Below are 54,985 nucleotides of genomic sequence, written 5' to 3' on the forward strand. Positions count from 1 at the left end.
ATTCAAAGTTCTCTTCAAATTTTATATAAATTATATTTTAAAATAATTCAAATGTTGTTGAGTTAATTTCAAATTAAATACAAACAACTAATAATAATAATACTTTATAATGACATTAATAATAATGCCAACAAACATATTCATACAATACTTATATACAGTATTATTCATACTTACATTTATACATAAATTGTATTGTAATTATTGAAAGATAGGGTGACCATATTAAAGTTATAATCTTAAACAAGTTTTTATATTAAATAAAACAAATAAAAATGTGTTATTACATACATTAATTTAATTAAGAGTTTATTTTTACATTTTTATCATTTCTTATCAGTAATAGATACTGTAAAATAGTGAAATTAGACTTAAAATTGAAAACCAAATTTTTATAATTTAGATTAAATTTAAATACTAGAGTCACTAAATGTTTATTAACAACTATAAGTAATATATCAAATATTTCATTAAAGTTAAAAAAGAATTACAATATTTTTTATTTATGGATTAGATTTTAACAATAATATTTGAAATTTTATAGTAATAAATCTGATGTTTAATGTCACAACTTTTGTGTGGTCAGTCTATTAGTAATTTACATAATGCACTGTATATACAATGTACGCAATTCAGTAAAATACATTTAATAAATGTACATTAATTTAAATTTTAGATACAATATAGGTTTAACATAAAGTTTATGTTTGATATATAAAATTAAACCAATTTAAAAAACTTTTAGATATTTTAAATATCATAAAAGCTGTAAATATCTTATATAAGTTTATATAAATAATTTTTTATATCAAAATATAAATATTAGAAGAAAATAAATATATAAATTTTATATTTTAAATTATTATAAATATGTTGACATTTAGCAATATTAAATATGTAGTAAAAAGCTAAACATCTTTTAATTATAAATCACTACTCATATCGTAAGCCTATAGAGAATATTCAATGAGCACATGTAGCCAATGGCCCCACTCTCATGTTTAATCAAGTTTCGTATTAAAAAAAATTTAATTTAAAATTGAAATTGAAATTAAACTTAAAATTCATGAGATTTTTTTTTATTTGAAAAGCACTCAATCGATTCGGGTATTTATAAAAGTGAACTCATATTTTGCAAAATTTAATTTACAAAAACAAATTTCGGATCTATACTAACACCTTATTAATACTAATAATTTTATATAAAAAACTCAATTTTATTTTTAAAAACTTTATTATTAATCAAAAATAATTGAATTTTAAGTATAAATTTAGCTGAAAATGAATTGAGGCGAATCCATAAAACCTCCGTCCAGTTTAAGTGACACTCCCGTAGCAAATGATGAATCATCGGAAGCAAAATATGCCACAGCTTTGGCCACATCGTCGGCCTCTCCCGGACGTCGTAAAGGAGTCTTTTTGCTGACTTCAGACCACATTTTATTCTCTTCCTCGACAGTCATCCCAAAGTGGGCGTAAACAGGGGTTTGGATTTGAGCAGGACTTTGGCATTAATAGTAAATTAATTATTAAATAAATAGATAAATAATTATTTAAAGTAATATTAAATTATTAAGACTGTAATACATTACTTAATACAATTAACGCGAACCCCTTTGGGTCCCAATTCCTGTGCCAAACCTCGGGTCAACATATCAATAGCCGATTTGGCCATACAGTAGACCAATGCATTAGCAAACTATTTTTAAGCAACAAATTGATTAAAAAAATTTCTTATTTGTCAAACAATTGGTAAAAACTAAATGTCCGACCGGTTTGAAGGCCGTCACACTTGATATGTTGACTATCGATCCTTTTGTCTTAATTAGATGCGGAACTGTTAGATAAGTTTACAATAATTACAATCAATAAGATAATACCAAAAAGTCTATTGAAAACAAGTTATGAAAACAAACCGGCAAAATGTGTCAAAACAAAAGTATTCCGCAAATTAGTCCGCATTATCTATAATTCAATTTTCATTATATTTAATAAATAGGTAATTAATTTTTAATGCATATAATCAAATATGCATTAATTGAATATAATTATATTAATTAAAGTTATTATATATTTTAGACACAATATAAATTAGCTTACTATAAAAAATAATCATTATAATTAATTTTTAATATTTAAAAAATTAATTAATTGAAATGAAATGAAATGCTCAGACCTTATCAAACACATCAATAGCATCAGGACTTTCAATATTACTATTGGTGTCAAAGAGGGCCGCGTTGTTAACCAATACATCGATGCGACCAAACTTTTTGATGGTCTCATCAATCAATCGCTTTGAATCACTTTCATTGTCCAAATCGCTTATTACTTCCAATGCCTTTCAATTATAATGTATTTACGGGTTGAACTCATATTTTTTGTTATATTTAAAAATAGTTTTTTAAAAGTTTTTATTATGATGTAATAAAATAAACTATTAATTTATTTTTTAGAATACACTACACATTGTGTAAAAATAATCAATTTAAATATATMTATTTATTAAAAGTTAATAATCATTGTGTAAATGCAATTGAAATAACTAATAATTAATGCAAATGTTATGCAAATAAGTCAATTGAATGATAACTAAATGCATAAATTGGTTCATTTCGTTGCAATTTTTTATTTGTACGGAAAAGATATATTAATTTGAATAAAGACCGGAAAACATGAATTAGTGCTCAAAAATGATTTCATTTGATGTATTTTTAGGGGATCTCTCTCTCTCTCTCTCTCTCTCTCTCTCTCTCTCTCTCTCTCTCTCTYTCTCTTTCTATAAAAATGACTGATTGTTATATAAATATTTTCAAACTACTGTATTTTAAATATTCATAGASTATAGTATTTATTGATTAGTTTTTTTATAAATGACTTTTTTCATTAGTACTTAACATATAAATTCATTCAATTGATAGCCTAATATAATAATTTGATGCAAAGTTTTACTGACTGTTAAGCCTTTTGTTGACTTTTGGTTGCACTGTAAGGCAATGGCATGCAATCTATCGGCGTTTCTACCAGTGATCACTGTTTGGGCTCCCAGTGCTGACAACTGGATAGCAGTGGCCGCACCGATACCAGAGCTGGCACCTTTAATTAGGCAATAATTTAGATATTTATATATAAATTTTAATGAAATATATTGTATAGTAAATTATATACTGATATTAATACTGTAGTTGAATTAATTCAAATTTACCGGTTATTAAAACAACTTTTTGGTCAAAATTGTGTGAATTTGACATAATTTTTAAAATTTTATTTAACAAATACAATAAATGAGAAACTTTATAAAATAAATGGCACTCTCTGTTAAAATTACAAAAATTACTGACTAAACAAAATATTTGATTTGTTTAGTTCAAAGTCGTTTGATAATATGTACACAAATTTCCAAAAATTGCTAATTAAAAAATGAAAATAAAAAATGACACTTTTTATCCTAGACTACAAACTTTGTTGACCATTGAAAACCAACAATTAAATAAATTTGGGTTTTAATTAATTACGATTACATTGATTGCATATACAGTACAATATTATCGATGGATTTAATAGAGATTTAAAAATTATATATGAAATTCATATCAATTTATTGATATTAATAATATGTGTTATGTATCTGTATTACGAAAGGCAAGAAAAACGTTATCTAAGTTTCAATCAAATGATAAATACTATAAATAAATAAAAGTATTTTAGATTTTTTTGTACTTTTTATTATTATTATTATTCATATAATTTGAATACTATTTGATAATTTGATTTGATTTTAATTTATAAATGTATGATTTAATACAAAGTTACATTTTTTTAGTACAATATTAGTTTACTTAACGCATTTAAAAATATATTAATAGTGTTGTGTTGACCTCTATTGGTCGACAACTTACATGCAATTAAAAATTAATTAATTAGTTAAAAAAAAGTGTTAGATTTTAAGCAACAAATATTAATTTAGTTAATACTAAATATTGTATTTATTTTTTTAATTAGTAATTTTGATTAGTATATCGGTAATAGACAATAAATAATCAGTAATAATGTTAATAAAATACGGTATCATTAATATATACCAATGATTGTATTTATTTAATATATGTGTTTCTATGACAACATTAGTGCCAAATATAAACACAAATTAGTTTTTTAAAAGTTTGTTTCAATTGAATGATTGAATTCAATGAATATTCACTAAAATTATGAATTAATTTGTTTTGCAAAACATTTGACTGATTTGAATGACAAAAGCATTTGATGTGATGTTTAACAAAGATATTGATTTGAATTTGAATTAAGAGATATGTTATTAATCATCAATCGATGAAACCATGAGATGAGATGACATGTATTTCATTGATTGGTGGCTCAAATGTCAGACAACTCGTACTCACAATTGGGGACTCAATTCAGTGATAATTCATTTGTTAACAAATGATGGACCAAACAGTTGGCTCAAACCCCGTGTTGTCGACCGGATCGAGCCGTGCGGCAGTTGTGGTCACCAATCGAGAGCAAGAGTTACAGAAATTATTAGCCGAAGAAAGACTTCGTTCCGAACAAAGGAAAAACAATTACTCGACTCTTAGAGAGGAACACTTGAAACTGCAGAAGGATTTTGTCACTCTTCAGGCAGATATGAGACAAGTGTTGGCCGAAACCAAACAAATTAAAGACAAAAAGGATGACGAAGTCGACCAAATGATTAAGGTTTGCGAAGAAAGAGATAAAATGATTGAAACTCTCAAAAGTGAACTCAAAGAATTGGATCCACAAGTTATTAAACATCAGTTTGAAGATGAACTCAAAGAACCGTTAAATAAGTTGCATAAGAGCTATGAAACTGTGATCAGAGATAAAGAGAGGTTAGGATATGAACTGAAGATTGCAAAACAAAAGATTGAGTTTTTGGAAAAAGAAAATCTCGAAACTATCGAGAGATTAAAATTATCGTTTGAATCGGAAATTAATTTGATTAAGAAAGAGAAGGAAGAGATGCGAAACAAACTTTTGGAAGTAAACCAATTGCCAGATGTTATGAGATTTACGGATTTAAATCATGAAAATCAAAGATTGTCAGCAAAAGTCAAATCATATCAGACAACACTCGAAGACGCAGAACAACAATATAAACGAATTGAAACAAAAGTCGAGTCTTTAGTGACAGAACACGAAAACAGCGAAAAATCGTTCGGAAGACAAATATCTGAACTTAATTCACAGCTCAAGAGTTTAAGTGATAATAATCTTAAATTACAACAAACTATATCTAATAATGAAAGAGAAAAAGAAAATTTGTTGGCAGAGATCGATAGATTAAGACTTGAAACTAATCGTTTAAATAAAATGTTGGACGAAAAGGATAAAGATTTTACCACAGAAAAGGATAGAATCAAAAATTTCTATTTATTAAGTATTAAAGAAGTTGAGGATCAAAAAGATATTGTTGTTAATCAATTAAAAAGTAAGTCATTTATTACATGTTTTGTAAATTTGGTATTTGATTTAATTTTGTTATATAATATACAAATATTTTTATTAAACAGAATTAAAAGCTGATTTTGAAACTAAAGACGAGTCAATGAAACGTTTAGATTTGGAAACTAAAGACAAAGAAAGAGATTTTGAATTAAAAATGACTGAAATCAGACAACAAGAGTTTGATAGACGCTGTGCTATTGAACAGGAAAAGTATTAATTAGTTTTTAATATAAATAATTTGTTTAACTAATTATTAATATTATTATTATTTTTTAAAAACAAAAGAAATTCAATGCATTCAAAGATTAAAGATCTAAAGGAAGAGAAGACAAAACTCAAGGAAGAGATTCAACAAATGAAACGCCAAATTGAAAATATGTCTGAATTGCGGTTAAGTGTGGAAAGAGAGTCTATGATGTTGAGGGCTAAGATAGAGTCACATCAGTTGAATATTGAAGAGTTAGATAAATTGCGTCGACAGCACATCCAACTCCACGATAATCTCAATAAACAAAAGAGTGAAAACACAGAATACTCGGCACTTAATAAAGACTTGATTCGACAGAGAGATCAATATAAAAGTGATTATCAACGCATTAAAGACATATTAGATGAAGAACGCAAACATTTAGAAGAATTTAAAATATTGAGCGATAAGAATGTCGTCAAACTTAAGAATTGTATTGAAGAAGAGAGATATGATTTTAAAGACAAATTATTAGGTCTAGAGAGGGATGTCATCAAAATTAAGAAAGAAAGGGATGAATTGAGGACTAAATATAGCAAATATTTAACAATTGCTGAGAAATTACAGTCAAAACTGTTGGAAACGAAAGAAAAGGAAAAACAAAAGACCTTAGAATCGAGTCATCGGAAGTCTAGTCATGGGATGGCAGGTGTGGTATCGGCTGACGCTCACAATCAGCTCAAGAAAGAGCTCAAACTTTTAAAGAAAAAGCAAAATGAAATTGCATTTCAACTGTCGAACTGCTCATTTGATTCGCCACATTGCAGGGACAGGGATGTCAAAGATACCCAAACTAACGATTAATTTATTATTGTATAAAATATTAATTTATATTTAAAATAATTTAAATTTTATATTAAATTTTAAATTATATAACATATTTATTATTCGTAGATATTTTTTTTTATTTAATACAAATTACCGGTAATTATTTGATTGTAAATAATTTTTTACTTTTATATAAGATTTTGTAGATTAATATTATCGGTACATTAATTTACCGGTAAATGAAAACAATATTTAATTAATATAAACATTAAGAAATCTATTGTATAATATTATAAATATTTTAATAAAATATAAGAATGGTTATAATAATTTTATATTTGTTTAAATAAATTTAAAATTATTAAATGATTGTACACAATGAAAATAATTAATGATAAATACTATACTATACAATGTATAGTATACATGTATTTTATTATACAGTGTATGATAATATGATTATTAAAATTATACAGTATGTTTAAAAAAATAAACAAATAATAGGCAAAAATACAATACATTCAGAAAAAATATTTGTAATTTATTTATTTAATATAAGTGTTAAAATATAATATCATGTTTCAAATATAATATAATAATATAAACCAATTGAAAAATGCTAAGATAGAATTGTCAAAATCAACTTGGTCAAATTAAATACTTAAATAAAAATTATTTTTTTTTATAAAATAGATTTTAAGATCTAAATTTTTCTAACTAAAAATAATTATTTAATATTTAAATTATTAAGATTAAAACCAAACTATTCATTACTAGTATACATTAGTCGTATAACTTATATTATAACCAAAATATTCATTACTAATAATAGTTATTTATATTCTATTATTTAAATAAATTAAATAAAACTAAATAATTTAAAATACAATTAATGTTATACTTTATAGTATAATATATAATTTATTTTTTAGAATTATTTAAATCAAATTTATTAAAAATATTTTTTTTAATTAAAAGCAACATTTAATATTTGACAATATTCATTAAATTAATAATAATATTGCTAATTTTATTTAAGTTATAATTTGTTATGTTTAGTGCATTTTGATATTATCTAATGAGAAACTTATTTTTATTAAATAGTTAACTAAATTATTCACTGAATATTAGTTAATATTTTTTATTTAAAAATTTTATAATTTTTATGTATTTAGTAAAAATATTTTTTATTATAGAACTAAATAATTTTTATTTGTCCAGTAATTTAGTTTTCTGTATTACTTTATAGCCTTGAATTATTAGAATATAAATTTAATGGAAAATTTTTGAAATTTTATAATAAACTATAAATATATTAAATAATATAAAAAACATTTAAAATAAATTTACATATACAAGAATTGTGTAAAATTATTAATTTATACTTTATATGGCAGTATATGTTATAAATTATAAGCCAATAGATAAAAAATCATAAAATATTAAAATTTACATAATATACCTAAATTTAAATATAAATAGTATATTTAGACTTATATACAGTAGTATCAATTTGTATGTATTATAAAGTTGGGTAAATAGTTATTTTTTAAAAATACATAAAAGTTTCTTTAAATTTTTTTAATTCATTTTTTAAAATTAAAATTTTGTCTGTATTCTAATTTTATTAAAATCATAAAATTCATAATTATTTATAGATCACAATTGTAAGTTAATTATTGTTTGACTCAAGCTTTTATCATTAATTATACAATAAGTATTTAATTAGAATTTAATGTTATATTATTTTAATATTAATTTACTAAAATAAACTATTAGAAATTAAGTAAAAATTATTATTAACATTAAAAAACAAATCATTACACCATTGAATAAACAATATGTTAATACAGTACTACACAATTTCAAATACATATTACGTATAAATTATTTATATTTAATCATATTATATAAATAATTTAGTTTGTTTTATATAATAGATAATATACATTAAAATCATATTTAAAATTAGATATACTATTATATATTTAACTGACAACTTAGCTTTAAGTCAAAACTGTACTAAATTTACAAAATCTCTATTTACCCAACACTAAAATAATATATAATAATTATATTTTAATATACTTTTAATACTTTTAATATTATAATAAATAATTATATATTTTAAAATGAGGTGTCAACAAATAGTGTCATATATATTGTAAAATATATTGCTATATATTAATATTTTTATATAGCATTATTTACAAATACAAAAATATAGTGTAAATGATAAATACATTTAAAATGGTTATATTAAATTAATTATGCATTCATAAATACAATTTAATACATTTACTGTTGTATTTTTATAATTATTATATCAATTATAATATCTATAATATAAAATATATTGATATAATATTAATAAAATAGAAAGAAATATTGGAAGTATTAATTAAAAGAAGTAACAAATTATTTTATTTAATGACTAGAAATGCTAATCAATTAATAGTTAAGTTTTTGTTTATAAATTAATTATTATTTAATTATCCAAAATCTGTGCCAATGATTCACATATTCATTAACTATTTATTAGATTAGTACAAAACAGTCGGGGAATGTAGTGATGTGTTATCGTTCAAAAAAATGATAATAATATATTGCCCATTGTTTTAGGTATTGTGTAGGTTTATGGTTGGGTTTTATGATTCACTTATACAGTATATATATATTGTATTTATTTAATATGATAATATTTGTTTTGTTTATCATATAAAAGAGGCTGGTGGTATATTAAATTAAAATGATGAATAAATAAATATATGATATATATATAATTATTATTATCCATATGTTAGCTCATGTATTGTTGAATGTGATAATTATTGATGTGTGTGTGTGTGTTTGAAATGGTGTTCCCCTCAGAACTGGATAATGGTTTTCTCTGTGTGGACGCGACTGATTCGGTTGATATGTTTGGTCGGCTTTGAAGGGTTCACCACAAATAAGTTCCACACATGTAGTAATACATCCTTGAAATCAGCCTAACATAACAAACAATAAACTTTATTTAATATATAAAATATTTAATATGTAAAACACACACACAGTTTGCGTAAAAAACAACATACAGTATAAATGATTATTAGCTTACAATCGACCAATTATTTCATAAGCAATACAAACTATATTTACGAGAATATTCTATAATATAGAATATATGAATAAATTGAAGACATTATATCTATTATATATATATATGATGTGTAAGAATCTCATAAACATGTTAATGAGTTTTTTTGTTTCAAAGTAAACATTTACTCAATAATAATCTCTAACTCTTTATTAGATTAATACTATATAATATAATCTTAATAAACAAATTTCAAAATTTAATTAGTATTTTCCAACAATAATTTATTCATTATTTTTAACCTTAATTATTTATCAATTCAAATTGTTAGCTAATTGCTAACCAAATTGTAAATTTAATATTAACTATTTTTAGACAATTTAACATAACATTATCAAATTAATAGTTATAAAATAGACTTTAGATTAGACTATACTAATGCAAACAATAAAAAAAGTTATGCAAAGCAAGCAGTAATAATAAAATTAATAAAAGGCATAATATTTATATTAATAATAAATATAATAAATGTATACATACGCGAAAACTTTTACTCATAAATGAGTAAATTATAGGATTGACAAAAGAGTTGGCCATTGCCAGCCTAAATGTAAAAATACAAATCATTATTAATATATTAATATTTATTTATATTGTATACTATAAAAGTTTACTAAAAAAGTCTCTAATCTTAGATATTGTATTTCTAATATTATTTGCTAAACTAAAAAAATGTAATAATCAACAATTTATAAACAATTTAATAAAAAATATTATTATCATTTAGTATCATATAATTATTTTCATTTAATTAAAGTTTTCAGAAACATTTTCTAGTGATGTAAACTGTTCGGTATTTTCCTAATAATTTTTAAGCTATATATACTGTATATATAAATAGAAGCAAATTATAAATATATATAACAAATTAGTATGAATTGTATATATTCTATAGATAGTATCAATTATTATATAAGATCCTGTAGATGTTTATTTTTTATTAAATAAAATTATTAATTATAATCATATTTGGCTCAATAAACCTTCATATATAATATAATATAAAAATAATACAATAATACAAACCAATGGCAAAAGAAAAAGCTGGCGATATATGTATAATAACTAATTTTATCGTTAATTTCCAACATATTTGGCCAAAAAGCAAGTAATAACATGAATGTCTTGATTGGTAACCAACAGATGCTGAACACTATAACCACTGCTATCAACATACGGATTATCTATAAGTCATTTAATATATAATAAAAATTAATCGTTATATTAATAATTAATACTCTAGTAATATACACTTAATTGTGAATTACTGTATAATCATATAATAATCATATAATAATAGCAAATTTTATGAGTAATTTCACTCAGAAATATATCAGTCCATTGCAGACAACTTAACAATTTTACTTAAATTAAATTCATAAATATTATATTAGTATATCATTAAAATGATCCATAAATCTTACTGATTATTAATGAATTAACTCTATAACTGCATAAATAATAAATAAATTTATTAAAGATATATTTTGATAAACAAAAATAAATTTATCTCTAGAATATAAAGTTTTTATTTAAAAAATATTAAAATACCAAACAAATTAAGTTTATTGAAGTTGAAAAATTTCTTAAAAGTCAAGATACCAGAAAAATTTAATTTAATATTTAGAATATATATAATAATATATATAATTTTTGTATATATATATAATAATACTATATTTTTTGGGTAAAATATAGTTATTTTATGTTTAAACAAAGAAAAAACTTTTAGTTACAAATATTTGGTATTTTAAAAATAAGTTCACTGTTGTATAAATATTTTATAAAATATTTTTATATAAAACCGTGTCATACATTAAGTGTTTCAAAGCAAATAATTTTCTCTATATAAATATTTATATTTAAATTTTATATTACTTCAAAATAAAAAACTTAATATTAAATTAATAAAAATAATACAGAAAAAAATAAATTGTTTAATACAACGCTTTTGAATTTTAGTCATAATATTTTTATAATAAAAGTCAATAAAACATTAATTATTTTGTTTAACAATCTTTTTAAATTTAATTTTTTTTATTTAGCAATTTTTTTATTTTATCTTATATTAAATTATATTGAAAGCTACAGATATAGTAAACAGTGATATTATATTTATATATAAAATTTAATTAATTAAGTAATTAAATAATTACTGTTATAATAGTCTAAATATTAAATGATTTTGTTATTTATTTTACAAATTTGGTCTAAAAGCTATCATTTTAATGATATTATCAATATACACTATATATTATATACAATAACAATTTATAGTCATTTTTTGGGTATATTATATGAAATGTATTTTCGGTGATACAATTGCGGTCAAACTGTCCATTAATTAAGGCACAGCTCCTCAATATCGTCACATATTAAGACTACAGTAGTCAATGAAATAAAGTGTTATAACATAAATACTAAACTTTAAGGCGAATAATAAAACCATTAGTTGTCTAATCCAAGTCATTAATTTAAAGCCATTTCATAAAATAAATTGAAACAAATTTCTCTGACAGTGTTTAACCTTATTTTTGTTAATGAAAAACTGCATATAATCGGTCACTAAATGTATGGTTCATTTAGATGGATAAACTTAAAAAAATGTCAACTCGTGTCACAAACGACAATAAAAACTAATGTATTTTTATTTTTTGTTTTTATCACTTAAATATATATTTTTTATTATCCAGAATATTAAATTTTTATTTTCAACAAAAATTTTATCATAATAATTTTATTCTATTTTTATATATTTATATCAATATTATTAGCACTTGCTTAATAAAAACAACTATCAATATATACAGTATATTATAGTTACACTCCGTATATGGCAAACGGAAACAACAATATTTTAGATAATTTTATTTATAAATATATTATACAGATATACGGTATATGTGTTAATATATAGTGAGATATTTTTATTTTTAAGGGTTTAGTCAAATTGATATATAGTAATAAACAATAAATTATTATCTGTTTTTATGGTTATAATTGTGAAAATAAAAGCTATTAAACTAAATCGTGGCTTAAAAAAAGTTTAAACAATATTTAATAGAAAAGTACATTACTTTTGCTTTGTCTCGATCTGATCCACTGTTTCTCCTTAAAGCCAATCTATTATTAATGACTTTGTCTTTCAATAGTTTTCTTCCGATGGACGCATAAGAGTAGGATTGTATGAGTAGTGGTATAGCAAACGTCAATATAAAGACAGAGGTATTGTAGATCTGTTCCCATAAGTAGTCCATACCTTCCAATCGGCAGTCATAGTAGGTCTGGTTATTCCATCGAAACGGTATTGTTGTCGTAAATTTCTGAGTAAAACCAATTGAAAATAATTATACATTTACTATATCTTTTAATACAATATAATTAATATTATTTTTTAAAAATATATATAATCTTTTTTTTATAATATGTTATGTATTTAATAATTACAACTTTTTTCTTTATTATTATTATTATCATTAAAGTTATGTAACATAATTTTTCCATTAATTTCTAATTACAATAATTTGATATTTTATAAGCACTTTAATAATTATCCATTCTATTAGAATAATTATAAAAATTAATTAACAGCTAAATAACAACAATTTTAATAACTTTATAATAACCTTAATAGAAATTATTGTATTCATACATATGTAAATAATTTCCAAATAAAATGTATATTAAAAAATTGCTTAAATTACTATCAATCATACTTTTGACATTTTCGTGTAATAACTATCTCTCTGTGATATTTATATATGATTTGTTTTATTCAAATTCAAAAATAAGTAAATACTATTTACGTCTATTTATAATACTTATACCGTAATACTATCAATATGATTGTTATTGTTATAAAGCTTAACTAATAGATATACTATATATTTTGAGTATTATCATCTATTTTTGAATATCAATCTTATTAGGTAAATTGACTTAACTTTTTTTATACTATTGTATTTTTATGGTTGATATTACCTTAATATAAAATGGTGTAATATGATTAGATAAATGATACATTTAATTTATTAAACTTATTTACTAAATCATAAGTTATTTGCTATTAAACTCATTAGCAATATTTGCTTTTATAAGTAGTCTTTCATTTTAGTTTGTTTAGCAAATAATCATTGAATTAAACAGTTGTCTGTCCAGAGAATCACTATTTATTGAATTTTTTTTATAAGGAATAAGTCATTTCTATTCATGGATTATATTATCAATGAATAAATAAAATATAAATAATTTAATGAATTTGTTTATAGGACTGGAAAAGACAAAATTGAATGAAACACTTCATTAATTTTCATCATTTTCTTAGGAATCTTATATTCAAAACACTTCTTATTTTACTATCATTTCATTTCGATAACCATTTTTATAATCATATTTTTATAAGTTTTTTGGCACTACAGTCATAAATAAATAATTATTTAACACATGTGTGTATGTGTGTGTGTTTGTGTGTGTGTGTGTGTGTGTGTGTGTGTGTGTGTGTGTGTGTGTGTGTGTGTGTGTGTGTGTGTGTGTGTGTGTGTGTGTGTGTGTGTGTGTGTGTGTGTGTGTGTGTGTGTGTTGTGTGTTTTGTGTTTGTGTTTTGTGTTTGTGTTTTGTGTTTTGTGTTTTGTGTTTTGTGTTTTGTGTTTTGTGTTTTGTGTTAGATCATAATGTTTTTATTATACTAATGTTTTAGTGACAAAATTTTTGTTGTTGATCAGTAATCAAATTCAATCTGACTACTGTATATATTTTATTATATATATACACAATTTATATGACTTCCTAATGGTTGATATGTTAAGTCTGAATATAACATTATTATTATTATAATGCTATAAATATCATAATACATAAACTACTAAAACGCTTGACTTAGCAAAAGAGTGCTGTTATGTACAATATGTACAACAATGTAGATTATACAACAACAACAACAACAAAACTAATAAGATAATATATATATATATATATATATACAATATTATATTACCATGGCTACATGTCCTAATATGCCTCCCAATATCCATCCTAATGTCAATACTATATGACATCGACTGGTGAACCACTGGTTATTATTTGATAGCGGAAATAGTATAGCGAAATATCTATTTTATACATAAATATAATATAAATTAAAAAAATAAGGCATTTAAATTTTAAAAATCATTTCGCAAATTTAAATAAATAACAAAAATTATCGATATATTTGTCAAGGCTTTAGGCTTTAAATCTAAATCTAAATACATTTAATGCAAACATTATTGACAAACAAATGAATATAAGTTATATAATTCAGTAGTATTTTAATTTATCGTAAAATAATTTATTCCATATATACAGTATAATCATTAATATACAAATATTAGGCATTAATTTATATATTTATTTGCTTAAGTTATACTTAAAATTTAATCTACGTATGTATGTGTGTAATAAAACTAATAATAAACAACATAATAAAATTATATTAATACAAATAATAGTATTATATTAAAGATTATGTAATTGAATGCAATTGAAATGCAATTGAAATGAACTAAAAATTAGATTTATGTTTTATTCAATTCAATTGCAATCACTCACAATATGTACTGTATATATGATAATTAAATATATTATTAGTTAAATTAAATCCCAACACAACTTATTTGTTCCTAACCTTCACTAAAGTGTTTATGTTTTACTAACAGATTATCTTTATAACAGTTTATTCAATTATATTTTATTATACATGAATTATAATTAAAATTAAAAGAAATCTATACGACTGTTATTATTTTTCTATAAGATATTTTATTTATATAATTTATATGTGAATTATTTAATACTAATTAATTACTAAATTTATCTGATTACATTTTTATAAAGTACTAAGGGCAATTTTATGTTATTGTTAATAAATTTATAATTTGAAGTTAAAATTATTAATTTATACTTTAATATCCTATTATTTTTATTGTATATTTATAAATTAATAAACCAAACTTTTTTCCATATAATGGGGTGGTTCACATATTATGTACACACTTGAGGGGAGGGGATAGAGACTTTAAGAAATTCTCATTTAAATAATATATTTTATTTCTTGTGGTGAGGAGGGGGGTTAGCGGTCAGGGACATGCAAACGTACTTTTTTAAATGACTATATGGGAACAATTGCGAACATAGGGAAGGGAGGGAGGGGGTCTAGATTTTTTAAAAAGTGCAAACGTAATATGTGAATCGTCTCTAATCCCATTTTACCATTTCCTAAGCCTCCCATCTCTATATAAGAAAACATTTTTTATTTTTATAGTTAAATTATCTATGTATTTATTTGAAATAAGCAAAAATACGTAATACTGTAAAAAACTTTAAACACATAATAATAGCCAAATAACTTATATAATGTTATCTCTCTCTCACTTTTTTTCTCTCTCTTATCTATTATTTTATTTTTTTATTCTACAATTGTCTCTCATCTCAACACTAATGAATAAATACTATAAAATAATTAAATATATAATTAAATGATTGCAAACAAATAGAAATGTTTGTTTTAATACCATAGTTACTTAGTATAGGTGTAGTTATAATTAATTATATAACATAGTTATAAACTAATATCAAATAAAATGCGGTTATAGTTTGATACTTATTTGAAATTGATTAACATTATACAGTATAAATTTTAACTTTTATCATTATATTACAGTATTTATAAATTATAATACAATGTATAAAAATATCAAAATAATTGTGCTAATTTTTTTAATATAATATAATATAATTCATCTAATTTACATAAACTCAATGTCAGCAAAATTTATGTTTTTTTAAATAATAAAAATAATAAATTTTGAACCATACGATACAATCTTTTTTAAACCATTTTTTAGTTAATAAAAAAATAATATTAAATATATGATATATTTATTAATATTTTAAAACGTTGACTACCATATTAAACATATTATTTTCATAAATGGTATCAAATATTTAAAAAGAAAATCTAATAATTTAAATATAAGTGTCATTATGTTAATATCTGCTACAAAATTGAGGCCACTTTGTCTATAATTGTCAGATAAGAACCTCTTATAATGTTATACTTTATATGATATTAATTATATATATAATAAATAAAAAAAATATAACAAAACTTTTATTACTCTATAAAAATATTTGTTTGTTAAATATTTAAATATATAAAAAAAATGTTTTATATAGTGTTAATAAATTATTTCACAAAATTATTGCATAAAATTTTTAATTAAATTAATAAAAATTTGATTAGTTTATATCATATAAATATTTAAATAATTTAATTATACTACGATGATAATAAACTACAGTGTTATTAAAATATATTGTGGTTTAAAATAGTGACTAATAACATAATATAATTTTATTAACAAGTACATTTTTAAAAAATTATTTTAGTAGTTCTCTTTGAAAAATTATAATTAGATGTGATATTTATAATCTTAATTAGTTCTCTACACTTACGAGTAATTTACAGGTGGTCTTCACATTATAACCAATACCTGACATTAAGTTATATTAAGTCAACACAAATACAGCAAAAATTGTATGTTATATACAGTATATATAACTCCAAAGAGACTATAATATTAATTAGAAATAGTTGTCTGAAATGTTTTTTGAATGTCAACTTAATCTATTTGAGTGTTTCATTTGGCATTTTTTGGTTATATAAATAAAAAAATTGGTCTCATTTGGGACTTATAACTATCAATATTTTATCGCACATAAGCATATTATATTATATTTTATTGAACTCACTTAATGATAAAATAGTATTTTTATATTTAATAAAAAATCTTAGATGAAAAAGCTGTTAAGTGATCAGACAATTAAATTATTGTGGCTTTTAATGTCATATAAATCATAATTTAAATCTAATTGGTTTGATAAAAACGATCTTTTTTATTGTATAAAAGTTATTTATATAAATATATATAAATTAAATATAACAATAAAACCATTGACAAAAATACTATTACTGTTGCTGCAGTACAAATAACAATGGTTCATGGACATTTTTATTAATAATATTAAAATGCTATAAATATTACAATTAATTTAATTTTTCAAAGAAATATTCAATATTATTATTATATTTAAATCAAAAATTATACATTTAATATAAAAAAGATATTTGTAATTATAAATACATAATAATAGATAATTAAATATTAATAATAATTTTTAGATTTATTATTATGAAACAAATCTTATATTATAGTTTTAAAAAATAAATTTGGCATAAATTATACAATAAATTATTCAAAAGTGGTTCAAATGATTTTTATCATTTGTTTATTTAACTGTCATTTCATCGGATAATAAGTTTTTACATTTATTGACGTAATCTCATTGACAAATGTCTGAAAAAACTTATAATTATTTTTATTATTATATCATAAAATTGATTAATTTAGCCAATTATTTATATAATATTTAATAATTTTGATGAAAAATTTAAAAATTGATTTTACTATTTAATAAACTAGTTATTTAAAAAATAAAAATGCAATAACTTTAACAAAATTACTTATTGCAATAATATAATAAACATAATAATGAATTTTAAAATGTCAAACTTTTAATATAAAGTATAAACAAACTTTTTAACAAACGTCTAAGGCACATTCTAAGGGTAATTCACATATTACGTTCGCACTTGAGGGGAGGGGGGGGGTTAGCCAAAGCGAACTTTTGCGAACGAGGGGAGGGGATGGGTAGAGACTTTAAGAACGTTCGCATTTAGATATTTTATTTCTTGTGGTGAGGGGGGGGGGGTATCGGTTAGAGACATGCAAACGTAATTTTTTAAATGATTACATGCGAACAATTGCGAACATAGGGGAGGGAGGGGGTCTAGATTTCTTAAAAATTGCGAACGTAATATGTGAATCACGCCTAACAAATAAAATCACAATAAATTAATTAACAGGAAATTAAAACTAATATCTAATTAAAAATAATTTATAATAATTAGTTATATTGTTTTTATAATAAATAATAATTATTAAATTTAATTATATAAACTAAATTACTTTGAATGAACTTATAATAAAAGTATATAGCTAATAGATATGCTTTTAAATTTAAAAAAGATTTAATAAGTAATATTATAACATCAGTAATAATAAGATTTCAATAAAGAGTAGTGTATTTAGGAAATTTCTAGAATATTTTTTGTATTTTTTTTAAATTTCTATTTATCCAATACTAATTAATTATGAATATTCTGATAATTAAAAATGTATAAATAATAATAAATTTTATTTATAATTATGTAAACATATTTTCAGATTTTACATTTGTCAATAGTATCATTAATGAGGTTTATTACTGTAGTAAAACATGTACTGTATTATCATATTTAATGAAAACTGAATATATAAGACTTAAAATAACATTTTTTCTTTTATTTTTTCAAACATCATTTGCTTATAATATTTATTATATTATTTAAGTGAAAGTTTATAACAATAATACAAAATATTATTTTTTATCTCTCATTATTTAAAATAATTACAATAATACAATATATAAATACATTATATTCAAATTATTACTAAATAATAAGTTATTTAAAATAAATAATTGATTTAAGTCTTTAAACAAAATAATCATTAATAATATTTTTCTATAAAGATATAAATATTTAGGTCATTATTAAGAATATAATGTTTGGTATTATGTTAAGCCAAGAAACTATACGTTCAATATATTCTACATAAATGTTACAAATAATCTACTAATTAAATAAAATTGATAAAATTATAATTCAATTCAATCAAACTATAATTTAATGTTTGATTGATATTAATTTAATTAAGTCTATACTAGATTTCTCATGCAATCATTTGATAGCTAATTACACATTATGTATGTTAAGCACACGGTTTACAACAACAACACAAAAAACTAGAATTTAAAAAAAACTATCACATGATTTAATAGTTTGATTTTATAGTTGATTTAAACTGTGAAATGAATATTAATTAATGTTTTGTAACCAAAAAAAAAATGTTTTGTTCATACCTTTCAATACCAATGACGGTAAGCGTGAATGTAGTGACAAAAACGCTGAGTATTTGAACAAATTGTGCGAAAGGACACAACCAACCGGGAAATATCCAACGACCTAACATAAAGTCAGTGTATGTAAAGGGAACGGAAAATACACCGATCAAGATGTCAGAAACGGCCAAATTTATTAGGAAAACCCGCAAATTTTTGGCCGACCTTTTGCCTAATATTTCGACGACAATCACTATAATATTGCCCACAAATGCCAACATCGATGTCATGGAATACAGACATATGAGGAACGCCCGCATCGGTGAGTCCAACGCCTCGAGTCGGTCCTGATATGAGGTCGACTGGACTGTCGTTGAGTTTAATAGAGAGTTGTTCTGTTTGTTGCTCAACCAAACCGGATCCATGGCCTCTAAAGACAAAGGCACTGTCCGCCACTCTCTTACTGTTCAATATTTATTTATTAATAACTTAAGTAATTTAATCTCATTAGGTGTTTATATCGTTGGGAGTGACAAATATAATATCAATTTATGGCAAACATCATCATAACAACTGATGTCACAACTGTTTCAATCATTCATTCATTCATTTATGTCATTTAAAAGTATATATTGATTATTAAATCATAGCTTAAGTGTCGGCACTTATATGTGAAGTATTCTATTAAATATATAAAACTTGATTATCGATATATAAATACATATATAAAAATGTGCTTGATACTTTTTTGCAAACTACTATTTATTTGTTAATAAAATACCCAAACAGTGAGAGTCAGCTCTACGGCTATAAATTGAATGGAAAAAACTTTTTTTTTTCGGTGAAAATAAAAACTTGTCTTTTGATTTGATTTTCAGCACAAACTCAGACTCAACGATGCATTTGTCAGACATTTGGGGGAATTCCAAGAGTGCGCACACATACTGGTCCTCACTATACTAAGTATAGTATACTTATTGACTGTACTGTTGATATCATCTCCCTTTCCCTCTTAGATGTCTCGCTATCACTCTGTTATTTCATGCAATTTTCAAAATTTATATATTATTATTACTATCGCTCTCTCTCTCTCTCTCTCTCCTCCGGCGTTTCATTTCAATGTCTTATATCAGATCCACAATCGATGTAATTAATCAAAATGTATGTCAATCACCATTTAGTTAATTCACATTATTTAATGCACTCGTGATATATTTTATATGTAATTTTGGTTAAAAAATATATCTACTATATATAATCGATAGTTATCTGGCATTATTATTGTTAAAATTAATATAACATTTTATTTTTGAAATTTTTTATTAGAAATTTTCTGAAAGTTTCCTAAATTTAACTAAAAATATTAAAAAATTATTTATCAATAATATAATAAATTAATTGAATCAAACATATTATACTCTACTTTCTGTGGTTTATTTATTTGTTTATTTATTATTTATTTCTTATGATTTTTGTATTTACATAATTTAAGAAAATGTATAATTTAAAATAATAAAACATGAAAAATTAAGAGAAAATTATAAAGAAAATGATTTAATAATTTATATTAACACAACACTAATCTGGATGAAAATGTTTGCTAAAATATATTAAATTTTTGTTTAGGTCCTCAACCTGTAGCCTTCAAACAAATTACAGTTTTGTTTATTATATATATCACATTTAATAGTAATAATATAATGTGTTATTTAATGCAAACTTTATAACTAGTATTTTGACCTAGGTGAATAGTTAAAAATTTAAATATATTTTAACATCAATAATATCAAAATTACTTGTATTTTTAAAAATTGGTTGAATTAAATAATTTAAAATTTTATTATTTTGATAATTCAATAGTTTTTCTTAATAATCTTAATTTTTATAGAAATTATTTTTATTAAATTAAATGATTAAAAACCTTACAAACATTTATTTATTAATTTAATATTTTTGTGTGTAAATTTCAAAAATAAATTATTATATTCAATATTAAACAATTTATGTACAATAAATATTTGATTAATAAATTTTCATTAGTAAAGTATATTTTTGCTAAATAACAAAATTAATAAAATAAATAATATGTTTGACCAAAATTACTTTTTTATGTAAACAAATAATAATAATACGTTTATTTTAATGTTTATGTATATTAGGCAATAAATTAATATTATTTAAAAATAACCCAAAAACAAGTGTTTTTAAAGGAAATAAATTTATTTTATTCCAAATGAAAATGGGTTTTAATTAAATTATACGAATATTATAGATAACTCTCTTTCTTTCTTTCTCTTTCTCTCTCTCTCTCTTTGTGTGTGTATGTGTGTATGTGTGTATGTGTGTATGTGTGTATGTGTGTATGTGTGTATGTGTGTATGTGTGTATGTGTGTATGTGTGTATGTGTGTATGTGTGTATGTGTGTATGTGTGTATGTGTGTATGTGTGTATGTGTGTATGTGTGTATGTGTGTATGTGTGTATGTGTGTATGTGTGTATGTGTGTATGTGTGTATGTGTGTATGTGTGTATGTGTGTATGTGTGTATGTGTGTATGTGTGTATGTGTGTATGTGTGTATGTGTGTATGTGTGTATGTGTGTATGTGTGTATGTGTGTATGTGTGTATGTGTGTATGTGTGTATGTGTGTGTGTGTATGTGTGTATGTGTGTATGTGTGTATGTGTGTATGTGTGTATGTGTGTATGTGTGTATGTGTGTATGTGTGTGTATGTGTGTATGTGTGTATGTGTGTATGTGTGTATGTGTGTATGTGTGTATGTGTGTATGTGTGTATGTGTGTATGTGTGTATGTGTGTATGTGTGTATGTGTGTATGTGTGTATGTGTGTATGTGTGTATGTGTGTATGTGTGTATGTGTGTATGTGTGTATGTGTGTATGTGTGTATGTGTGTATGTGTGTATGTGTGTATGTGTGTATGTGTGTGCGTGTGTGCTTATAAACAACATAAAACTTTATCAATAGTAATATTTATATTTTAAAATAATTTTTAAAAATCAAAATAATTATAATATTTAAACTAAACGATGTATTGAACTCATTAATCACATTTTTAATTAATGTGTAATGTGTTTATCAATTTTGTGAATAATCATCAATTTTTTAAATTAAAAAAAATATTTTTTATTTAAAATGTTAACAATGAAACTATTTTGTAGGGTTTCACAAACTTTCCCATTTATAAATCCATTGAATTGGGTTATACTAAGCTTAAGATAACATTTCTATTTATATAATAATATAAAAATATAATATTTAAATAATTTTGTGATTTTTTTTCTAACCGTATTAAAAATATTGTGAATTACAATGTTATGAATCAGCAAAATTTGATATTAAATAATAATAAAGTTATTTTAAAAATTAAAAATAAGTCATTTTATGTTTTCGGTAGCATATAATTGTTTATTTGGTAAACACCTTAGTTTTTGTGCATAATAAAAATTGCAAAATAAATTAAATTTATTTTATTCTTACTTATAAATACAAAAACAATTAATTCACATAAATAAATGAAAAAAAAATTTCAACAAAATCATATCAAACTGTTTTAATGGCAAATGATTTTTCAAAAAACAACAATTTTTGGCTAATTTTTTATTTGAATGATTAATGAAGATACAGGCGATGAATAATAGATAGTTTATAGAAATGGAAAATAATGGGTAATTCAGTAATAAAATAATTCAGTTTTGTATCTTTTTAATTAAAAATTTTTTATTATTAATTGTCTTTATATATATATAAATGTTATAAAAAATTTCCTTAGATTTTTATTGTTTGAAAAATATAGAATTTGTTATTAACTAATTTGATATAAATATATTTAAKACAATTTGTCGATTTTATTTATGTTTATGTGGTTTAGGAGGTATAGGGTTGTTATTAAAATAAATGAATGCTCTCATTTTGGTTACCCAAACATAAAATGATAAAATAAAATAAAAATTTGTATAAACTAGTGGTGATTAATATGTTTTACAAACAATATATTGTTTTTTGTATATCATTGAAAATATAGCACATTTAATGTTAAAATAAGTTTATTAAATAATAAATTTATGTGATTTAATCACTTACTTGTTGGCCAAACTTAGTTAACCGCAATAACTAGCGATATATTGGACACGTGTTTCGGAAAGAGATACTACTTTCCTTCATCAGCACTGGCGGTCAACTGAGATATATCTCAGAGCCGTGTGTTTACCATTAGTGAGGTTAGGGTGCGAGGGGTTCGAGATATGCAGTTATTGTGTATTTATTTAAGTAATTCAATATAATGTGAATGTTTATAGATTTGTGAAATTTTTAAATATAATTTTAATGAGAAAATTATTATTGTATATACAATGCCAACAGAAACAGCCCAATATAGGGCTGTTATCTGAAAGGCATTACATAATTATTCAATGAATATAAATATTATTTAATTAAAGATAAATATGAATTAGGTATACATGTTTTGGAGTTTTGTTTATCATTCATTAGGTTTTGTTTTTTAGATTTTAAAGTTTCAATTCTCCAACTTTCTAAAAATAGTCTAGCATTATAATTATTTTCAATATATGATATCTTAATATCATCAAAATTAATATTATGTTTGTATTTTATTGCATGAAAAGCAATGTTACTTTTATTTATATAACTATTTTTTATAGCATTTTTATGCTCATTTACTCTATTTTTTAAATTTCTATTAGAAGTACCAATATATACAAAATCACATTCATTGCATTTAATTTCATAAACAATATTTGATTTTAAAAAAGTGGGTTTGGGATTACTATTTAAAATATTTTTAATATTTTTTCCTTTTTTATAAATAACATTTATTTCATGTTTATACAATTCCTGTTTGATTTGTTCACTTAAGTGTTTATAATATGGTATACAAATTGTTTTTGTAATATCAAATTTATTAATATTTATTTTGTTTTGTTTGTGATATTTGTTTTTACATGAATTAATAGTATTTGTTATAAATTTTTTAGGATAATTATTTTCTGTAAATATTTTATTTAATAAATTTAATTCATTATTTAAATTATATTTATCATTAATTTGTGATAAGCATCTATTTACTAATGTTTTCATTGCTGTGGCTTTATGTTGTGTTGGGTGATGAGAGTTATAATTTAAATATCTGTTTGAATGTGTTGGTTTGCGATATATAGATGTAATTAATTTATTATTATCTCTAGTTAACAAAATATCTAAAAAATTTAATATATTATTATTCTCAATTTCTATTGTAAATTTTAGATTTCCTATGTTTTTAATAATAGTATTAATATGATTAAAATATTTTACATAATATCGTTTGTTAATTATTAAAAAACTATCGTCTACATAAAATCTAATATAATTAGGTTTAAATTGTATATTATTTAATGATATTTCAAAAATATGAGAAACTAAAGTTTCAGCTATTATTGGGCTCAGATTGCAACCCATTGGGGAACCAGCTATTTGTAAATAAAATTTACCATTAAATGAAAAATAATTATTATACATACAAAAATTAATTAAATCTAATATTATATTTAATGATAGTGATGTTCTAGTTTTCAATGTATTGTCTTTAATTAGTTTAATTTTTAATAAATTTAATGTATAATTAAGTGGAACATTAGTAAATAAATTAATAATATCAAGTGATATCATTATCTCTGAATTAGTAATATTGTAATTTTTAATATCATCAACAAATTGTTTTGAATTTTTAAGTGAATATATACTATTTCTTAAACTAGGGGATATTATTGTCGATAATTGTTTAGCTAATTTAGAGCATGGATGATCACTATATGGTATAATTAATCTGGCTGGATTATTTGGTTTGTGTACTTTAATTAGACCATATGCTATCGGCATATTATAATTAGTTGGATATATTTTATTATACTCATATTTATTAATTTGTGTTTTATATAATCTTAATTTATTTTTAAGTTTATTTGCAACTAATTCTATACAATTATTATCTATATTTTTATAAATCATTTTATCGGATAAGATATTTTCAACTTTATTAATGTAATCTATTTTATTTATAACTACTGTTTTATTTCCTTTATCTGCATTAGTGATAGTTATATCATTATAAGTTTTAATTTTATTTAATGCTAATAATTGCTGTTTTGTTAAATTAGGTTTAACTAGTTTCATATTTTTAAAAATATTTATTAAATTAATTCTTATATTTTCAATTTTAGGTTTATCATTAATTAAATAACTAATTTTTGATTCAATATTTGCAATAAATTGCTCAGGTTTTATAGTTTTGGGTACTACTTGAAATTTGGGATCTAAGCATAAAATAGACATTTCTGTATTATTAAAACTTCTATTAGATAAATTTATCACCCAGGTATTATTAACACAGTTATTACTAACTAATTGATTATTAATGTTATTTATTTTATTATTTTTTGTTTTATTATGATATTCAAGTAATTCATTAAATTTTCTTTTATGAATTGACCTTGTATATATTTTTGTTTTATTAGAAACTTTTAAAATTCTAAATTTAATATCATTAATAATATTATCAGGTAAATATTTACTAAATTGTTTGAATTTTAAATCACTTATTTTATATAAAAATTTTAATTTTTTATAACATGCATTCAATCTATTTTTAAGAAAAGTTAGACTGCATATTTTAGCAGCTTGTATAGACTCGGGTATATTGTCAACTGATTTGACAATTAAACTTTTGGGAATTATATCATAATTATAACATTTTTTATTAAAAGTAATATGTTCTCTATACCTGACTATTTTCAGCATATCTCTCTCCCATGACCTGTACCTCCTAAGGCCGTCCACATTAATGTGTTTCACAATTAAATCATTGAGTTTTGTGTAGTTGGCACTCATTTTTAATAAATTTATGTGATTTAATCACTTACTTGTTGGCCAAACTTAGTTAACCGCAATAACTAGCGATATATTGGACACGTGTTTCGGAAAGAGATACTACTTTCCTTCATCAGCACTGGCGGTCAACTGAGATATATCTCAGAGCCGTGTGTTTACCATTAGTGAGGTTAGGGTGCGAGGGGTTCGAGATATGCAGTTATTGTGTATTTATTTAAGTAATTCAATATAATGTGATTCTGTTGGCATTGTATATACAATAATAATTTTCTCATTAAAATTATATTTAAAAATTTCACAAATCTATAAACATTCACATTATATTGAATTACTTAAATAAATACACAATAACTGCATATCTCGAACCCCTCGCACCCTAACCTCACTAATGGTAAACACACGGCTCTGAGATATATCTCAGTTGACCGCCAGTGCTGATGAAGGAAAGTAGTATCTCTTTCCGAAACACGTGTCCAATATATCGCTAGTTATTGCGGTTAACTAAGTTTGGCCAACAAGTAAGTGATTAAATCACATAAATTTATTAAAAATGAGTGCCAACTACACAAAACTCAATGATTTAATTTATTAAATAAGTTATATCACTTGAAGTTAAAATTATTACTAAATCTTTTGGAAATATGTTACAAATAAAAATTACTTTATTTTACTAATTATGATATAAAATGATTTTGGATGCTATAAAACAATATTATTATTATAGCAGTTAAGATATATCACAATAGATTATATAAAGTTATATATAGTTATAATAATTTATAATAAACATTAATCGTAATAAATTGTCTAATGAACCACTACTGTAGCAGATAAATATCGGTCAATGGTTTAACTTTTTTATTACATATCATCATTATTACTATTAATACAATTTTTCTATATTTTATTTTTATTTATATAAATAAAAAGTGAATCAAATTATACAATAAATAAATAAATAGAAAATAGTGCTAAACGAAAATTTTGTTTTTTATTATAACTAAACTTTTATTGATAATAAATAACAATTAAAATTGGGTTAAATATTATTAAATACTGTATTTATAAAATAAATTTATTATTTAAAAAGGTTTTTAAAAATATTAATATAAAACAGTTATGAGTAATGTTAACAAATTTGATTATTTAGAAATTTTCCATAAAATTTTTTATAAATAATGATATAAAATTATAAATAAATATTATTATTTTATGTAAATTTTTTATAAGCTATCAAAATAAAATAAAAATGTTTAATTATGTTTTGATATATTTAAGAAAACATTTGTCTAATTTTATAAATAATACTGAAAATTGAAGTAATGTTACAAAAATACTGACAATTTTCAATAATTTGTAATATAATTTTTGCAATTTTTTCAAATATTATTTGTTCCGATATTAAAAACTATAACTATTAATTATTATAATACTTTATATAATAACTTATAAATTATAAACATATTTAAAAATTATTGTAAATAAATAAACTTATTTTTTTATTATTTATTTAAAAATTAATGATGATACTCAAAAAATTAATTTATTTGTGACTTTATAATAATAATAAAATTATTAATTTTAACATTTAATGTTTTAAATTAATTTTAGTCATAAATTGATAATTATTTTAGATTAATATTGTTTTTATATTAAAAATAATATAAATAAATTGACTGATTCTAAACAATATAAATTTATTAAAAATCAATTTACATGTAAATTATAACATACACCCCAATTGATAGTTTTTGTTGTAATAATTAACTATAAAATCATAATATTATAATTGTTTTTTCAGATTATTAATATTATTTTTTGTGTAATCAATTTGATTTTGTTTGTATATTTGATGCAAAATAGTGAATATTTCAATAATAAACAACTTTAGGTTTTTCTAAATTGAATCCAATGAACAGTTTTTTATATCTTTGATTTTTTTTAATTGGCTTATATTTTTGTATTTTATTATTAACATAATTTTTTAAATATCCAGTATTTACTAACATTCATTATAAAAACAATTATATAACAGTTTTTATTTTTTGTTCATGTTTTTGTAAATAAAATATAATAATAATTTTACGATATTTAAACAAAATATAAACAAAACATTTTTTAAAAAGTATTTATAATTAAAACTGTTATATTTAGATAATAAATAAAATAGTTTTTTTAAAGTATTATTTATGTTAACATTTAATTTTAATACTGTCTGATACTAAAATTAAATAAAAACTATTTTTATAAAATAATATTAATACTATACTATTATGAAAACAGATGTTAATGTGTTTAAAGTATTTAAAAACTAAATGTTATAATTTTTTAATGAATTATTTGTTGATAATTAATCAAATTTTTTAAATGATAAAAATTTTTTTATCTAAATTATGTTAAACAATACCTCAACAGTCATTTAACACATGTTTTTACACAAATTGTAAATAATTTATTTGTTGTGTTTGACTCTTATGTCACTTCACATCCAATCAATTATCTTTTGTCCTAAACTTAGAGATCTTTTGGCACAAAATTTCCTCCACTTTTTTTGGCAACAAATATATATAAATATATAATAAAAATAGTATAATTAGGACATCGCCTCCTCTATTACTTTATTACTTATACATCATTTCCTCCAAACAGTCAAATAGGTGTTGCAATTACTAAAAAATATAATACAAATCAGTAATTGAAAAAAACCATTTATTTTTGCTATTATTTAATGTCATTTATATTGAATGAAAAGATTGGGTTTTTGATGATATGATATGATATGATATTAATAATAATAATAATAATGAAAATTCTTTGAAAAATTCTTACGAAAGACAAAAATAATTTTTGTTTCATTTAGTACAAGAAAAAAGTTAAATCAATGACATTATTAGCAATCAATTTATTTCTAAAAGTTTAAATAAAATAAAATAAAATTGCATAAATTAAATTAGTACCGTAAACGGCCATTTACTTAGACATGGCTAAATTAAGATTTTTTTTTAAAAAAGCTGATATTGCTGTGGTCGAGATTATCATATAAGCTGCCATACGATAGCCTAAAATGGCGGACAGTGATGACCGGTAAATATACTATAATTAAGGTTAATATTTAAAATCTGTGAAATAGTTGATCAATCGTTAAATTTATGCAACACTAATCTGGGATCAATCAATAACTAATAAATGATAATCAAATCATTTATAATATTAATAATTAGAAGTTATTTGAATGTGTTTAGAGTGATGGTCAACAATAACCACTGAATCAGTGTTAATGTAAAAGTTTTGCACTTTTTTGGTAATAATATCAAAATAGTTTACTATTTTACAAGATAGCTGTCCCGTCACCATTTCATATGAGTTATAAATTTTATCGAAATATTAAAATATCTACAATAGTTTTCTCACCATTGGATATCTAATATTACAAAGTTGATAAAAATGTAAGTCCCAACAAAACAGGAAAATACATGACATTAAATAATGGGATTAGAAATTTGTTTAAAATTTAAACAATATTTAATTAAAAAAAAGTTCCTCTAATCTCAAATGTTATTTATATAAGCAAATATTTAATATGTTTTAGTTGTACACTAGTTTTTATGCATTAAATATGAAAAATACATGAATATTACTATACTATACAATATTATATATTTTGATTTCGTTATACAATGTATGCAATGTTATGTTTATTATCATATATACTATTGTAGTAAACATGGTAAGATATCAAATTTTATGATTTTATACATTATCTAAATTCAGTCTACAATACCGTTTGGCAAAATTTACATTACATTATAGACATATGAGATTATCATAAATATTTAATTCAAAAAAAAAATTACTATACTTGTCACGCATAAAATTAAATTATAAATATAGTTAATTTAAGTAATATATGTTTTATGAAATATATCATATTTCACATAATTTACAATTTTTTCTTATTATTATTATAATAAAATATTTTGGCATAACTTACGTAAAAGTTTAAATCTGACACTTTATAATCAACAATAATATTATACAGTTGTACTGTATATGTCTTTCAATTATGAAGTACTCGACATTTTTTTGGAAAAATTATTAAATATAATATTAACTATATATTAAATTTTTGTTATATATTTAAAGATATGTTTTTGTTAAAGACTATTACTTTTCTTATATATTTATTGAATATATAAATTATATATAAATTTCAAGGCTTAAAGAGAGCAATAAATCCTAATTAAGTGTTGTATTAAATGAAATATTATTAAATTTTGCGGTCAATTGTTTTTATCAAAATCAATGATATTGTATACGGTATATGCGCGTGATTTGTAAACTACAAAACAATATTGCAATTATTTATACAAATTAGTTACACCAATGTATTCAATTAATTTAATTTTGAGATTTTTTTTAAATACTTACAAATAACTCATTTTTTCAAAACACTTCTATAATGCATAGCATGTTATTATACTGTATTATACAGTACTCACTAAAAAAATTATGTAAAATTTTCTCAAATATCAATTTTAAAACAAAAAAAAATGTTTAAATTTTAAAAATTGGTTTGGGGTTTCATATCAAAATTAGAGCATATAATTTATACTTATAATATAAAAGTTTGTTCAATAATATACTGTAAGTTTACCAATTGTAATATTTTAAATGAAACTATAGTATAATTATATGGTTTCAAATTTTATTTCATATAAATTGACAACTTTTTTGATTTTATTTTTTTCCTATATTTTAAAAATTTATTAGTATTAAACAAACACTGGATATTTTTATTATTATTATTATTATTATGTACTAAACTTACAAATATTGATCATTTATTAAAGTTTTTTTTAAAATAATGATAATCTTTAAAAATCTAAAAGCATAGTTTTAGTTTTTTTAGTAGTTTTGAAATCAATTTAATACAGTTCACTAATAGTAAACTTGTAAATAATCCGGGTTAATATTTTTTTGCAATAAATTCATCTTGATAAAATACATTTACTCAATACATATTGTTTTTATTAATAAGTAAATGGATGTACTGTATATTGTGCAACAGTTTTTATATTGTTTTTATATAAAGTTTTGTTTTCATATAAATTATATGTACTTAATATTGTTTGTAAATACAGTACATATTTATATATCATTATAAATATATAATTTTTATCTTAACACAAATATTGCAAACAAAAAACATGTTTATATTGTATTTTATTTAATATTCTGTTTTTATATAAATAAAATAATGAAAAATATATTTATTTGATTATCAATAGGTAAACATTAATTGTTAAAAAGCACTAACAATTATATATGACATGAAAATAAATAAATATATATATAATTAAAAGGAAAAATAAAATAAAATAATAAAATACAATACAATTGTATTATCATTTAGTGATTATGAATAAAAATACGAAAGTGTTTATGATTTTTTAATTTCACACAAATTTTGTTCACTATCTTTGTCGCTGATTAGTACACAATAAATATTTATTTAAACTAATATTTAGTATATAAAATAAACGATACATTACACTGTATGTATATAATGCATATAATCTGTATGGCATTTATTTTATAAATAATATTGTGTAAGAAAATAATCACATATCAAATAGTAATTATTTTGATTTATAATTATTATAATAGCTAAACATCAAGAAAAAGTATTCACAAAAACTTGAATTTATTTAATAAAATATTTCCTAAATATCTGTTCAAATGTATGATTTGAAGACAGTTTGAAAATAATATTAAATAAGATACAAAAATATCTAGTATTTAACATTTTTTTCATATAATTAATGATAAAAATAGTCAAATAATTCAAATTAATGATCGTTTCTTCTTAGTTTGAATTTATGCTTAAATTGACTATATTTTTAAATTTTAACCCAATTCTTAAACTTCATTGTTGTAAAATGAAATCTATAATTTAATATTATAATATTTGTATTATAATAAATGCTTTATATATTAATAAATATAAATTTTATTTAAAAATAAAGAGATGATAAAATCAATGTAAATAATAGTGGAAATATACTGTATATATAACTTATAGTAAATTGTAAAAACTATAATATTATTTTTTAGACTGTATACCAATATAAACAGTATATTCCCTTTTTATTTACTGTAATTTAAATGTCGATAAATATAATGTACAATATATGTGTTAAAAACATATGACTAACTTAATAAAAAATTATTGTGTGTATAAAAAGTGTATAATATGTGCAATCGATTAATATTCTAATTTTATTAATAAAATTAATTTAATAATAATGTGTTGGCATTTTTAAATTTAATTTGTAAGATTATGGATTTTAATTAAATAGTTTTAATTCAATAAATACAAAATATTTTTATGAATGTTTTTATAATATAAAATTTTATGGTTAAAAACAATTATTTTTTTATATAAATGTTTTTTTCTTAAAAGCTGTTTCTTATGAAAGGCTAAACCAAATTAAGATAAGATAAATCATTTCCCATAATATCAATCCTACACTTAATTGTAAATCAAATAAAAAATTCATAATTCAAGACATATTACAAACAGTGCTATACATTAATTAAAAAGCAATTCAAACCAGAGATCCCATTATATTGATGCACTTTTTGTTACATTACATGAAATGATTTATTGCATTGATTTGTTTGTTGTGTTATTATTATACTTATGCATTTTCGGGAGCTTAAATGGCCAAAATCGGTCGGGAAATCGGGAGTAAAAAATCACAAAATCGGGAGATTAATCGGGAAATAAATTTTATTTTTTTTGCATTATAATTAGCATATATAGTTTAGTTGTCACAAAATTGGTTATATTTAATAATAAAATGATATTTAAGATTATCTTTAGTAAACTTATGTCTTCTATCAGTGAGAATATTCTTATATTCAGAAAAAGAGCGCTCGATGTCCACTGATTTTAACGGTGCATATCTTGTCAAACATTTTGTCTCAAAGTCTTGTGAATCACAAAAGTCTTCCAAATCTTTATTCTTTGCCAAACACATCAATAGTTTTTCTTTAGCAAAACCAGACAATTGCTGTACAGTATTATCAATAATACTTTTTTGATCATTTATTGGTATATTTGAAGACATCAGTTGTTTTGTGGATTCAATTAATATTTTGTAATTTTCAGAATCAAATAATTGATTCTTAAATTTTATATCATTTATTAATAATTTAAGTTTTTTTATTGACTGATTGTTAGTTTCCTGTTTCAAACTATTGACAAACATTTCAATTTTAACAAAATTTGTGCGATAAAACATAACAGTTTCTAACCAAGTTTTCCATCGGGTAATGACAGGAATAGGAGGTAACGGGAGAGCAGTCGTCTCTCTATAAAGTAGTTCTTTTGATTTCGAAGTTAATAAACATTTTTTCATTGAAGAAACAAATATATTTAATTCAGAATATTCTTCTTGTATTTTACGACACACTCTATCTAATGCGTGAACAACACATGTTATATGAGACATCTTCGGGAAAAAAATCTTTAAATTGGTACCAACTGTCCTCATATATGATGCGGCGTCTGTGACTAAAAGTAACACTTTATTATATTGTATACCTTGAGGCCAAAGTATTTGACAAGCATTTAAAAATGCAGTTTGAATTGTGTTATGTTTAGTGTCTTCAATGAACTCGACATCAATTATCATTGGTTTACTATACTCGCCATTTAATATACCAACCATTATATTAAACACTTTTCGATCGCAACTATCTTTTGTTTCATCTATTATAAAATATACATAATTTTCGGCAACAATTTTTCTGATATTATCAATAGCTTTTAGATATAATGGCTTTTCATATCGTTTAAGTGTTGTCTGATTTGGTACCACTTTTAAAACAAATTCTTCAATGAATCCTTTTAATGCCGGAGACATTACTTTATGAAAAGGTATGTTTGATTTAATGAGTGTTTCAGTCAATCGCATTGTAAAATAGTCTTCAGTATCTTTTTTCTGATTTAACGTTTTAATTGATTCTGATAGCAATTGTTGTCTTTTTTGATCACCTTTTGCTTTAATCTCTCGGTGTTTAAGATGTGATGCACTCGACATGTGTTCATTGATACGGCATTTGTATTTACTTTCGGAAATAATTATTTGTTTCACACAAACCATACAAAATACACATTCATTTTCAACTTTTAATTCATTATTTGATTTTAAAAATAAATTTAATTTAGATTTTAAACTACTCTTTGTTTTACCCATTGTTTACTAAAAATACAAATATTTCATATTATACTTAAATATAATATTTTACAAAATTACAGTTTTTTATATCAAATAATAATTACAATATTTTTTGTGATTTTTATGTACGCTTGCGTCACTTTCATTGCTTTTTAAGTTAATATAGTTTTGAATTTGTTGCTAATGTTGTATTGACTATATATTTAGTTTTTGTTAATCAATATTTAGCGAATTTCGGGAAAAAACACACTTAAATACTGTTTTTCGGGGTTTTTCGGGATTTTCTCAAAAAACAACAAAAATCGGGAAAATCGGGAAAAACAATAGACGTTAATTTCATTTAAAATGTTGCCATATTTCTATAAATATTAAATTCCCGACGATTTAATGAATATTAAATTTTCGGGAATTCCCGAAGAAACATAACTCTAGTTATTATATTATATCATGTGATATAATATTTAATATTTACTAAAATAGGTTGGTCTATTTAATAAGTATAAGTGAAAACACATACTTATTATTATTTAAAATTTAATAATTACATATATAATTTAACAATTGAAAAATTAACCATATTATATACCGTATTATATATATTTGGATAAAATGTAATTCATATCCAATACAATTTGCATATAATACAATTAATTGCATAATTCATGTAATTATAATACAGTAATAATGAAAAATAATAAAATGTGAGCCAAATATAAGCACAAAACATTTACTTGGATTTAGTCCAACAAATAAAAGTATGTTTTTATTATTATTTTGCATTAAAATAATAGTTTTTAAATAAAAATAATATTTGAATTCTTTTTATATAAAAGATTTCCTTTTAACAATTGTGTTAATATTTAAATGTTATCTTTTAATTGTTACATATATTGTACAAACTATATAAATATAATTATATACTTTTTAATGAAAGTAAATTTTTATTGCCTTAAAATTTCAAATATACAAAATATTATCATTTAATGATACAATGTATTAATATTTGCTAAAAACATACAGTATATACATTTAAAATCAATTTCATTAATGGCTTCATTTTAAATAATCTATTACATATTCAAATACTCAAATGATATTTAATTTATTTAGTTAATGTCTAAAATGTTATGTAAATGTCATTATCAGCATATGATATAATATAATTTCAATTTAAATACTAGTCATAACAAAATACTTCATGATTTCAGTAAACTTCACTCATAGACCACTAAATACTGTATATTGAAAATTAAAATTTATTGAATGTTGTATTGAAAGATACTGTACTTTAATTTTGACCTCATTTTTGATGATAACACCGATTGACTGTATGTGTAGAACCAGTTTCCCCACAAAATTACAATAACTTGTGAGTTAAGAGATCACACATCCAACAGATCCCAACTTTAGCTTTAAATATATATTAATATATAAATAACTAAAACATTTTCAACACAAAAGTTTGACACTTTGTGCCACATATTCTTCTCAATAGTTATAATGTTATTAATGACTTTAAATTCCTATTTCGGATACTTTTTATCTTTACAGTCGATCTCTGTTATTAAACTCCAAAAAAATATTATTAAAACATCAAAATATTTTATAAACATATTTTTTTATTTAAAACACAAATATCAAATAAATCTCGACTTTTGCAATATTTTATGAAATGCAATATAATATAAAAAATATATAATTTTTAATATGAAATACGATATATAAAACTCTATAATAGTTACAATTATAACATTCAAAACCGATATTTAAAACTTTTTTACAAAATAGTGTTGACATCAGTACTCTGTATTACTGTATGTTATCACAAAACTACATTAATTTATACTTACAAAAAACAGTACAATAAATCTATAGAAATATATAAAGTATATTTGAAATTAGATATTTTGCAGTATTTGTTGATAATTTCACTTATCAAATATCTTTTCCTACCTTTTTTCCATTAATTTGTTGTATTAAATATGATTTAAAAAATAATAATTTTAGATATTTTTAGTTATATGCATTCATAATGGAAAGTAATTATTATTTTTTAAAAACTATAATTTGTGGTCAATTACAGTACAGTATTGTATTGTAATTATATTTAGAAAATGAGTTGAGATAATAATTTATGACTTAATGTTGAATAGCTTTTATGGCATATATTATATATGAAATTAAGTGAAAATATTTTATGTCAATTATTTAGGAAAAGGCATTGAAAACTCATGTTTTTGTCAGATTGCAAATCATGTCATACATTACATACATTTAAAAAAATACATTTATATAACATATTTATTAATATCATTTTAAAACACATTTAATTAACAAATATCTTTTTTAAACAATAAATATAGTTTTTATTTTATTCAAAATAATCATTTATTTAAAATGTAATCAAAAGATGTTTTTAATTTAAAAAATAGTTATTAAAAAAATAATACAATTTTTATTATAAATATATATTTCTACAAATAATGAAAAATTTATTAAATGTTAACACAATTTAAATTTGCTTTACATATTAATTGTCAAAAAATATAAAACCATTAGCCATATATTTGCGTTAATTTTCATTATTGATATACTGTAGGCTTATTATAAAGATATGGAAATATAGTTTGAAAATACTTAACGCAATATTCAGCTAAAAAATCACAATTTTAATACTAGTCAGTCATATATCTGTTTATTATAATACAAAATAAGTTACATTTGAGAGATAATAACAAAACTAGCAGTGTTTAGAAATGCATAGAAACGAGACTAAAATAAACAATATATATATATATATATATATTAAATAAAATCAAAATTAAACTATATAATTAAACATTGATATAAGACAAACAATATAAAAGCAGATTTAAATCAAATTTGTATAAAATTGCAATAATCATCATGCTTTGGAAACAACAATAAAATAAATTAAATTTAGTTCAAAAAATAAAGTGTTTTAAAAACTTAATATAATATAATATATATATATATGGATAGATATTACGGTAATACAGTACCTAATATTGTAATTATTATATACTGGAAAAATTTGAATTAAAATTATATAATAATAATAATAATATACTGTATAAATACTTTATAAGCTCTTAATGTGTTTTAAAAATGTTTCACAACTGGTCCGAAATAAAATGGATTTTGAAATGTGATAAAAGTGTTGATAAAAGTTATAATATATGAAAATTGCATTTTTGTGTTATTTGAATAATAATAATAAATTGTTTATAAATACTAATGAATGGAATGCTTAAAATACCGGTCATTGAAATTTCAGTCATTTAAATATCTGAATCATTTACTTAAGAAGTTTGTCAGTCAGTCAATCAGTCAATCTTTACAACTCAGTGGTCATTACTGTCCTCCTGGTCTGCATTGAGTTCATTGAAGTACTCCTTCTAGTGTTGGATCCATGATCTTTGACTTTTGTCTCTTTATTCTTAACCTCTTTGTCTTTGCCTTTGGCAGTGACCGTCGACAACGAACGGGTGACCGGATTAGATGATGCAAATGATGTCTCAACCAAAGTGGAGTCGACATCACTGTCCACACCTGGCTCTTCCTCTTTGGGTACCTCTTCTTTAGACACTTCCTCTTTAGGTTGCGTTTTCAAAGCTGATTTCAATGCGTTAGTAGTTGTCTTTGTTGTCACTTTCGATGATGTCTTTGATGTCTTCAATATTTGTTTTTCATTTATTTTCTGATTTTCTTTATCCTCTATTTTACTATTTTTGGTTGAATCACAGTTAGAGTTCCCATTAGTAACTATACCATTGTTTACAGGTATAACAGTTATATTATTGATATCATCAACGCTTAGAAGTGGGACATTATCATCGTCTTCGTCTTCATCATCGTTATGTTGTTGTGGTTGGTGTCGGTGTTCATCAGGTTTTTCTTTAATTATTTTGTGTTCGTTTTTAATGTGGCTGTGGTTATGACCATTAGTGATGGTCACAATTGGCGATGAAGACGCAGTGTTAGTGTCTTCCTCATGAGCTGCTGTATTACAAGTACCACATTTGGCTTTTTGTTTGAGAGGTTGGTTCTGTAGATTAGCTTCTTTAGCCTTTAAAATATTGCATTTCATGTCAGGAATAGCTATCTTGGGTTTAGAAACAACATTTGTGTTTTGATTGTTTGGCACTATTATTGATGGACCGACAACTATGGTCTGGACGGCACCGGCACTCGATGAAGCACTTTTGCAATTTATTTGCGGTGTCTTACCATTCATTTGTGATTTGTTTGAATGAGAAGAACAATTAGAAACTGAGTCTAGATTTTTAAGTTTAGAAATGGCGTCTTCCATGTCATCGGAAATTGAGTTTGTCTTTGATGTCGACGAAGCCTTTGTATCGGTATTGGTCTGTCCGGGAAGTAACTCATTGGCAGTTGGAGTGGTTTCACCCTTAGTTAACGACTTAATTAAATTATCAAGACGTTCTTCAGCTGTGGGCGGTACCACTGGAGGCACTGGTTTAAGACGAGGACGTGCTATATGTGTAGTTGTGGTCGTTGTTGTATTAGTAGTGGAAGTATTAGAAGTAGCAGTAGTAGTAGTAGTTGTTGTTGTTGTTGTGGTATTTGTCAAACTCGATGTAACAGTAGTTTTAGCTTTTGTCGAATCGTTTGTAGTCTTATTAAACCTGTCTGGTTGTCGAACAGTTGATCGACGACTGGTATACCTCTGAGACGGGCGTCTCTCGAATTTTCGTTGTTGTGCTAACTGTGCGACTCTTTGCTGTTGTATTTGAGTCTGGAATTCAGTTCGTCCCGAATACCGAAATCTTGATCCCATTCGGACAAAGTTTTGCCGTTGTTTAGCACTTCCCGTTTGGGCCGTAGTTTTAAGCCGAAAGAAGGTGTGGTGCTCTATAGCACACTTCCACAAGTGTTTACTTATTTTTGCCGTATGCTTCATATAATAGGAGGAGTAAATCAAATAAGAAAAAAAATATTTAACATTTTTGTTAGTTTTGTTTACATTGTTTTGTCGACACAATTTGATAGTAATCGCAATCATTTATTATAATACTGTATAATATCAAATATTTTAATATCATATCATAAATATACAGTACATTCGCGCAATGTATGCCTAATTAACAAATATAAATATTATACTGTATTACTAACCAGTCTAAAGACAAATGTGTGTTCCTGTTCCCGGCCCTCATCGTCGTCCTCGACCACAACTAATGTCAATTTCTTGCCCTTAAAGTCGAGTCGAGTTATTTTTGGCCAAAAGAAAAGTCCGATTTTTGTTTTGCCTTCAAATACTAAAATTCCGGTCGGAGTTAATCCCAAACTGTATTCATTGCCATCTTTTCCTATTGTTTTGCGGTTACAATAAAAACAATAAACAAGTTATAGATTGATATACAATAACACAATATATCTAATAATAATAATAATGTTTTGAATTGAATTTTTTTTTGTTATAATTAAAACATAACATAACATATACTGTACTTGAAATCAATCATATGTTAAACAATAGTTATATAAAACAATAGTGAAAATAATGTCAGATTCGGTGTTAAGAGTAGTAATACTGAGACCATACATACCGAGCACTATATGCATATCTACGCCATACATCTCAAGCCATTTGGCTTTATTTAGGTAATTAGCTTCGGCAGTGGCCGAGTCCATAGGCATTGTCGTCTCGGGTTTGTCCTTATTATTGGCTGAATTCATGTCTGGACTCGGACTCGGTTTCAATGCTTTCCACTCTTTGAGTATCTGATCTTCGAGTTCTTCAGTCTGAGTCGGAACAAATCTGAACTCAGAGATGAGAGTCAAGTTGTGTTCGGACTCATCGTAATCACCTAATTCTGACTGAAGACATAGTGCGGCCAAAGCAGATCCCACCTCAACAGTGCACGGGAGACGACCCGTTTGGATGTCTTGCTTTAACTGTCATCAAAATAATACAAAATAAGCACAACTTTTGTACAAAACAAGTGATAAATGCAAGAAATACCTGAAGAAAAAACAAATATCTTGTGTACTCGTCTTTAAGATTGTTTGGATCCGATGAATAAAATTTGACTCTAAGACGGAAAGTAAATGGCGGACCAATTTTGACTTGTTTTCGGATCTCTTTGGTGTAGTCCAACCAATGCGACTGCGATGTCATATCAGTGTATTGGAGACCAAAGTAGTCATTCTCGACAGTCAGTGATATCTTATCGCATAACTCGTCAAACAATTCCCCGCCCAATGACTTCTTCGGCATAAACAATGAGACATCGGTTCCGTCCAAAAGTAATACTTTGCAATGAATATAATGCTTGAGATTAGTCGGCACCTGTTGCTGACCAGTAGCTGACTGCTGACCAGATTGTGCTCCCGATGACCAGCGATTGGCATCGTTTCGGCGATTGATATCATGTCTGTTAACACGAAATCGTTTGGAAAAGAAACGAAGCATTACTTCTTCAGTTTATTTACTAAATCACTTCAAACACTATCAACTAATGGATCCAATTAACTGTCGATTGGATCAACTAATCAATACATTTAGTGTACAACAAGTGTCTTAATAGTCGGATATATAACACACAAAACACACGCAACAAGTGTTTGCTTTTTAGTGACTAAAAGTAAAGTTAAGTTAAAATAACTATTAGTTTTGAGACATGTTTTGTGGGTTTTTGATGACAAACTAATAGCTGTTTCACTGATTTTGTTGTTTCATTAAATAACATAAAAAAAAGTTTGGTTTCAGTCAAGCGTTTTGTTGATAGTTATGACAACTATTTATAAATCAAATACAATATTACAGTATTACTGCTATTGTATTGATTGACGCAAATATTATAATCAAAATATTATACTAATTGTTATACAAAACACATTCAATAGTCAAATGTGTTATACATTTAGCACATTATTACTGCTAAATGATTGGCCAATAGGTTTGGACATTGATTTCAAGTCATCTATTAATATATGAATTATTGAATTAATATTGTTATTCAATGACAACAATAACCGCAAAACACATCAATTGGTAGTCAATGATAGCAATGTTGTCAACACATGTCATGGCATTTGTTGGGTCCGAGTTTAAGACCAATGATGTTGTTAATGGTTGGTGTGGTTGACATCAAGTGTTGGGATGTATTGATTGTTTTGGTTATCACTGAATTGATGGCAGTCTTATTGAAGCCATATTGAAGTGTTTGTAATGCTATACCAATGCTATACCCAATGCAATGCACAGTCAGCTCTCTATGAGCTCTAGACAGCACTGGCAGGTAATACAGTGCCAAAAGGCTATAATCTCAGGTATGACTCTCTCTGTTGTTGAACACAATGCCAGGCAATGGACTTTTGTTGCACTGGTAGTCGTCGCACATATAGTTTATGCAATTTTTTATGATTATATGCAATGGTTTGATATAAGACTTTAGAAAAACTTGTCATACATTACAAGTCTGAGTGCTCTTAAGGTACACCACACCAGACAATAACACTGGACTATCTGTAGCTGAGGTAATGCCAGATACCAGTGCTGTTGTGGCACAACTAATACTGACTCTCAGCAAACAAGTGACTGCTTGTCAAACATTTTTCAAAACAACACTAAACTCCAGCCAAACCTGATTTGGAGCACAACTTCTTGACTCTCAAGAGATCACAACTTTTGCAGAAAAATGATTGAAAAAATTGTTTGCAATCAATGCTAATACAATACAAACAGATGGCTCTCAACCAAAAGGACAGGTATATAACAGGTACTGATAGGTACTGACAGACTGTGCTTTTTCGTTCATAGGATGCTAACCGTGCTTTAAGTGCCATCAAAACAAATAACTCTGTTATATATTAAACATATTGTCTAAGACTCGTGACAGTTCATCACTGGTTATTATTAACTTAAATCATACGGCAAAACAGTTTTCAATCATTTAAATTATATGTTTTCGTAAAAGCCGTCAATTGCTTTCACTTTTTATATATTTATATTTAATTAGTTTAGAAAAATAAATGTTTACTTTTATATACCAGTATTTAAATGCGGGTTTAAATCATTCATAATAAACATATTTTTATCATTAATTCTGCAAATATTTTCTGAACACTTGTTTCAATCATACAATAGTAATAAATTGAGTTTTATTTTGTGTTACAAAAACACAATATATTGCCTTATTTTATGACCTAAAAGCTTATCGAAAGATAATACAGGAGTATTAAATATCATAATTAATAACTGTTATCTGAAAACAAATATACTGTATATTTATATATAAAGAATATTTATGTACATATAGTATAAGATAAAAACTTCAACACAAAAACAGGGGTTTCCATCTTTATTATATAATGATTATACTATACTGTAGAGTATATTTATATATTTATGAATTAAAGGATAAATATATATTATTTTCTGGGTATTTCAAAAATTAAAAAACTATAGTTTATAGAAATAAATAACAAAAACATTATAATAATAATAAGTTTTGTTTATTTTTAATATTGAATTGTGTATGAAGTTTGATAAATGATTGTTTGAGTAAAATATTTTTATTATTACACAACTTTCGTCTTATCAATAGTTGGTTAGGAGAGAGAGAGATATTAAAATTAATACCACTACTCTATTGTCCTAAATATACTGTATATACTGTAGTTATTAAATAAAGTACAGTATGTCTGCAATAATTGTAATAATTATTATAAGTCACATATAAGCCAAGCTTTTGTTGATGTGTTTGATTGAAATTTTCATTTTATTTGCCGACAGTATTAATGTATTTTATGATAAGTTTTTTTCAAGAGTTTTTTAAATGCAATTTCACTTTCATATGTCACTCTTCGACGCGGAACAAGACTTTTAAATAAATAGCAAACATATTATAATTACATATAACCAGAGCATCTGTTTATTAGATGAGAGAGAGAGAGAGAGAGAGAGAGAGAGAGAGAGATTATTTGAATGCATGGTTGATATAGTGTTGAACAGAGCGTTACCTTTTCTCGCAATTTCTCACATCTAATGACTTCAAAACTACTCTATTATATGAATGGATAGCAGTTTCCTGGCCTTGGGTTGTGTCTCTCACCAGTCATATGAGAGACCAAATAATAGGAAAGTTATATAAAGAAAGAAATAAATGAGTCAAATGAATCACCTGAATATTGGATATATATATTCAATATGTGTGACCTTTTATTGCTAACTTTGCACCTGTAGTATGTCAATGATAGGGGACAGACAATCAGCAACTGGAGTCATACATACTATACTATTGCTATAATATAGTCAAAGTAGATAACAATTTGATATTAAACACTGCATTCCTCCGACTTTTGGCAAACTTTTTTTTTATATCTCAGGCTCTTTAAAAATGCATGAATCTGTTTAATGATATAGTAGTATATACTGTATATATATACTAAATTTAATACATATGCTCTCATATTAGGAGGTTCTCTCACTCGTGAACACCATTATAATTATGGTCAGTACACTGGCCTACAGCTTATATGCTCTTCTCTACAAATTTCATATAAAGACACTTATCATTATCTATTAGTTATACAGTATTATACAACACATAAAAAACATAATATTTGTATATAAAAAAACTTATACTTATGATATCAACACTTTTATATATATCATAATTGCTTTAAAATAATAATTATTTTTATTTATAAAACATTTCTACATATACTGTAGTTTTCTTTATTGTTCTGTACAGAAAAAATTAGTCACAAAATAATTTCATTGTTATAAAGTTTTAATTAAGGAGAAAAATGCTATTAAAATGAGAGTTTCATTCATAATATAACTTCTATTGTGTTTTCTTTGAGTCGCCTTTTTGTTTTGATTACATTATTATTATTATTATTATTATCCGGTTTTTATAAATAATAATATTGTTTCTTATGGCTAAAAGCGGAAATTTCTTGAATACAATAATTTTTCTTAAAATCTCGATTTGAATAATAATAATAATAACTAAATGTTTTATTTTCCTTGAAATTATTATATGGCAAATATTTGATTTTGCCTCTCAAACTATATATTAACATAAAAATTGATAAAATAAATTTTCTAATAAATATTTAATAAACAAAAAATCAAAATTACTGATATCCCATTTTTAAAAATTTAATGTTATTATGAGCTAATAAGTAATTTTAAATTAAATTTGTAAATATCAAATAGAAATCATTATTCAATTGTCTTTCTGGCAATTAGTTTTAGGCATTAAATTTTATAAATGATTGTTGCAATTGTTAACAATTTTATGTATTAACAAAAGTTTTAGCACATAAGCTATAGCCCGACAACATTATTATCCTTGTTTACAATACATATACAGTATTTTGCTAATCGCAAAGTTATTGATAATAATTAACATTTGTTTGTAATCAAATAAATACTTGAAATAATTTATCACTATTTTTATGTTAAGTTAATAAAATATTTATTGATTTATGTGTTTATTTAATGATATTATATAATAAATAATATTTTAATGAATTTACGATAATTTAAAATTATTTCAATATATATAACTTATTTATAAACTTTACTTATTTAATCAAATTTAGTATAAGTTATAATTACTAATTTTAGATGAAAGATAATTATTTTTAAGTAAAGCTTTATATAAAAATTATAATTTACTATTTAAAATAAAATGTGAAACATTAATTATATCTTAAAATTATTTTTATAATAATAATATAAAAATTTTATTAATCTTTAAGTAATACTTGATTGCAAGTTATATTATAGTTAAATATTTTTTATTGTTTCTATATAATTATTTATCTATGGTACATAACAAAAAAAATAATTAAACTTGATGATTTATAAGACAATATATATATATATATATATTATAAAGCAAATGTAATAAAAATAAATAAAATTTTTTAATCACTTACTTTTGTAACTTTGGTGAAGTTGCCTTGAACAAATTCATTTAAGTCACTCATAAAATTTAATAGCCATATAATAATAATAACATGACAACATAAAAATAGTAGTTATGATAAAAATTAATTGAACATATATTTATTTTAAATATTAATTATTTAATATTTTCATAGTTTATGTTTTATATACTGATCTCTATGTATATCCATATCAACATTTGGGAAAAATCTCACCAAAAGTTAAAAAAACTTTATATTATTATCAGAAACAACAAAATATATAGATTTTTAAGTTTCGTCGAAAAGAAATCCTAAAGATTTTTATGTCGTAAATCAATTTTACTTAGCATTGCATTTGTAAATATAAGACAAACAACTGAAACACAAAGTTTAGTCCAAAATTATGTGCTAACTATTGGCTGAGAGGATATAATCTGACAAAAAATAAAACAAAAATTTACTTTTCAGATACAAATATTCACATTAAACACAATACCAGATATAAAAAACGTTTGAAAAAAAATCTGAAGATCACTAAATACAATAAATAAAACAAATTAAATGACAAAATATGCGGTAAAATTGATTATTTTAAAAATAATGAAACAAAGTTAATGCTAAAAATCACTTCCCATAAATGACTTGCCATTACATACTCTAAAATTATATATCGATCTACACTTAGTATAATAATTTAGTAAATAGTAATATAACATTGTTTATATAAAAAAATTATTTTATCAACACAAATATTAATACGTGAGTATCGGCTAAATAATGATTTACACTAAATTTATCATCAATTATATTGAATGTATCATATTTTTTAAATTAAATCGATAAATATTACATTTATTTCAAGTAACATATATACAGTCTATATTTATTTATTAATTTGAATTTAAAACATTATTACTATTTAAGCAAATAGTAATTTTAGTTAAAATTTGACATGATTTCATTTCAATATAATTAAATATTAATTATTTTAGTTGTATCACAAATATAAGAAATTCAATCACATATATATATATATATAAAATATATACTGTATATAAACTGAATATTGTTTAATATTGACTAAATGATAACATAATTTATATTACGATATATACTATTAAACAAGTATTTGTTTATCTCTCAAATACATTTGCGGACTAAGTAATTGTTAAAAGTATAGTTAGATTAAACTTATCTTTTTAATAAATGAATATTATTTTTATTTTTTACAAGTAATTTAAATACTGTACATTAACCTGCAGATTATATAACAGATCTGACATATTGTATAAATTAAAACAATTATGTTATTGCATTTAATAATATAAACTACTGTTATTATATATCAATTATATACAGTATAATACATATTATATAAAAATATAGTATTTTTAGCACAACAGAAAACTAATACAATATGTTTGTGATTGTAATTGTAATATAGAAATACTATACTTACAAATTGTAATAAATAATAATAATTATAGCACTAATCGTGATTTTTAAAATATATATACAATGTCGACAATTTTATAAATATTAACAATAAATTTAAATACAATTGTGAGACTTAAATTTCATTCACACATTTATAAAAATTTCATTTAATTGTCAAAAAGTTGGTTAATAATCATAAGTTTAGTACATTAAATATAGTATAAAGTATAGATAAAACTTAAAATTACAATTAAAAATAAACATAAACATAAATATATTAACATTGTTTTATACTGTAATTAAAAAAGTAGTTATTAAAACAAGTATGTAATACAATATAACATTATATATTTCAAAAACTATTAAATTTTATTTTTAAATAAGTTGGTCTTGACTTAAAGATTATTTTTCTTAGTATAAATCATAAAAAATGTTTTATCTAAAACTTGTWATTATCTAAAAACGTAAGATTTGTTAAATTTAAAAATTGGTTTTCATTAAAGAAGATAATAACAAAAATCATTGATTTTTCATAAATTATAAGTGATCTGAAAGTTGTAAATTAAATTTAATCAAAAATAAATAGATAAATAATTTTGTATTAATTAAGTAATTTATAATATTTAAAAGTTAAGGTTTGGTATTTAATTTTACATATTATAAATAATAATACTTTAATTGTGTTTACGTTATAAGTTATGTAACAATGTGCTCGAGTTCGAGTCCCTGTCATAACGATTTTTTAGTGAGAAATAATGGCATATTTTCTCAATTGTCTCTGTGATAATTAAATATTAATTTGTTTTAAACTATTATATCTCAAATAAATCTATTTAAATATGTTTAACTTTAATATAAAAATTATAAATTCAGTATATTTAAGTATATTATAGTATATTTATAGTATATATATATATATAGCACATTTATTATATGATTATAAAATTTTTACTAAAAGCAAATTTAATTTCTATAAAACCAAGTATTTAAATTAAAATTACTGAAACATATATCTAGATTTGATCAATTATTATTTTTTATTTACATATATTTATTATTTATTGACAATCACTATTATAAAAAACATAATCTATTTAAACAAAATATAAATTTCTATCAAATGTTTAAAATTACAAATAAAATTTTTAATAATTTAGTATTGGAAAATAATGTTTCATTTAAGACAAACAAAATTAAAATTAGTTAAAATAGTTTCTGTGATATTTATTATAATGTCTGATTGCAAGATCTAATTGAAATCTAATTTTATAATTTTCAAAAAATAATCAAAATATTTATATTTTCTAAAAAAATTATTTTACATTCAATTTAATTAGTTCTTATAAAATATTTAGTTTTGCATTTTGTAATTAACATTATTTATAATAATTATAAATAATAATTTTAACAATTAATAATAATAATATATGATAAAAATTTAGATTATTTTTAACTTTATAGTATTATTATCAGATTTTATAAATAAAAATTTCACTGCACTATTAAGCTAAAAAATTATAAATATATTTTAAATTTTAATTATTTAATTTCAAAGTTATTTTATATTTCTATAGTACTTAATATTTATTTATGAATTTGACTGCAATTTGGGTTAATTTGAAAAAATCTGATGTTTCTTTGCACACAATTGTGTAAAAATATGCATTTTGTTTACACATTTATATAATTAAAATATGATTTTTATTTTTAAATTCGTGAGATATTGTTTTTTACAGTTAATTCATAATTTTTGAGTTTAATACAATTATTGTGTTAATATATTGACGTCATTCTTAAAGAAAATCATATTTTACGTGATTTTTGCCTCCCTTTCCCCCAAAATGCCTGTTCATCTATGAAATCCCTGTTAATATTTAAACTATTCCCACACATCATTCAATAATTTTATTACCATCCGATCGGTTTATAACAATGAATGAAAAAAACATTAATTAAAATTCAAAACTGTTTATGTGATCATTAACAATAATAAATTAAATATGAAATATCATATAATTAAAGCTATAAATCATTACTTATGGTAATTATATTTCATAACATTTTGATATCTTATATTAAGTGATCGTCATTTGTATCAATTTTTGTGATTACTTTTTTCACACCTTTTTTAATTGTATTTTAAAAACAGAACTTTTATTTTAAAAAATAAATAATATATTTAGACATTTAAGTATTTTTTTATAATTAATATAATTTAAAGGATTACCTTGCTTTTTCTTTTCAAATGATTATTAATTATGTTATTATTATTATTATTTTTGATTTTTTAAAAATTAAACAGACAATTAAACAATTAATTGTTAATTATTTAATAATTATAATGGTTAAATAATATGTATCTAAGGCGTTAACAACAATATTTAAAAATTTATTATAAATTATAATTATTTTATTTTATTTTTATTATAATTCTAAACTATTAATATAAAAATAATAATTATTGTTAATATTCAAGTTTATTGAAAATATAATAAATGCACGGAAATCCTTACATTGAGTTTAATAAATGTCAGATTATGTGTTTGTTAATTAAAGTTATCGTATTCATTGTAAATTTAGTTTAATTATATTAATTATGTATTTTAATTATTATTTGTTATAAAAACAATAGTCCATAAAAATAATATATTATAATTTTAAGCATAATTTAAAATCATAAAAATTATTAAAATTTAATTTCTGTAAAATATAAATGATTAAGTTTTAGCTAAACAATGTTTATTATAAATTTATTAATATCAGTAGTTCTTGCTATAAAAAATAAGTTAATTATTTATAATATTATTACACAATTGTTTGATATAATTATTTTTACTTTTATTTATTATAATATTTAAGTTGTAATAAAAAATTTTAATTTATATATGTTATAATGTTAAAACAAATTTAAATATATTATTTTATATGCGACAGAATTTTATATTTTTAAAACAACATTTATTTTAGTTAATTTAGCATAACTTTAATACAAATGTTTTTAAAAAATAAATAACTAAAATGTTTTAATTTAATTAAATAAAATAATTAAATAGTTAAGTGTTAAATTAAAAATTTTATTAGTCACATTTATAATTTTATATTTTCAAATATAATGTAATTTTATTATTCTGTTAAAAATATATAACAGTATTTGATATTTAATCAAAAACAAATTAATTGATTTTTAAATTATAATTTTAGATAATTTAAGTTATACAATCTATAATTTTTATAAATTTCAAAAATATGACATATGTTAATAAAAAACAAATACACAATAATTTACATAATTTATACAATACTGTACTGTATTATTGAAAAAGTTATAAAAATTATTATTCAAACTAATGTATTATGTAAACGATGTTGACTTTACTGTTACTTTAAAATAAATATTAACCCATGATATTGACCAATATATTTATAGTTACACTACAGTATATATTATTATGGTTCGGCCAAATTCAATCATAGTTTAATTTTCCAAAAGCTCCCTATTTTTCCAACTGGGAATTCATATGGAATTTACATGTATTTCATTGTTCTACAATTTATTTAACTCTAAATAATATAAGATTTGAATAACAAATGTTGTATTGTTATTGTTAAAAGTTATCAATTAAATGATTTTAAAATATTTCAATAAAATTTTATGCAAAATATTGAATTTTGTGTTCTATTTATTGTAAAAAATAAAATATCTTTTCTTTTCTAGTGATAAAGGAAGAGAAAAATGGAGGAATTTTATTAAGGAACTTCCCTTCATTGTAAAGTTGCCCGAACCCTGATATTTATATATTTAAATTATATTATATTGTTATCAAAATTTTCTATAAATTTTATTACTAGATATTTTTATGGAAACATGAGAATTTATATAATTTAAAATATTTAATTAACTCATATCACGATATAATTATTAATATTAATAAATATATTATAATTTAATAAAATTCACAGACAGTCGGAAAAATAAAATAATTTTCTATTGAATACCTCCTTATATAACATATCATAAACATATCATCTCTCTCTCTCTCTCTCTCTCTCTCTCTCTCTCTCTCTCTCTCTCTCTCTCTCTTATTCACTTAATCACTCACTCACACATAAAACATATCTATTTATTTAATAAATAGCATGTAGTATTCAATTGTTTTTAAATATTATATTTTATAAGCATTTGTATTATCGTAACATTTATTTTTCAATGAAAATTTTTATAGTAATTGTCATTTTAAGAATACTAAAATTATAATTAATTAATTAATTAAGTGTACAGTATTTATTAAATATTATTAATTTATAAATTTATATAAAAATATAAGTAAAATGTTTATCAAATTTGACATTTTATTTAACTAATTCTTTGTTATCTAATGTTAATTTTTAAAAAAATCTGAATTTTGTTGATTATAAATAATTTATAGCATATTATTGATAATAATCCAACAAAACCGCATCAAATTATTTTTAAATTTGATTCCAAAATTAAACATTTTATTAAAATTGAATTTTATTTTTTAATAAAAAAAATTTCAATTAATAAAACCATTAATATTTCAAAAACCATTAAAAAAATAAAGAAAATTTTTAATATACAGCAATATAATTAGTTTTTAATAATAATAAAATGTTAATAAAAATTATATAAAACTTTTTAAATTGTATATACTATTACTTTAAATACAGTTAGTTATAACTTACAGTTTATTCACTAATATTTTGTTTATACTAATATACCTTATATGTAAGTTAAACAAAGTGGAAAATTTGTTGCCAAAAATATAATTTAATTATAAAGACTTTCTCATAATATTTTGTAAAATCAGAAATATTTAATAAATATTTTTCAAACAAATACAGTAAAAATCAAGAACAAGTTCAAACWTGTGATAATATATTTTTTTAAATATTAAATTTTATGAGAAATTTCAAATTTCGAGAATTTTACAGTATATGACTTTTTAAATAAAAAACAGTTATTCAATTGAATGGTCACTTCAGGCATACCATATGTTTGTCGTGTTTTTCTATACTCATGTTTGCCGCATATGGTATGCGATTAAAGTTATAAAGTTTTTTTGAGATTATATTTTAAAGTCACATAATAATAGTTTTAAGAAAATATCATTTTTCTAAAAAAATTTCTGAAAAAATTTCTTTGGTTTACGATAATAAAAGTATAAATTACTTTATTTAAATTTAAATACCTGTATATTAGATATAGCGTACAATGTATTGAATACATTTATATAATGAGATATTAACAAAAAAAATTAAAGAGACTAATTTGTTTATTTAATTTGAAATTTTTATATAAAAATACTAAATTTTATAGATTAGACATTGCTTTAGCTTAATATCATTCCCACATTAGACTCCCGACTAATTATTTATTTGAATACCTAGTAAACCATATTTTACATATAAAAATGACAAATAATGGCAATCTTATAGACTAATTTATACTGTATAATTTTTTATTTAATTATAAGGTTAACTAAATAAGACCGCTTAATAGATGTGCAATTATCTGGTCAACCATACAAGTAAATAAAAAATGACCAATGTTAAATATATTCAATATAAAATTGTCTATAATTTTGACATTGGTCATTTTAATCTATAAAATATGGTTTAATAGATATTCAATATAAATGACTAATTGGGAGTCGGATATGGGGATGATTTTAAGATATTGCTTGACATTACTATTTAATATAATTTGTGTTATAAATATTTTTACTAATAAAACAAAACTTAATTAAGATGTAAATGAAAATATAATGATAAAAGATTATGATAATTAACAATTAATTCATTATGAAATTTTAATAGAAAGAAATTTACTATGAAAGTTTCTTATATTTTTAAAAACTATTGATAATATTATTTTTAATATTACAAAAAATAAAACCTGATTTTTATAACAAACAATAATAGTTAACTTATATACTGTTATACCTATTAATAACAATAATAGCATTCACTAAATAAGGAAGAGTGGAATATGTAGTAAATTATTTCAATTTTTTTGAATCTAAGTTCAAATATGTTTATAATAGGATTTAAATTGTTATTATATTGAAGTTTTAGTTTATATTTGAGTTGTTTAAAATTACTTTATTTTTTTACTTCATATTATTGTGATTATTGTCATATTAAAATATTACTAATAAAAAACTAGTAATTTTTTTAATGTCAACAAAAATTATATAATAATAAGATTACTGTCAAGAAAAAATAATTTTTATCCTCATTGAAGTCACTTGAAGTTATTTATTCAAAACAATTAAAACAATTATTGTGTTTTAAGTGAGGGTAAAAATAATGAAGAAAAAACAGTTATTATGCGGTTAAGTGTTGTTATCTTATATCGTTTAGCAAACATAACTGACAAATAAATTAATCACAATCAAAATGTCAAAATAGTTATTATATAAAAAGTCAATTATCATTTTTTTGATGCTATTCACACTACTATTGCTATTTTTTGTAATTTTTTGTGGACAGTCTATGGTGTAGGGGTCAAGTATACGGTTACTTAATTACCAGGAAGGGAGTCACGGATTCAGTTATAACATTACAAAATTGTTTACAAGTTTTAAAACAAAATAAAAAAAATTAATTTTAATGTTGAATACTGTATATGAATATATGTTGAACTCACCCATTATATTCAATGATGACTAATGATAGGTTCATATGGCATATGATATATATTAATATATACTGTATACCAAACATACGTATTTTAGTAATAATAATAATAATAATAAAAGAAATTTTAATAATTGTTTGGCACAGCTTTTAATTTTTTTATATTCTAAAATATATAATTAATAATAATTACAAATAATATATTGAATGCTAAGATACTATTGAAAATTTAAGAAATTTTATTCATAAACATTTTTATTATTTTATTGTTTATATGATAATTTATGATACAAAAAATAACAAAATAACATATTTCACATCAGATTTTACTTAAATTTAAAGCTTCAAAAAAATAAATATTATATTTAAAATATAATCTTAACTTATAATACAGTTATGATTAAAAGTGCTAATTATTCACAAATTCATTAAATTATTAAAATGATATTTATGGTTATATAAATCATATTATATATTATTATTATTTATGAATTTATTAGAACAATATGTTTTATGTTATATATTTAATAGGATAAATGTGTAAATTATTTAATTAAGTCATATAATCAATGGATGGGATGTTTCACATAGTTTTCATTATAACAATAAATGCTATTTATAACAACTTTGAGTGCACTCCTATTTGACAATTAGATTGCGAGTACTGATTAAACGATACTATTATTAAAAAAGATATATTAAATATAATATATTTCCATACAATTTATTTTCCTGTTTATTATTATAAAAATGTTTCAGTATTATTAATTTTAATAATATATTTATATAAAATATAATGTTAGTATACTTACTATAAGTTTATTTACTGTAAACAATTTGACTTAGAATTAATACATTTTGTTATTAAGTTATTAAATTGAAATTATTTTTAAATTGAAAAACTAAGCCAAGCCTTAGATAAACTAAATGTTTAAAATTCTTTAAATTATTTTTTTATATTTATAGTTTTAATAAAAAAAATATGATATGACAATTATAATCCATTTACAGATATTATTATGCTTATTTTTAAAATTTTACCATGATAAATTATTACAATATTTATACAAATCCTTAACTTAACATTTTTCAAATTTAACAATAATAACAATAATACTGTACTTA

The 54,985-nt window shown here is 22.1% G+C and overlaps 5 protein-coding genes across 5 annotated transcripts; 1 reads left to right on the forward strand and 4 right to left on the reverse strand.

Moving 5' to 3' along the window:
• Window positions 1-1,173: 1,173 nt before the first annotated feature.
• LOC128956223 (4-formylbenzenesulfonate dehydrogenase TsaC1/TsaC2-like) lies at window positions 1,174-3,252 on the reverse strand. The gene is made up of 7 exons (XM_054301950.1): window positions 3,206-3,252; window positions 2,957-3,096; window positions 2,177-2,341; window positions 1,917-1,965; window positions 1,773-1,837; window positions 1,593-1,699; window positions 1,174-1,503 (listed from the first exon to the last, which is right to left on the reverse strand). Exons 1-7 carry the CDS (start codon window positions 3,249-3,251, stop codon window positions 1,272-1,274), a joined length of 804 nt encoding a protein of 267 aa, XP_054157925.1. The 5' UTR covers window position 3,252; the 3' UTR covers window positions 1,174-1,271.
• Window positions 3,253-4,311: 1,059 nt separating this feature from the next.
• On the forward strand, window positions 4,312-6,538 carry LOC128964926 (centrosomal protein of 83 kDa-like). The gene is made up of 3 exons (XM_054311585.1): window positions 4,312-5,470; window positions 5,553-5,697; window positions 5,773-6,538. The coding sequence occupies exons 1-3, from the start codon at window positions 4,441-4,443 to the stop codon at window positions 6,536-6,538; spliced, it is 1,941 nt and encodes a 646-aa protein (XP_054167560.1). The 5' UTR covers window positions 4,312-4,440.
• Window positions 6,539-9,276: 2,738 nt separating this feature from the next.
• LOC128955556 (trissin receptor-like) lies at window positions 9,277-20,130 on the reverse strand. The gene is made up of 6 exons (XM_054301266.1): window positions 19,701-20,130; window positions 14,635-14,749; window positions 12,719-12,964; window positions 10,668-10,825; window positions 10,122-10,185; window positions 9,277-9,492 (listed from the first exon to the last, which is right to left on the reverse strand). Exons 1-6 carry the CDS (start codon window positions 20,102-20,104, stop codon window positions 9,370-9,372), a joined length of 1,110 nt encoding a protein of 369 aa, XP_054157241.1. The 5' UTR covers window positions 20,105-20,130; the 3' UTR covers window positions 9,277-9,369.
• A 2,949-nt stretch (window positions 20,131-23,079) lies between these two features.
• LOC128964937 (uncharacterized) lies at window positions 23,080-24,956 on the reverse strand (the record flags this gene model as incomplete). The annotated part of the gene is made up of 3 exons (XM_054311596.1): window positions 23,080-23,120; window positions 24,332-24,446; window positions 24,909-24,956. Coding segments are annotated over 3 exons (204 nt in total), but the record flags the coding sequence as incomplete, so codon positions are not given.
• A 12,987-nt stretch (window positions 24,957-37,943) lies between these two features.
• Window positions 37,944-41,694, reverse strand: LOC128965973 (band 4.1-like protein 5). Its single transcript, XM_054312771.1, has 4 exons — window positions 40,839-41,694; window positions 40,423-40,771; window positions 39,989-40,182; window positions 37,944-39,767 (listed from the first exon to the last, which is right to left on the reverse strand). The coding sequence occupies exons 1-4, from the start codon at window positions 41,286-41,288 to the stop codon at window positions 38,187-38,189; spliced, it is 2,574 nt and encodes an 857-aa protein (XP_054168746.1). The 5' UTR covers window positions 41,289-41,694; the 3' UTR covers window positions 37,944-38,186.
• Window positions 41,695-54,985: the final 13,291 nt, after the last annotated feature.

The sequence above is a fragment of the Oppia nitens genome, unplaced genomic scaffold, assembly GCF_028296485.1.
Source record: "Oppia nitens isolate AA-2021 unplaced genomic scaffold, nextdenovo-longstitch-racon4-pilon3 scaffold10_pilon_pilon_pilon, whole genome shotgun sequence".
NCBI classification, from domain to species: domain Eukaryota; kingdom Metazoa; phylum Arthropoda; class Arachnida; order Sarcoptiformes; family Oppiidae; genus Oppia; species Oppia nitens.

Bases quoted from the DNA above. Each gene is read 5' to 3' on its own strand.
- LOC128955556 (XM_054301266.1), bottom strand. From the start codon at position 20,104: ATGGATCCGGTTTGGTTGAGCAACAAACAGAACAACTCTCTATTAAAC. The intron at 12,965-14,634 runs GTAATATAATAT...GGTTTTACTCAG, and splicing joins TATTAGGACATGTAGCCATG to AAATTTACGACAACAATACC. The intron at 9,493-10,121 runs GTATGTATACAT...TTGTTATGTTAG, and splicing joins TTATGAGTAAAAGTTTTCGC to GCTGATTTCAAGGATGTATT.
- LOC128964926 (XM_054311585.1), top strand. From the start codon at position 4,441: ATGATGGACCAAACAGTTGGCTCAAACCCCGTGTTGTCGACCGGATCG. The intron at 5,471-5,552 runs GTAAGTCATTTA...TTTATTAAACAG, and splicing joins TGTTGTTAATCAATTAAAAA to AATTAAAAGCTGATTTTGAA. The intron at 5,698-5,772 runs GTATTAATTAGT...TAAAAACAAAAG, and splicing joins TGTGCTATTGAACAGGAAAA to AAATTCAATGCATTCAAAGA.
- LOC128965973 (XM_054312771.1), bottom strand. From the start codon at position 41,288: ATGCTTCGTTTCTTTTCCAAACGATTTCGTGTTAACAGACATGATATC. The intron at 40,183-40,422 runs GTATGTATGGTC...GCAAAACAATAG, and splicing joins AGATATGCATATAGTGCTCG to GAAAAGATGGCAATGAATAC. The intron at 39,768-39,988 runs GTTAGTAATACA...TATTATATGAAG, and splicing joins ACACATTTGTCTTTAGACTG to CATACGGCAAAAATAAGTAA.
- LOC128956223 (XM_054301950.1), bottom strand. From the start codon at position 3,251: ATGTCAAATTCACACAATTTTGACCAAAAAGTTGTTTTAATAACCG. The intron at 1,700-1,772 runs GTCGGACATTTA...GCTTAAAAATAG, and splicing joins GTGTGACGGCCTTCAAACCG to TTTGCTAATGCATTGGTCTA. The intron at 1,504-1,592 runs GTAATGTATTAC...TTAATGCCAAAG, and splicing joins GTTCGCGTTAATTGTATTAA to TCCTGCTCAAATCCAAACCC.